Source organism: Lotus japonicus, chromosome 6 (assembly GCF_012489685.1).
Source record: "Lotus japonicus ecotype B-129 chromosome 6, LjGifu_v1.2".
NCBI lineage: Eukaryota > Viridiplantae > Streptophyta > Magnoliopsida > Fabales > Fabaceae > Lotus > Lotus japonicus.
The window spans coordinates 53,046,928-53,117,984 of NC_080046.1; the positions used below are offsets into that span (position 1 = coordinate 53,046,928).

The 71,057-nt window shown below is 38.0% G+C and overlaps 1 protein-coding gene across 1 annotated transcript; it reads left to right on the forward strand.

Moving 5' to 3' along the window:
* Positions 1 to 34,835: 34,835 nt before the first annotated feature.
* Positions 34,836 to 50,115, forward strand: LOC130725551 (uncharacterized). The gene is made up of 2 exons (XM_057576769.1): positions 34,836 to 37,191; positions 49,772 to 50,115. The coding sequence occupies exons 1-2, from the start codon at positions 34,836 to 34,838 to the stop codon at positions 50,113 to 50,115; spliced, it is 2,700 nt and encodes an 899-aa protein (XP_057432752.1).
* Positions 50,116 to 71,057: the final 20,942 nt, after the last annotated feature.

The window sequence follows — 71,057 nt, forward strand, 5'->3', positions numbered from 1 at the left end:
TTTTCACTATTCATCAAAGTTAACTAATTTTGAAATCTGCATCCTCTTAAGAACTTTCAAGAGCAGCACCATTTTAAAATCATCCCACATTCCAATAAATCAATACTTATAAAAATGAATCATGTCAAAGTTGCTGACATTTATTTAAAGGAAGCAATGGTGCATGAAAGCATAAGACAACGATAGGGAGCACCTCAGGTCCTTTGTGGGCAGTACCATTTTGTTTGTCATGGGCATTGCTCAGTGACATTCTTAATGACATCCTCATTTACATAAAAGTTCTGCTTAAATTTCTCTGTAGCACTTATGTCTCATAACCATCCACGAAACTGAGCCTCTTCACTCCAATCCTTTTCTATTCTCCACTCCTTTTAAGCTTTTATAAAGCAACCAAAACAGCCAGCTACTAACCAGGTTGACTCCTTAAACTGGTTAAAGAGAATTCATGCCTAGGATTAAAATTATCAATCAGTAACATAAGTTTTGGTTACACGATTCGAGAGAAAGCATCATAAAACAATTAACAAATCAATTTCCTCTGATTTGGGTACTAACTCAACATGACACATTAGAGTATATTTCAATTGAATCAATTTATAAAAGAGAATGAAGAAAACACCCATAACAAGTGGTGCTTCCTATAAACTTCTGAAAATATACCCTTTTTAATTCACTCCTATGACACTAACGTGCCAATCAGGTAAACAACACACGGTGCATTAAACCACATAAGGGAAATTAATCAGATATAATTCAGATCAAAGGTAAATGTGAGGTTCCCGTATTAATTAAATTGTTGTAGCTGTAAGAACTTGCCATACTCATCACAATGAAAAGATTTAATATCTTTGGCTAACAGCAAGTATGAAGCATAGACAAATATTTGTACCATCTATGTGCCATCTTAATATGAAAAAGAAAAGATGAGTAGGTAAATAAACCAAGTCATAAATTTGAAGAAAGAGATTTAGCAGATTTTGCTGCAGGGTAGGAAAGAGTGCATAAGAGGGTGCTTTTCTTTTAATAACATTTGAAAGAGATAAGAAAAAGACCTCAAGAGTGAACATTAGCTCCAATAAATATGGGAGAGCTAACTTATAGAATTAAAACTTTCACATCATGGACAACATCTACTAATTAACTGCATAATTCATATGATGTGAAGTGTGAAAGAGTTCATGAAACTCTGAATATAAAAAACAAAATCTGAACATAAAGTCATTTTTAAAGTTGATTAATGGAGAAAATGAACTTACCATCACCTTAAAATTGTGTGAGATTTTCAACAATTTAAATGATGCTCAAGTTCAACTAATATGTCAAAAATTATGCATGTTCAGATAAGCATAGTATCAAAGTGTAGCTATGCCTTAAAAAGAACTAAGAATCAAGAAAGTTCCCACATGTTGTCTTATGCATTGCTAGTCAGAACTATAGGCTGTCAACATAAGGCCCAAAATCGAAGACACTTGAATGTCAAATATATCCAGCAACAGACTTTATGTGTGCAAGCATAATAAAGTCAAGGAATAAACCAGAGAAGTCTTAGACTAACCCAGAAACAGATTGGTTCCAAAAACTTATTAGGATAGACCTCATATGCCTTAACTGAAACAGTTTGGTGTTTAATAAGCCTTATATTCCCAAAGAAAAGTAGAAAAATTAAAGATTATAACAGGGGCAGACAAGAATTATCCGGCTTCAACAAAAACAGTTGAGCAAACAACCAATTTTTAAATAGGAAATAAGAACCCAGAACTTGGGGAAGCCAAAATGATTAATCAAGAATCAAAATGATCAGAAAAAAGGATGATACTGCCCTGACTTTTGATCATATAGGTTATCGAACCACATTGTCCAGCCTTCTCCCCTCTTCTCCCCTTCTTTTTCACATTGCATGCACAGGCTAGCTCTGAAATTATGTCCTTCCAATAAGCCAAATCATCCATTTCGTCCTCTTGATCTGTCATGCCCCTCTTTGTCTCACATGGTCACAGTGAAGAGAATGTTTGAAGGTGCGAAAAACACTAGAAAGGGGGGGGGGTTTGAATAGAGTTTTTGTATCTCGGGTAAACTTTTGGCCTTTTTCAAAACTCAAAGATAAAAACTAAGTGCTGAATGATAGGAAGTAAAGCACACAAGTATTTTATCCTGGTTCACTTGAGATAAAAGCTCAAGCTAATCCAGTCCACCTGTGAAGGTGATTTCTTCCTTCTTCTGATGAAGGCAATCCACTAAAATCAATGAGTGTTATAACTGCACTTTGCAACCTGCTAAGTGACTAACAGTACACTGATTTTCTCACTAGTATCCTCTTAAGAAGCTGATCAACCGATCCTCTTAAGACTAGCTAAATACTGAATCAGCGTTGATTCAGTCCTCTCAAGATCCGACCAACCTTGGTCTCTTGATGAACTTTACAATATGATGTAAACGGTTTCGGGTTTACAAAGAGTGCTTCTAACAAGCGAATAGTAAACTCAGAAGTTTAAGAACAGTGAAGAAATAATGCTAAGAGAATGGTTCGTTTGTGTTGAATATTTTCAGCAAAGTTTCTTAACCTCTTTCTTCTTTCTTCAGCCTTTATATACTTCAAGACTTGTGATGTAGCCGTTGCTAGGGTTTTATCCGTTGGAGTGGCAATTCTGTAATATCAGACTGCTAGGCTGTACAAGGTAGGTGGCGGACAGACTGAGACTTGTACGACGTTGTACTGTGATAGCGACTGTCCTTTCACCAGTTGACTTGAGATGAAGAAGCTTCAGATGAACGTTGATGAAGCTTCTGATCATCGTCAGATTGAAGCTTGGATTCTTCTGACCGTACAACTTCTGCTACTGAACGAGTTCCTCAGGACTTCTGAACGTCAGAGCTAGAATAGCTTGGGCCTTCAGAACCAAGTTCTTGTAAGTCTTCAGAACTTGAGTCTTCTGCTTCTGGACCGTTCCACTGGAACATCTGGTCTTCAGAACTTCTGACTTGAATTCTTCATAACTTCTTGAGAGCTTCCATCTTCAGAGCTTCTGAAGTAGTTGCCACTGTTCAGGACGAACATGATAGATTAAATAGCTCTCTTTTTAGTAACCCTTGGTTCTTCTTCTTCTGAACGAATAGACTTGGGTCAGATTCCGAACCTGTTTGTCACAACTTAAAAAGACAAACGTTAGGGTACCACAATTGTTCATCATCACAGACCTTAATTGTAATCATCAAAATATAGAGATGCAACCACTGATCAAACCTTGATCTTACAATCTCCCCCTTTTTGATGATGACAAAACAAGTATTTTGATGAACAATTTTTACACAATAAACTGAATACACAAGAGAGAATGGATCAGAGATTAAACTTATCCTTGTGTAACGGTTTGCAAAGCTCTTTCTGAATCTGGGTTAAAACCTGATTCTGAGCAAGGGTCTCCCCCTGACTCCCCCTGAATCTATGACTTGAAGAATTTGTGAGGAATCTAGATTCGGAGTCTGGTTATGTGATCAGAATTTACGCTTGAAGAGATGTATACTCATCAGAAGTGATGGTTTCAGAACTTAGCGTATCTCACATAATGACATAGAGTCTTGTTCAGATACAATTGGAATAAAGCGTTAGAGGCAAGATTAGTTCAAAATGTATTCCTTATCTGAGACGCTTGACAATATCTATGTGCTATAAGTATTGATACTTGTTCTCCTCTACTGGTTTTATGTAATATAAAAATTTATCAAAAACCAATTTACGTACTCCCCCTTTTTGTCATAATCAAAAAGAGTGAAAAACACAAACAACAATAACAATAACAGAGAAGTGATGCAAATAAGATAGGTTATTATTATTGAATGGAGAAGAAGTACAAAGGATCGAGAGGAAAGAAGAAGACTAAGCCTAGACAAACAGGAAAGCTCGAGAATTCTTCATAGAGAGAAGTTGAAGGTGGAGAGGACGAATGTCCTTATCAATTGAGGCTAACTGAGTAGCCAAATCCTCCTTGAAGTCAACATTCTCCTGGACAGCCTCTGGATCCGCTTCATGATGATCTTCCTCATATTCCAGAAGCATGCAAATGCCCTGGAGCTGAGCTTCGATGTCCTCCTGGCGATTGGTCAGACGGAGGAGATCATTCAGAACATCTTGAAGGTTCTGAAGACAGTGAGTATGATGAGAAGTGAGCCAACAGGTCAGAAGATGCTCAATCTTCTCAAGAGCTTGAGAGATCTGAGAGGAAGAGAGATTAACACTCCATGGAAAGACTTGGTCAAATACCAAAGTCTTGAGTTCAGAAATTAAGTCGACAGAAGTCATTCTTGGACAAGGAGAATGGAACAGAATGAAGGGAAGGTGAATTGCGTTGTGATGGAGAAGAAGGATTGCGTTGTGATGGAGAAGAAGGATTGCGGAGATTATAAGGAGAAAAGGTAACAGAAAATCATGCATGAAACTTATCAAATCATAAAGGCATGTGAGTTACTAAACGGACGGTGCATTGAATCAGATAAGAGTAATTAAACAAAGTCAGCATAAAGTAAATGCAGTCATAACAATTAAATGTATGCATGATAGAGATGAGGAATTCAAGGCTTGGAAGAGGAGGGAAGGTTGGCCATTAGGTACTGCATGATTGCTTCCATTTTGCCTGAGGACTCTTGAATTTGCTTGCTTTGCTCATTCTGAATACGTCCTTGTTCCTCAACCATCTGAAATAACCTCTGCTGATCATTCTAAATTCTGCCAATGCGGGCAGCAAGAACTTTGACTTCTGGAGCTGGATCAGATGTAGGAACTTCTGGAGCTTGAACATGAGGAGCAACTTCAGCCTCTGATGACATTGCAATGTCAACTTGAATTGGCCCTTGCTGCTGAACTTCATCAGCACCTGCATCTTCCAGAATGACTATACCATTAGTGCTTTCTTCTTCTTCCTCTGCTGAGAGCATCACAGCATCTTCTGAGGTACATTCGGAGACAACACATGGTCTTTCAGCCATTGCTTTTCTCAAAGATTCACAAACCTTGTGTAGCACTCTCTGCCTCTGCTCATAAGCCCTTTCGGATGCATCATGAACTCTTAGTCTTTTCTCCATGCTAAGTTGCTTCTGAAGTTCATGACCTTTGCCTTCTGACCATTTCTCAAATGCAGACCATAGACTATCAACAAGAGAAGCATCAAACTGATCATCAGTTAACTGATACAGCCAGTTCACCCTTCTGATTCCTTCTGCAGAAAACTCCTGAATGAGTTGAGGAAGACTCTGAGGGAGGAAGGAGGTGGCCAGGGTCAGAATAGGCTGAGGAGTTCTGGCAGCATTGGAGCTCGAAGCATTTGATTCTTCCATGTGTTCAGAAGGAATGGAATCAATCTCATGATCCTTCTCGACGCCTGAGTGATCTGATTCATCCATATGCTCAGCTTCAGAGATGGTATCTGGCCTTTGCCTTGAGGTGACAGTCTTCTCAGGTGAAGTGAAACTCAGATCCTGTGAGTTGACTGCTGAGTAATTGGACAAGGATACATAGGAGGTCTCAGCAGCGTCTGGAATCCGATCTTCAAAATTGGAAGCAATTTGTTGAAGGGGCTTCACATTGAAAGGCGGCTCAAGGATTTGGACATCATCATCTTCCTTCTCTTTCTCAGCAGGGATCTCACCAGTTTGTGTTATGAGAAAGGTGTGTGGAGTGGATGCAGGCTTGGGAGAGAATTGCTGAACTAAGGTTTTTAGAGTTGCCTCACTTTGACTAATGCCTTGAATGAAGGAATTGAAGGGAGGTATTGGTTCAGTTGAAATGGATGTGGTTGAAGTGTATATTGGAGTGGAAGGGATGGCTGTGGTAGCTGTTTGGATGGATGAAGTAGGAGCTTGAGGTGCAGCTTGTGTTTGAGGTTGTGTTTCAGGTTGAGTGGGTACTGTTTGGGTTAAGGTAGGCATGGAAGTAGATATAGGCAGGGGTTGTTCAGGTATAACTACTAAAGCAGAATTGGAATTAGTGCTTTCAGTAATTACCTTACTGGGGCTTCTGATGGGTGAGGTTCTGGTGAGACTAGCAGCCCTTGCTGGATCAGAAGTGCGTTTAGATCTTCTTTCTCTCTGTACTTCTGAAGTTGGTTCAGATGCTTGTTCTGCAACTGTCTCTTTCTGCTGAAGGGGACCTTTCAGAGGCAGCTTTCTTCTTCTTACCAAGTGTACCTCATCAGAATCTGTGGATTCTTCAGCCTCTGAGGAGTCTCTTATACCCTGAATTACATTCTGGATGAACTCATGGTCATCCTGCTCATCTTCCTCTTCCTCAAGAATGATTTTGCGTCTCTTAGCCAGAGGCCTGTCTTCATCTTCAGTCTCCTCACTTAAGGAATCTTCCCATGTGTCTTCTGAGCTTTCAGAATCAGACATTTGTTGTTGTTGAGTTGAGGTTCTCTTTAGAGACCTTTCAGAAGATGGTTCCTTGATGATCACAGTCTTGGAAGCAGCCTTCTTCTTTGCATGTTCCTCTATCAGAATCCCTTTGCCCTTAGGATCTGAGGGCTTGCTGCTTGTTGCTCTCCTGGATTTCCTGGTAGCCAGATTAGGAGGACTTTCAGGAAGAGTGTTAACAAATTCTGTAAGGGTGATAGGATCTCCTTGTCTTCTGAGCATCCTTACATATTCCAGAATGCATGCTGGATTGTCCTTCTTGGACCAAATGGGAAAGTCATCAATGGGGTAATTCCTCCGACGAACTTCATCATAAGTGTCTTCTTTGGGAGCTACTTTGATCTTCTCAATGATCTGCATTTTCTTCTACTTTGTGCCATTGAGGGTATCACCAACTATCGTGGCCAGATCTTCGTGAAGTTCAAGATCTGATAGAGTCTTAACAAGCTTGTTTTGGACGAAGATGTCTGACAGTAGCCTTCCATACGGAATGTAGGAGATGAATCTCTTGTTCTCAGAACCAGTTGTGGTCCTTGATTTTTCCACACACTCCTTCAGATAATTGAAAAGTAGGAATGGCAGACATATAAGCTCACCAGTTGAAATGTAGTACATGATTACCTTCTGAGTTGCATTCAGGTAATCAGTTCCTCCAGTTCTAGGGTGAATGCAGTGCATGAAGATCTTTTGCCAAATCTTCATCTCAGACTTCAAGTCCTTAAAGCTGTACTTGGTTTTCTCGTAAGACCAGTTATCATAGAGCGCCTTGTTGACAACGGTCCTCATTCCAGCAACATTTGCTTCAACATTCTTGATCCTTTTTCCCTCCTGGAACTTCATACCCAGCAGCTTTGCAATAGATTCTTCAGAGATCACAATTTTCTTGCCCAGTACATGGGAGACGACGTAGTAGTCATTGCACACTGCATTTTTCCAGAACTCGACAACCAATTTGTGATAGATTGGACCAACGAGCCTGTTGAAGTACCCAGACCATCCTTGCAACTCGACTTGGTTCCTGATATCAAACCCATGTTGAGCAAGATTATCAAAATCAACTCTTGCTTCGCAGCACACATTCAGTTCTTCCACTTTCTTTGCACAGGTGACTACATTTGGTGCATTCAGAATCTTCTGAGCTTCCTCGAATCTTTGCTTCTCCTGATCTTTGGCAGTTTGTGTGGTAGCAGCAGAAACATTCGCCTTAGGTTTTCTTGATTTGCCCATGATTCTTAGAGGATGAGGTTTTAGGGTTCAGAGAGAAAGGGGAAATGTTGGAGGGAGAAGTATGAATGAATGCAATGCACACGGGTAGTTTCAAAACCGTAAGTGTAAGTGAGTGGGAGATCGTGTGTGATAGTGCATATAGTGGGTTTAATGGTAACCGTTGACAATTTTTCTAAGAAATTAAAGGCAAAATCAACGGTTATATAGTATATAGTCTGAAAATAGCATAGTAGAGGAGAGTAGACATCATCATTATAGCAGATATACCACGCGACTCAAGGAACTATGTCACAAATGAAGTGACACGTGTATTGTTGTCTACCACAGAAGTTTAACCAGTGGGTTAAGTGCTTCTGATCGAGTAACTTATGAAAGAGGTAACATCTGATGACTTCAGAGGTACCATGGTCAGAAGTTCTGAAGAAAACCTTACTCTGGACAAAAATCCATGTTCAGGTTTTCAAGAATAAATAAAAACCTATCTTCTGCTAAGGGCTTAGTGAAAATATCTGCCCACTGATGGTCAGTATCAACATACTCTAGTGATAGAGTGCCCTTCTGAACATGATCACGAATATAATGATATTTTACCTCTATATGCTTTGCTCTTGAGTGTAGAATGGGGTTCTTGCTGAGTGAGATAGCAGCTGTGTTGTCACAATAAATAGGAACCTTCTTCAGAGACAACCCATAATCTTCTAGATGATTCTTCATCCATATGGTTTGTGTACAGCATGTGGCAGCTGAGACATATTCTGCTTCAGCAGTTGATAGAGCAATTGTGTTCTGTCTTTTGCTTGACCACGTGACAAGATTAGATCCAAGGAAATGGCAGCTTCAAGAAGTGCTTTTCCTTTCCACTCTATCTCCAGCAAAGTCAGCATCACAAAAACCTGAAAGTGTATACTCTGATGTTTTTCTATACATCAAGCCAAGGTTAGTGGTTCCTTTCAGATATTTGAGGATCCTCTTAACAGCAGTTAAGTGAGTCTCTCTAGGATCTGATTGGAATCTAGCACAGAGATGTACACTAAACAATATATCAGGTCTAGATGCAGTTAAGTAAAGAAGAGAGCCTATCATTCCACGATAGAGCTTCTGACAAACCTTAGAGGAAACTTCCTCTTTCTCAAGAATGCATGTTGGATGCATTGGAGTCTTTGAGATGTTGCAGTCACTCATGTTGAACTTCTTCAGAAGTTCCAAGGTGTATTTCTTCTGATGGATATAGGTGACTCCTGGTCTTTGATCTATTTGAATTCCCAGGAAGTATTTAAGTTCTCCCATCATGCTCATTTCAAATTCAGCCTGCATTAACTTAGAAAATTCCTTGCACAAGGAGGGATTAGCAGAACCAAAAATGATATCATCAACATAAATCTGAACTATAAGAATGTCATTCTTATAGGTTCTGCAGAAAAGAGTATTGTCACCTTTACCCCTTACAAACTCATTCTGTAGAAGAAAGGAGCTGAGCCTTTCATACCACGCTCTGGGAGCTTGTTTCAATCCATAGAGTGACTTCTTGAGCTTGTAGACATGCTCTGGATGTTTGTTGTCTTCAAAGCCTGGAGGTTGCTTGACATACACTTCTTCTGAAATGTAGCCATTGAGGAAGGCACTTTTGACATCCATCTGATGGAGAATGATGTTGTGATTTACTGAGAAGGAAATCAGTAGCCTTATAGCTTCAAGCCTTGCTACAGGAGCAAAGGTCTCAGTGTAATCAATTCCCTCTTGTTGACTGTAGCCTTGAGCTACCAGTCTTGCCTTGTTTCTTGTTACTTCTCCTTTTTCATTCAGCTTGTTTCTGAACACCCACTTGGTTCCTATGACATGGAAACCTTTAGGTTTAGGCATTAAGGTCCATACATCATTTTTGGTGAACTGATCTAGCTCTTCTTGCATTGCTTGAATCCAGCCTTTGTCTTCAAGAGCTTCATCAACTGATTTTGGCTCAATGAGAGACACAAATCCCTTCAGACTCAGAAGAGTCTCTTCTGAAGGTTTGAGCATAGACCTGGTTCTGACGGGAGCATCTTTGTTGCCAATGATCAGTTCTTCTGGATGAGAGGCAAGTATTCTTTTCTTCTTCTGAAGTGGATCAGAGGTTGTTGGAACATCTTCAGATGCTTCTGCTTCTGAAGCAACATCCTCTGGGCTTTTCATTGGTTGATTTGCTTCTGAACAATCAATGCTTAAATCTGCAAATCTTTCAAACAGCTTTGACTTTTCTGAGCCAAGCTTATCATCAAATCTAATCTGGATAGATTCCTCAACAGTTTGATGAATAATATTATAAATTCTAAAACCTTTGGATCTTTCAGAATAACCAAGAAAATAACATTTTAAAGCTTTAGAATCGAATTTACCCAATTGCTCCTTAGTGTTGAGCATGAAGCAAGTACTTCCGAATGGATGGAAGTAAGAAATATCAGGTTGCCTTCCTTTGCATAGCTCATAAGGAGTTTTCTCCAGAATTGGTCTAATGGAGATTCTGTTCTGAATGTAGCATGCAGTGTTGATTTCCTCTGCCCAGAAGTGCTTGGCCATACTTGATTCTTGCATCATGGTGCGAGCCATCTCCTGAAGAGTTCTATTCTTTCTTTCAACTACTCCATTTTGTTGAGGAGTGCGAGGACAAGAGAAGTTGTGAGAGATTCCTTGAGAGTTGAATAAATCTTCAAAAGCTTTGTTCTCAAATTCTCCACCATGGTCACTTCTGACAGTAATCACGGAAGATTGAAACTCCTTCTGAACTTGGGTAATGAAGTTGGTAAACACAGTATGTGTTTCATCTTTGTGCCTTAGGAACTTTACCCATGTCCACCTGCTATAATCATCTACAATGACTAACCCATACTTCTTTCCTCCAATGGATTCAGTTTTCACTGGTCCAAAGAGATCAATGTGAAGTAGCTCAAGGGGCCTTGTTGTAGATACTGCATTCTTTGCTTTAAAAGGCTTCTTGGTGAATTTACCCTTCTGACAAGCTTCACATAGAGCCTCTGATGAATACTTCAGATGAGGCAATCCTCTGACGAGATTTAGCTTGCTAAGTTGAGAAATTTTTCTGAGACTTGCATGTCCTAGGCGTCTGTGCCAGATCCATTGCTCATCATTAACTGACATGAGACACTTGACCTTCTGAGATAGCAGTTCAGAGGATCTGATCTTGTAAATATCATTTTTTCTCTTCCCAGAAAATAAAACGGATCCATCTGTTTGACTAACAGCTTTGCATCCAGTTTGATTGAAGATCACATCGTAACCTTTGTCAGCAATTTGGCTTATGGAGAGCAAGTTGTGAAATAATCCTTCCACCAGAAGTACATCATTGATAACTGGAGTTTTTCCATCTCCTATGGAACCTTTTCCAATAATTTTTCCCTTCTGGTTTCCTCCAAAGCCAACGTCTCCTCCTGACTTAAGCGGTGTCAGTTCTTGGAATATAGACCTTGTGCCCGTCATGTGTCGCGAGCATCCACTGTCCAGGTACCATGACAGGTGTCTTAACTGAGCTGCATAAGATGTCTGCAACAGGAATAATTTTTGTTTTAGGTACCCATATCTTGGGTCCTTTCTTGTTAGTTTTCCCAGAAGTTCTTGGAACTTTGGGTGCAACAGGAGGATAATGCATAGGAACCTGAGTATAGTATCTAGACATGTCAAGTTTGAACTTTCCCTTTGGTTTCACCATCTTTGGTTTGACCTTCTCTGGAATGACTGTGCCAGCGGGAACGAAATGCTTATGCAATGGTTCGCGTTTGGGCTCAGATGACTTATCTTCCATGGATTGAAAGTAGCCAAGGCCATTGTTCCCATTTCTGCTCATGCCATAGATCATTGAAGCCATAAGACTTCTGTCTATGCCCTTTGCAAGGAACTTTTGAAACGCTTTCTCATATTTTGTCTCATACTTAACATCAGATGATGCAAGTTGATCTTCTAGCACATCATTTTTGGCACGAAGAACAGCATTGTCATTAACAAGAATATAGTTTTCATCCATGAGTTCAGAGACTGACTTCTCATGAACTTCTATAGAACTAGATTTAGCAGCATATTTCTTTTTGAGTTCTTTATGCTTATTTAGCAGAATATCATGTTTCTTCATTATTTCAGATAAGGCAGTTCTTAGCTCAGATAGAGAAAAGTTAGAGAATACCTCATCATCATCCTCAGAGTCTGAATCATCTTCTGAAGCTCCAGCACCTTTGCTAGTGGTAGCCATTAGAGCCTCCACAGCTTCATCTTCTTCTGACTCAGCTTCATCAGAATCAGTTGCATCAAAGGTTATGAGAGCTTTCTTCTTGAAGACTTTTCTTGGTCTCTTATCCTTCTTAAGCTTGGGACAGTCACTCTTGTAGTGCCCAGATTCCTTGCACTCGAAGCAAGTGACTTCCTTTCCAGATGATTTCTTCTTACCAGATGAAGATTCATATTTTCCTGAGCTTCTCTTTGGTCCTTTTCCCTTGCTATGTCTGTTTTTCCAAAGTTTGCTTAGCCTCTTTGTGAAGAGAGACAGCTCTTCATCATCAGATGCATCTGATATCTCTTCAGATGAGTTCTCTTCTTCTGCCTGATAAGCTTTTGCTTTGTCAAACTTTGACTTAAGAGCAATAGACTTGTCTTTCTTCTGAGGCTTGTCTCCTTTGAGTTCAATCTCATGGCTCCTGAGATGACTCACAAGCTCTTCTAACTTCAAAGAGTTCAGATTTCTGGAGAGTTTCAGGGCAGTGACAAAAGCTCTCCACTCTTTAGGCAAACTTCTGATAATCTTCTTGACATGATCACCAGTAGAGTAGCCCTTGTTTAGCACTCTGATTCCAGCAATCAGAGTTTGAAACCTCGAGTACATCTCCTCAATGGTTTCACCAGATTCCATCTTAAACTGCTCATATTGTTGTATGAGAGCAAGAGCCTTGGTTTCCTTGACCACTTCATTTCCTTCATGCGTCATGACCAAGGAGTCAAAGATGGATTTAGCAGTTTCTTTGTCAGAGATCTTCTCATACTCAATATATGATATTGAGCTGAATAGCATGGACTTCGCCTTGTGATGATCCTTGAAACGCTTCTTCTGAGCGTCAGTCATTTCAGAACGAGGGATCTTCACTCCTGAAGCATCTACTGGATCAGTATAGCCTTCAATGACCATATCCCAGAGATCTGGGTCAGTGCCAAGGAAATAACATTCTATTCTATCTTTCCAGTACTCAAACTTTTCACCATCAAAGATTGGTGCTCTGAGTTGATTGTTGTTGTTATTGTTGTCAGCGGAAGTATTGGCTTGGGCCATTGCTTGTTTTTCACACAAGGTTCTGGATCACTGAACAATGTTAGGTGTTAAAATCAGAACCGGAGCTCTGATGCCAATTGAAGGTGCGAAAAACACTAGAAAGGGGGGGTTTGAATAGAGTTTTTGTATCTCGGGTAAACTTTTGGCCTTTTTCAAAACTCAAAGATAATAACTAAGTGCTGAATGATAGGAAGTAAAGCACACAAGTATTTTATCCTGGTTCACTTGAGATAAAAGCTCAAGCTAATCCAGTCCACCTGTGAAGGTGATTTCTTCCTTCTTCTGATGAAGGCAATCCACTAAAATCAATGAGTGTTACAACTGCACTTTGCAACCTGCTAAGTGACTAACAGTACACTGATTTTCTCACTAGTATCCTCTTAAGAAGCTGATCAACCGATCCTCTTAAGACTAGCTAAATACTGAATCAGCCTTGATTCAGTCCTCTCAAGATCCGACCAACCTTGGTCTCTTGATGAACTTTACAATATGATGTAAACGGTTTCGGGTTTACAAAGAGTGCTTCTAACAAGCGAATAGTAAACTCAGAAGTTTAAGAACAGTGAAGAAATAATGCTAAGAGAATGGTTCGTTTGTGTTGAATATTTTCAGCAAAGTTTCTTAACCTCTTTCTTCTTTCTTCAGCCTTTATATACTTCAAGACTTGTGATGTAGCCGTTGCTAGGGTTTTATTTGTTGGAGTGGCAATTCTGTAATATCAGACTGCTAGGCTGTACAAGGTAGGTGGCGGACAGACTGAGACTTGTACGACGTTTACTGTGATAGCGACCTGTCCTTTCACCAGTTGACTTGAGATGAAGAAGCTTCAGATGAACGTTGATGAAGCTTCTGATCATCGTCAGATTGAAGCTTGGATTCTTCTGACCGTACAACTTCTGCTACTGAACGAGTTCCTCAGGACTTCTGAACGTCAGAGCTAGAATAGCTTGGGCCTTCAGAACCAAGTTCTTGTAAGTCTTCAGAACTTGAGTCTTCTGCTTCTGGACCGTTCCACTGGAACATCTGGTCTTCAGAACTTCTGACTTGAATTCTTCAGAACTTCTTGAGAGCTTCCATCTTCAGAGCTTCTGAAGTAGTTGCCACTGTTCAGGACGAACATGATAGATTAAATAGCTCTCTTTTTAGTAACCCTTGGTTCTTCTTCTTCTGAACGAATAGACTTGGGTCAGATTCCGAACCTGTTTGTCACAACTTAAAAAGACAAACGTTAGGGTACCACAATTGTTCATCATCACAGACCTTAATTGTAATCATCAAAATATAGAGATGCAACTGTAAGATCAAGGTTTGATCAGTGGTTGCATCTCTATATTTTGATGATTACAATTAAGGTTTGTGATGATGAACAATTGTGGTACCCTAACGTTTGTCTTTTTAAGTTGTGACAAACAGGTTCTGAATCTGACCCAAGCCTATTCGTTCAGAAGAACAAGAACCAAGGGTTACTAAAAAGAGAGCTCTTCATCCTACCATGTTCGTTCTGAACAGTGGCAAACGCTTCAGAAGCTCTGAAGATGGAAGCTCTCAAGAAGATCTGAAGAACTCAAGTCAGAAGTTCTGAAGGCCAGATGTTCCAGTGGAACGGTCCAGATGCAGAAGACTCAAGTTCTGAAGACTTACAAGAAGTTGGTTCTGAAGACCCCAGCTATTCTAGCTCTGACGATCAGAAGTTCTGAGGAACTTGTTCAGAAGCAGAAGTTGCACGGTCAGAGGAATCCAAGCTCCAATCTGACGATGATCAGAAGCTTCATCAATGTTCATCTGAAGCTCCTTCATCTCAAGTCAACTGGTGAAAAGACAGGTCACTATCACAGTACAACGTCGTACAAATCTCAGTCTGTCCGCCACCTACCTTGTACAACCTAGCAGTCTGATATTACAGAATTGCCACTCCAACGGATAAAACCCTAGCAACGGCTACATCACAAGTCTTGGAGTATATAAAGGCTGAAGAAAGAAGAAAGAGGCCAAGAAACTTTGCTGAAAATATTCAACATATACGAACCATTCTCTTAGCATTATTTCTTCACTGTTCTTAAACTTCTGAGTTTACTATTCGCTTGTTAGAAGCACTCTTTGTAAACCCGAAACCTTTTACATCATATTGTAAAGTTCATCAAGAGACCAAGGTTGGTCGGATCTTGAGAGGACTGAATCAAGGCTGATTCAGTATTTAGCTAGTCTTAAGAGGATCGATAGATCAGCTTCTTAAGAGGATACTAGTGAGAAAATCAGTGTATTGTTAGTCACTTAGCAGGTTGCAAAGTGCAGTTGTAACACTCATTGATTTTAGTGGATTGCCTTCATCAGAAGAAGGAAGAAATCACCTTCACAGGTGGACTGGATTAGCATGAGCTTTTATCTCAAGTGAACCAGGATAAAATACTCGTGTGCTTTACTTCCTATCATTCAACACTTAGTTTTTATCTTTGAGTTTTGAAAAAGCAGAAAAAGTATATCCAAGATTCAAAAACTCTATTCAAACCCCCCCTTTCTAGTGTTTTTCGCACCTTCAATTGGCATCAGAGCTCCGGTTCTGATTTTAACACCTAACAGTGTTCAGTGATCCAGAACCTTGTGTGAAAAACAAGCAATGGCCCAAGCCAATACTTCCGCTGACAACAATCAACTCAGAGCACCAATCTTTGATGGTGAAAAGTTTGAGTACTGGAAAGATAGAATAGAATGTTATTTCCTTGGCACTGACCCAGATCTCTGGGATATGGTCATTGAAGGCTATACTGATCCAGTAGATGCTTCAGGAGTGAAGATCCCTCGTTCTGAAATGACTGACGCTCAGAAGAAGCGTTTCAATGATCATCACAAGGCGAAGTCCATGCTATTCAGCTCAATATCATATATTGAGTATGAGAAGATCTCTGACAAAGAAACTGCTAAATCCATCTTTGACTCCTTGGTCATGACGCATGAAGGAAATGAAGAGGTCAAGGAAACCAAGGCTCTTGCTCTCATACAACAATATGAGCAGTTTAAGATGGAATCTGGTGAAACCATTGAGGAGATGTACTCGAGGTTTCAAACTCTGATTGCTGGAATCAGAGTGCTAAACAAGGGCTACTCTACTGGTGATCATGTCAAGAAGATTATCAGAAGTTTGCCTAAAGAGTGGAGAGCTTTTGTCACTGCCCTGAAACTCTCCAGAAATCTGAACTCTTTGAAGTTAGAAGAGCTTGTGAGTCATCTCAGGAGCCATGAGATTGAACTCAAAGGAGACAAGCCTCAGAAGAAAGACAAGTCTATTGCTCTTAAGTCAAAGTCTGACAAAGCAAAAGCTTATCAGGCAGAAGAAGAGAACTCATCTGAAGAGATATCAGATGCATCTGATGATGAAGAGCTGTCTCTCTTCACAAAGAGGCTAAGCAAACTTTGGAAGAACAGACATAGCAAGGGAAAAGGACCAAAGAGAAGCTCAGGAAAATATGAATCTTCATCTGGTAAGAAGAAATCATCTGGAAAGGAAGTCACTTGCTTCGAGTGCAAGGAATCTGGGCACTACAAGAGTGATTGTCCCAAGCTTAAGAAGGACAAGAGACCTAGAAAAGTCTTCAAGAAGAAAGCCCTCATAACCTTTGATGCAACTGATTCTGAAGAAGCTGAGTCAGAAGAAGATGAAGCTGTGGAGGCTCTAATGGCTACCACTAGCAGAGGTGCTGAAGCTTCAGAAGATGATTCAGACTCTGAAAATGATGATGAGGTATTCTCTAACTTTTCTCTATCTGAGCTAAGAACTCCTTTATCTGAAATAATGAAGAAACATGATATTTTGCTAAATAAGCATAAAGATCTTAAGAAGAAATATGCTGCTAAAACCAGTTCTTCAGAAGTTCATGAGAAGTCAGTCTCTGAACTCATGGATGAAAACTATATTCTTATTAATGACAATGCTGTTCTTCGTGCTAAAAATGATGTGCTAGAAGATCAACTTGCATCATCTGATGTTAAGTATGAAACAAAATATGAGAAAACGTTTCAAAAGTTCCTTGCAAAGGGCATAGACAGAAGTCTTATGGCTTCAATGATCTATGGCATGAGCAGAAATGGGAACAGTGGTCTTGGCTACTTTCAATCCATGAAAGATGAGTCAACTGAGTCCAAACGCGAACCCTTGCGTAAACATTTCGTTCCCGCTGGCACTGTCATTCCAGAAAAGGCTACACCAAAGATGGTGAAATCAAAAGGGAAATTTAAACTTGATATGTCTAAATATTATACTCAAGTTCCTCTGCATTATCCTCCTGTTGCACCCAAAGTTCCAAGAACTTCTGGGAAAACTAACAAGAAAGGACCCAAGATGTGGGTACCTAAAGCAAAAATTATTCCTGTTGCAGACATCTTATGCAGCTCAGTTAAGACACCTGTCATGGTACATGGACAGTGGATGCTCGCGACACATGACGGGCACAAGGTCTATATTCCAAAAACTGACACCGCTTAAGTCAGGAGGAGACGTTGGCTTTGGAGGAAACCAGAAGGGAAAAATTATTGGAAAAGGTTCCATAGGAGATGGAGAAACTCCAGTTATCAATGATGTACTTCTGGTGGAAGGATTATTTCACAACTTGCTCTCCATAAGCCAAATTGCTGACAAAGGTTACGATGTGATCTTCAATCAAACTGGATGCAAAGCTGTTAGTCAAACAGATGGATCCGTTTTATTTTTCTGGGAAGAGAAAAAATGATATTTACAAGATCAGATCCTCTGAACTGCTATCTCAGAAGGTCAAGTGTCTCATGTCAGTTAATGATGAGCAATGGATCTGGCACAGACGCCTAGGACATGCAAGTCTCAGAAAAATTTCTCAACTTAGCAAGCTAAATCTCGTCAGAGGATTGCCTCATCTGAAGTATTCATCAGAGGCTCTATGTGAAGCTTGTCAGAAGGGTAAATTCACCAAGAAGCCTTTTAAAGCAAAGAATGTAGTATCTACAACAAGGCCCCTTGAGCTACTTCACATTGATCTCTTTGGACCAGTGAAAACTGAATCCATTGGAGGAAAGAAGTATGGGTTAGTCATTGTAGATGATTATAGCAGGTGGACATGGGTAAAGTTCCTAAGGCACAAAGATGAAACACATACTATGTTTACCAACTTCATTACCCAAGTTCAGAAGGAGTTTCAATCTTCCGTGATTACTGTCAGAAGTGACCATGGTGGAGAATTTGAGAACAAAGCTTTTGAAGATTTATTCAACTCTCAAGGAATCTCTCACAACTTCTCTTGTCCTCGCACTCCTCAACAAAATAGAGTAGTTGAAAGAAAGAATAGAACTCTTCAGGAGATGGCACGCACCATGATGCAAGAATCAAGTATGGCCAAACACTTCTGGGCAGAAGCAATCAACACAGCTTGCTACATCTAGAACAGAATCTCCATTAGACCAATTCTGGAGAAAACTCCTTATGAGCTATGCAAAGGAAGACAACCTGACATCTCTTACTTCCATCCATTCGGAAGTACTTGCTTCATGCTCAACACTAAGGAGCAATTGGGTAAATTCGATTCTAAAGCTTTAAAATGTTATTTTCTTGGTTATTCTGAAAGATCCAAAGGTTTTAGAATTTATAATATTATTCATCAAACTGTTGAGGAATCCATCCAGATTAGATTTGATGATAAGCTTGGCTCAGAAAAGTCAAAGCTGTTTGAAAGATTTGCAGATTTAAGCATTGACTGTTCAGAAGCAAATCAACCAATAAAAAGCCCAGAGGATGTTGCTCCAGAGGCTGAAGCATCTGAAGATTTTCCAACAACTTCTGATCCTCTTCAGAAGAAGAAAAGAATAGTTGCTTCTCATCCAGAAGAACTGATCATTGGCAACAAAGATGCTCCCGTCAGAACCAGGTCTATGCTCAAACCTTCAGAAGAGACTCTTCTGAGTCTGAAGGGATTTGTGTCTCTCATTGAGCCAAATTCAGTTGATGAAGCTCTTGAAGACAAAGGCTGGATTCAAGCAATGCAAGAAGAGCTAGATCAGTTCACCAAGAATGATGTATGGACCTTAATGCCTAAACCTAAAGGGTTCCATGTCATAGGAACCAAGTGGGTGTTCAGAAACAAGCTGAATGAAAAAGGAGAAGTAACAAGAAACAAGGCAAGACTGGTAGCTCAAGGCTACAGTCAACAAGAGGGAATTGATTACACTGAGACCTTTGCTCCTGTAGCAAGGCTTGAAGCTATAAGGCTACTGATTTCCTTCTCAGTAAATCACAACATCATTCTTCACCAGATGGACGTCAAAAGTGCCTTCCTCAATGGCTACATTTCAGAAGAAGTGTATGTCAAGCAACCTCCTGGCTTTGAAGATGACAAACACCCAGAGCATGTCTACAAGCTCAAGAAGTCACTCTATGGATTGAAGCAAGCTCCCAGAGCGTGGTATGAAAGGCTCAGTTCCTTTCTTCTACAAAATGAGTTTGTAAGGGGTAAAGGTGACAATACTCTCTTCTACAGATTCTATAAGAATGACATTCTTATAGTTCAGATTTATGTTGATGATATCATTTTTGGTTATGCTAATCCCTCCTTGTGCAAGGAATTTGCTAAGTTAATGCAGGCTGAATTTGAAATGAGCATGATGGGAGAACTTAAATACTTCCTGGGAATTCAAATAGATCAACGACCAGGAGTCACCTATATCCATCAAAAGAAGTACACCCTGGAACTTCTGAAGAAGTTCAACATGAGTGACTGCAACATCTCAAAGACTCCAATGCATCCAACATGCATTCTTGAGAAAGAGGAAGTTTCCTCTAAGATTTGTCAGAAGCTCTATCGTGGAATGATAGGCTCTCTTCTTTACTTAACTGCATCTAGACCTGATATATTGTTTAGTGTGCATCTCTGTGCTAGATTCCAATCAGATCCTAGAGAGACTCACTTAACTGCTGTTAAGAGGATCCTCAAATATCTGAAAGGAACCACTAACCTTGGCTTGATGTATAGAAAAACATCAGAGTATACACTTTCAGGTTTTTGTGATGCTGACTTTGCTGGAGATAGAGTGGAAAGAAAAAGCACTTCTGGAAGCTGCCATTTCCTTGGATCAAATCTTGTCATGTGGTCAAGCAAAAGACAGAACACAATTGCTCTATCAACTGCTGAAGCAGAATATGTCTCAGCTGCCACATGCTGTACACAAACCATATGGATGAAGAATCATCTAGAAGATTATGGGTTGTCTCTGAAGAAGGTTCCTATTTATTGTGACAACACAGCTGCTATCTCACTCAGCAAGAACCCCATTCTACACTCAAGAGCAAAGCATATAGAGGTAAAATATCATTATATTCGTGATCATGTTCAGAAGGGCACTCTATCACTAGAGTATGTTGATACTGACCATCAGTGGGCAGATATTTTCACTAAGCCCTTAGCAGAAGATAGGTTTTTATTTATTCTTGAAAACCTGAACCTGGATTTTTGTCCAGAGTAAGGTTCTCTTCAGAACTTCTGACCATGGTACCTCTGAAGTCATCAGATGTTACCTCTTTCAGAAGTTACTCGATCAGAAGCACTTAACCCACTGGTTAAACTTCTGTGGTAGACAACAATACACGTGTCACTTCATTTGTGACATAGTTCCTTGAGTCGCGTGGTATATCTGCTATAATGATGATGTCTACTCTCCTCTACTATGCTATTTTCAGACTATATACTTTATAACCGTTGATTTTGCCTTTAATTTCTTAGAAAAACTGTCAACGATTACCATTAAACCCACAATATGCACTATCACACACGATCTCCCACTCACTTACACTTACGGTTTTGAAACTCCCGTGTGCATTGCATTCATTCATACTTCTCCCTCCAACATTTCCCCTTTCTCTCTGAACCCTAAAACCTCATCCTCTAAGAATCATGGGTAAATCAAGGAAACCTAAGGCGAATGTTTCTGCTGCTACCACACAAACTGCCAAAGATCAGGAGAAGCAAAGATTCGAGGAAGCTCAGAAGATTCTGAATGCACCAAATGTAGTCACCTGTGCAAAGAAAGTGGAAGAACTGAATGTGTGCTGCGAAGCAAGAGTTGATTTTGATAATCTTGCTCAACAAGGGTTTGATATCAGGAACCAAGTCGAGTTGCAAGGATGGTCTGGGTACTTCAACAGGCTCGTTGGTCCAATCTATCACAAATTGGTTGTCGAGTTCTGGAAAAATGCAGTGTGCAATGACTACTACGTCGTCTCCCATGTACTGGGCAAGAAAATTGTGATCTCTGAAGAATCTATTGCAAAGCTGCTGGGTATGAAGTTCCAGGAGGGAAAAAGGATCAAGAATGTTGAAGCAAATGTTGCTGGAATGAGGACCGTTGTCAACAAGGCGCTCTATGATAACTGGTCTTACGAGAAAACCAAGTACAGCTTTAAGGACTTGAAGTCTGAGATGAAGATTTGGCAAAAGATCTTCATGCACTGCATTCACCCTAGAACTGGAGGAACTGATTACCTAAATGCAACTCAGAAGGTAATCATGTACTACATTTCAACTGGTGAGCTTATATGTCTGTCATTCCTTCTTTTCAATTATCTGAAGGAGTGTGTGGAAAAATCAAGGACCACAACTGGTTCTGAGAACAAGAGATTCATCTCCTACATTCCGTATGGAAGGCTACTGTCAGATATCTTCGTACAAAACAAGCTTGTTAAGAGTCTATCAGATCTTGAACTTCACGAAGATCAAAGTAGCTCCCAAAGAAGACACTTCTGATGAAGTTCGTCAGAGGAATTACCCCATTGATGACTTTCCTATTTGGTCCAAGAAGGACAATCCAGCATGCATTCTGGAATATGTAAGGATGCTCAGAAGACAAGGAGATCATATCACCCTTACAGAATTCGTTAACACCCTTCCTGAAAGTCCTCCTAAGCTGACTACCAGGAAATCCAGAAGAGCAACAAGCAGCAAGCCCTCAGATCCTAAGGGCAAAGGGATTCTGATAGAGGAACCTGCAAAGAAGAAGGCTGCTTCCAAGACCGTGATCATCAGGGAAGCATCTTCTGAAAGGTCACTGAAGAGAACCTCAACTCAACAACAACAAATGTCTGATTCTGAAAGCTCAGAAGACACATGGGAAGACTTCTCAAGTGAGGAAACTGAAGATGAAGACAGGCATCTGGCTAAGAGACGCAAAATCATTCTTGAGGAAGAGGAAGATGAGCAGGATGACCATGAGATCATCCAGAATGTAATTCAGGGTATAAGAGACTCCTCAGAGGCTGAAGAATCCACAGATTCTGATGAGGTACACTTGGTAAGAAGAAGAAAGCTGCCTCTGAAAGGTCCCCTTCAGCAGAAAGAGACAGTTGCAGAACAAGCTTCTGAATCTGCTTCAGAAGTACAACGTGAAAGAAGATCTAAAAGAACTTCTGATCCAACAAGGGCTGTCCAACTCACCAGAACCTCACCTATCAGAAGCCATGCTAAGGTAATTACTGAAAGCATTAATTCTGATTCTGCTTTAGTAGTTGTACCTGAACAACCCCTGCCTATATCTACTTCCATGCCCACCTTAACCCAAACAGCACCCACTCAACCTGAAACACAAACTCACACACAAGCTGAACCTCAAGCTCCTATTTCAACCATCCAAACAGCTACCACAGACATTCCTTCCATTCCAATTTACACCTCTTCCACATCCATCCCAACTGAACCAGTACCTCCCTTAAATTCCTTCATTCAAGGCATTATTCAAAGTGAGGCAACTCTAAAGACCTTAGTTCAGCAATTCACTTCCAAGCCAGCATCTACTCCATACACCTTTCTCATAACCCAGACTGGTGAGATCCCTGCTGAGAAAGAGAAGGAAGATGATGATGTCCAAATCCTTGAGCCGCCTTTCAATGTGAAGCCTCTTCAACAAATTGCTTCCAATTTTGAAGATCGGATTCCAGACGCTGCTGAGACCTCCTATGTATCCTTGTCCAATTACTCAGCAGTCAACTCATAGGATCTGAGTTTCACTTCACCTGAGAAGACTGTCACCTCAAGGCAAAGGCCATATACTATCTCTGAAGCTGAGCATATGGATGAATCAGATCACTCAGGCGTCGAGAAGGATCATGAGATTGATTCCATTCCTACTGAACACATGGAAGAATCAAATGCTTCGAGCTCCAATGCTGCCAGAACTCCTCAGCCTGTTCTGACCCTGGCCACCTCTTTCCTCCCTCAGAGTCTTCCTCAACTCATTCAGGAGTTTTCTGCAGAAGCAATCAGAAGGGTGAACTGGCTGTATCAGGTAACTGATAATCAGTTTGATGCTTTTCTTGTTGATAGTCTATGGTCTGCATTTGAGAGTTGGTCAGAAGGCAAAGGTTATGAACTTCAGAAGCAGCTTAGCAGGGAGAAAAGACTCAGAGTTCATGATGCATCTGAGAGGGCCTATGAGCAGAGGCAGAGAGTGTTGCACAAGGTAAGTGAGCCTCTGAGACGAGCTATGGCTGAAAGATCATGTGTTGTCTCTGAATGTACCTCAGAGGATGTTGAGATGGTTTCAGCAGAGGAAGAAGAAGAAAGCACAGATGGTATAGTTATTCTGGAAGATGCAGATGCTGATGAGGTTCAGAAACAAGGGCCGATTCACGTTGATACTGTTATGACTTCAGAAGCTGAAACTGCCACTCATCCACAAGCATCAGAAGTTCCTCCCTCTGCTCCAGCTCCAGAAGTTGCCGTTTTAGCTGCCCGGATCGACAGGATTCAAGATGATCAGCAGCGATTGTTTCAGATGGTTGAGCAACAAGGACAAGTTCAGACTGAGCAAAGCAAGCAGATTGCAGAATCATCAAGCAAAATGGAGGCCATCATGAAGTATCTAATGGAAAACCTTCCCTCCTCTTCCAAGCCATGATTCCTCATCTCTATCATGCATACATTTAATTGTTATGACCGCATTTATTTTATGCTGACTATGTTTAATTATTTCTTATCTGATTCAATGCACCGTCCATTTAGTAACTTACATGCCTTTATGATTTGATAAGTTTTCTGCATGTTTTTCTGTTACCTTTTCTCCTTATAATCTTCGCCATCCTTCTTCTTCATCACAAAGCAATTCACTCCCTCATCATTCTGTTTCATTACTCCTTATTCAAGAATGACTTCTGTCGATTTGATTTCTGAACTCAAGACTTTGGTATTTGACCAAGTCTTTCCATGGAGTGTTAATCTTTCCTCTTCTGAGATCTCTCAAGCTATTGAGAAGATTGAGCATCTTCTGACCTGTTGGCTCACCTCTCATCAGACTCTCTGTCTTCAGAACCTTCAAGAAGTTCTGACTGACCTCCTCCGTCTGACCAATCATCGGAAGGACGTTGAAGATCAATTCCAGGGCATTTGCATGCTTCTGGAATATGAAGCAGATAACGATGTAGCGGATCCAGAGGCGGTCCAGGAGAATGTGGCGTTGAAGGAGGAGCTAGCTACTCAGTTAGCCTCAATTGATCAGGACATTCGTCCCCTCCACCTTCACCTTCTCTCCATGAAGAATTCTCGAGCGTTCCTATTTATCTAGGATTAGTCTTCTTCATTCCTCTCTCTCCCTTGTACTTCTTCTCCGTTCAGTAATAATAACATATTTAGTTGCATCATTTCCTGTTATTGTTATTGTTGTTTGTGTTTTTCACTCTTTTTTATTATGACAAAAAGGGGGAGTACATAAATTGGTTTTGATAAATTTTTATAAAACCAGTAGAGGAGAACAAGTATCAATACTTATAGCACATAGATATTGTCAAGCGTCTCAGATAAGGAATACATTTTGAACTAATCTTGCTTCTAACGCTTTATTCCAATTATATCTGAACAAGACTCTATGTCATTATGTGAGATACGCTAAGTTCTGAAACCATCACTTCTGATGAGTATACATCTCTTCAAGCGTAAATTCTGATCACATAACCAGACTCCGAATCTAGTTTCTTCACAAATTCATCAAGTCATAGATTCAGGGGGAGTCAGGGGGAGACCCTTGCTCAGAATCAGGTTTTAACCCAGATTCAGAAAGAGCATTGCAAACTGTTACACAAGGATAAGTTTAATCTCTGATCCTTTCTCTCTTGTGTATTCAGTTTACTGTGTAAAAATTGTTCATCAAAATACTTGTTTTGTCATCATCAAAAAGGGGGAGATTGTAAGATCAAGGTTTGATCAGTGGTTGCATCTCTATATTTTGATGATTACAATTAAGGTTTGTGATGATGAACAATTGTGGTAACCTAACGTTTGTCTTTTTAAGTTGTGACAAACAGGTTCTGAATCTGACCCAAGCCTATTCGTTCAGAAGAAGAAGAACCAAGGGTTACTAAAAAGAGAGCTCTTCATCCTACCATGTTCGTTCTGAACAGTGGCAAACGCTTCAGAAGCTCTGAAGATGGAAGCTCTCAAGAAGATCTGAAGAACTCAAGTCAGAAGTTTTGAAGGCCAGATGTTCCAGTGGAACGGTCCAGATGCAGAAGACTCAAGTTCTAAAGACTTACAAGAAGTTGGTTCTGAAGACCCCAGCTATTCTAGCTCTGACGATCAGAAGTTCTGAGGAACTTGTTCAGAAGCAGAAGTTGCACGGTCAGAGGAATCCAAGCTCCAATCTGACGATGATCAGAAGCTTCATCAACGTTCATCTGAAGCTCCTTCATCTCAAGTCAACTGGTGAAAAGACAGGTCACTATCACAGTACAACGTCGTACAAATCTCAGTCTGTCCGCCACCTACCTTGTACAGCCTAGCAGTCTGATATTACAGAATTGCCACTCCAACGGATAAAACCCTAGCAACGGCTACATCACAAGTCTTGGAGTATATAAAGGCTGAAGAAAGAAGAAAGAGGCCAAGAAACTTTGCTGAAAATATTCAACATATACGAACCATTCTCTTAGCATTATTTCTTCACTGTTCTTAAACTTCTGAGTTTACTATTCGCTTGTTAGAAGCACTCTTTGTAAACCCGAAACCTTTTACATCATATTGTAAAGTTCATCAAGAGACCAAGGTTGGTCGGATCTTGAGAGGACTGAATCAAGGCTGATTCAGTATTTAGCTAGTCTTAAGAGGATCGATAGATCAGCTTCTTAAGAGGATACTAGTGAGAAAATCAGTGTATTGTTAGTCACTTAGCAGGTTGCAAAGTGCAGTTGTAACACTCATTGATTTTAGTGGATTGCCTTCATCAGAAGAAGGAAGAAATCACCTTCACAGGTGGACTGGATTAGCTTGAGCTTTTATCTCAAGTGAACCAGGATAAAATACTCGTGTGCTTTACTTCCTATCATTCAGCACTTAGTTTTTATCTTTGAGTTTTGAAAAAGCAGAAAAAGTATATCCAAGATTCAAAAACTCTATTCAAACCCCCCCCCCCCTTTCTAGTGTTTTTCGCACCTTCAGCAACCACTGATCAAACCTTGATCTTACAATGTTAACATTAGTTTCAGAATAATGGGAATTAAGAACACAATCAAGCATGGGGCGGACAAAACTGGTTGTAGGCACAGTTTTAGAGAACATGAGTAATCTATATAATCCAATATCCAATATAAAACTATAAATAAATCAATATAAGCTCATGGAAGCAAAATTACATATAAATCAACATAACTTATACTCATAGTCATCCGTCATCCATAACAAAGAAGAAGAAAACGAATTGATTTTATTCAAGAAAATGAACACAAGTTACACAACTACTGATACTTTTGAGAGACTTAGCTTCTCTCCCTAGAACTCCCCAATCTTACAATCCGAATAACCCCCATTATCACTACTATCCCCTACTTATATTACTATGCCTAACTATCCTTTCTTGTAACTACTAAAAAACTAACTCTATGTTGGTTACCAAGTTAGTGGTACAATGAAAATGAATCCTATAGGTTAGGGTTCCCTAAAGCTCCTTTACATATCCTTTCATAGAAATTAATTGGGATTTAGTCCAGCCATACGTGGACTGATAAGATATGCATAAACTAATCCAATCAACTAACTTAAATGTGTTTTCTTCTAAGTAAACAATACATTTCAGCCAATACACTGAAAAACAAAAGTTAACAAAAATAAAGGTCAGTACTGCAATACAATGAATATAGGAAACTAACCAATGAGAAAATCAGATTCCCCCATTGTTGCAACAATGTAAGTAGAGTTCTTGAGTGATAAACAAATAGTTGGAATAACATCAGAATGCTCCTGCACTACTTTTGTTCTATGATTGAAGAATATCTTGAACTCATGTTCAGAGGCACGAAATGCGCCATAGTTTCCAGAAACACCAAAATAAGTTATCTTGTATACATTACCCTCTGAAAATTCACCCCTAAACTTGCTAAGATAGTTCTTCTTAATGTAAGCCTCAATTTTTACACCCTATACAACAAAATAAAATGATCAATGACGAATTACAAACTTGCTACAGCTAAACATAAATTATTATCAGAAAAAGGATTTACCCAAGTAAAAAATAAAAGAACAAACCTCTAAAGCAATCAAGACAAGATTAAGCGCATATGGTTTGGAAGGCGTGCAACAGGAAACATCTCCCACTGATGAAGAACATGAACCTTAACTTTCCATGTATCTTTGTCGGTACTTAAAATTCGAAGGGGATGGAAAGGACATGCAGTAAACGCCATGAGTAACTAAAATTACCAGCAATATAGAGAATAGAGAAATAGAGACAACAGAGAAAGAAAATAGGTTAGACTAAGAACACCAGGAATAACACACAATAGAGGTATTTATAGACAACTACAAATGAGAAAAGAGTACAACTACATTGAAATAAATATTCAAATGCTTGCCAACAACAAAATAGCTGGAACACTGAGCATATATACCAAACCTCTGGAAATAAACAGACATACCAACAATCAGCTGACGAAGCACACAACATCTATGGCTTCTGATACACCTCTTATACTGACGACGAACAGTGCACAAATGAACCATTTTCTTCAAAAATCTATTATCCTCCCTCTGATTTCCACCTAACAGAAGAAGTCTTCAAGAAACATATGTCACAATGACGAAATTTCCGAACAACCCATATCAATACAGCTGTCAAACCTTCCTCCTTCCTCCAAATTTCCAAATCTCCTCTCTTCTCAAATCTCAAATCTCAAACTACACTTAAACCTAACTTCTGCTACACTGACGGGGACTGCAACAATGCAGATCAATCGCAGACAACAACCAAGGAAACACTCTTCTCCTTCATCCCATACTTCTTCAACGCAAACCGTGATGTCATGTACAGAACGAAACTTCCAGACGAAAAGTGGAAAACAAACGCTCAGATACAAATGGCCAGGATTAAATATCAGAAATTGAGCAGACTTGAGATGGATGGCCCAGATTCAAAGTTCTCTTATGAATAGTGATTTCTTGTCTCTCTTTTAAGGTGTAGTAGATTAAGTATTAGCTGCCATAACTTTTCCTTGTTGTGACTGAAATGAAATCAATTCAATTTTTTCTATTGTGTTCTGAGAGAGTAGTTACGTTGAATTTCAAGCATGTAATTAAAATGGATCAATTAATTAAGTGTCTAACAAGAGGTACCAACGGTTTCTAAGTACACTGCTCACCACCAAGTGCTATAAGATGCCCCGTTTGGAAGAGCTTATTTGAACTTATCTGGTAACATAAGCTCTTATGTCAGTGTTTTGGAGAGTTTATGCAAACAGCTTATGACCTACCATAAGTTGTTTTGAACTTATTTTCATAAGCTACTCAGGATAGCTTATGAAAAAGAGCTTATACTTTTATATATATATATATATATATATCTTATTTTCAATTTATTTCAATAAAAAAATTAAAACATCTTATGAAGAAGCGCTTATGATCATAAGCGCTTAATTAAGCTGTGTTTCCAAACGGGGTATATTAAGTTGTAAAATGAATCGACTTCATCTCAATCCATTAGAAAAAATTTGTCAACTATTTGTCTTGAGATGAAGACTAAACTAATGTTCATTTATGATGCCGAATATTCAAACATTGCTTAAACTTTTTTTTTTTGAGCTTAGAGTAATTTATCCCTGACAATAGCAGTGATTAATCTTTTTGTCACGGATGCTTCCATTATGCGATTAGCGGTTGACCACGAAATACACGGAAAGTCAACCAAGGAGAATATGCAAAGACAGCAAGGAAAAACACTGGCCATAGGAGGGTAATTGTTTTCCTAGTAGTTCAAATTCAAGGAACTACAAAAAAATTTATTTTGAGAATTTTCCTCTCCGGATTTGGAGATGGTACCAAAATGGTTTTCTTTCCCCTAAAGAAACAATATGTAAAGCAATAAGCAATCCCATAATTGCATTGTGGGCTTAGCACAATCCCATGAGCGAAAAAATCAGGCCTTTCAATGATGCAAGCTCACCGTAATTTTGCATCCCTCAAATGTCAAATCCACTTGGACTATTACATGTACAAGGAATTCTATTTATTATTTATACCAAAAAACCCAAGTTGCACAAATCAATAACACATGCAAGCAAAGCCCAATTCAGGTTACTTTGAGCCGACAAAACCCTATCTTTTATCAGGTACTTTCACATTCACAACAACAACAAAAACCTTAATTTTGTGAAGGAGTTTATATTAATGATAGATAGTACATATTGACCACAAACATCAAATTAAAGCCACTTATATATGTTGTCTTTAATTAACTTATTTTTAATCAACGTGAGACTTATTACTTGAATTTACAACATTCTCGCATCAAATGTAAGTTTATAGTGAGTCTCAATATCATACTCCATCTCAAAGGGAGGTCTTCCGAGCAGTGTTGAGTTAATCATCAACCTAAATATTTGAACTGACCCAATACAACAATCAACTCTGATACTACTATTATAGTGTGATGGGTAGATAAATTAATAAGAGGGAAAACTCTATTAATTTTATAAGCTCAAGGGAAAAGATCAAGTAGAATGATATGATACCCCATTTTTGCCGGAAAAAAAAATTAAGACCATGAAAGCATATTGTCTTTAATTAGTTTATTCTTAAATGAAAACATATCATATCCTGCTCTGGTCAGCTGAGCTATTATTACAATTCAGATTATGTTTATCCCTACTCCTAAAACTAACCATAAGATAAGAATTGTTCTACGTACTACGTATAAACTTTATTTTAGTTAACTTTTTAGTCAATGTGGACGTTAGCAACTATTCATATTAGGGTAATTTTGTGAATTTAATCCGTGTTTTGAAAACTTAAAGAAATGACAATTTTAATTTCTAGTGGCAAAAAAGTTTTGCTTCAAGAGGCAAATTGATCTAACCTGGTATATGTTAAAGAATCACAGAATATTCTAATTACTCCATAGTTGAAATTTCTAAAGCATATATAACTAATAAAGTTATTTTTTTTTTTGAAAGATAATTTGTTGTTAGATATATCTGTTGCATATATATGGTTGTTTAATTTCAACGACTAGTGGGTGCGGTCCTCTTGAGTTTGATACTGATGGAAGCAACCAGTAATAAAGTTCCATCATTGATTCAGTGTCTATAGCACTAAGATGCATCATTATAGGTTAAGGAATCTAACTTTTGCCCATATATATATGTGGACCACAAATCCAAGTCCACACGTACATGACCAAAACGGACGCATGGTAGTGACGGCACTATATATGAATATGATCATAGTGGCAAACTAAAAACTTAATTAATTTTTATTTTTTATCAATTATGTTTGTATTATGGAGCCCTTAAAAAGGAAAAAAAAACATTAATAATTAGTCAATGGACCGCATGTCGATGATCGCTAGAAAGAAAGAAGTAGTTATAGTTTCATGCCATTTTTTTCAACGCATTGTGCCTAACCTAACACAATATGCTCTTGATAAAGAAAAAATAACATTAAACGGCAGCATATATATGTCATGTGATTGTCACCAAACACCAACGCCTCTTTATTTTACTTTGTTCGGAATCTCACTAGGAAATTAAACAAATTCTTAAGATTATTAAGGCATGCAAGCTGCTCTAATATAATCACAAAATGGGAAAAAATGAATAAACGAATAATGGTGTGTCTGTGCTATTCCTCCCTCCCACCATGGGACGCATCATTTGACCTAATTGGAACAGACTTAGCAGGTTTTGAAGAAGGCATTGGAAAATGGAATAGGACTCAATCGTCAAACTTAGTTTATATATAAGCAGTCAATAACGTGATCAGGGATAAAGTGCGCTTCTCGGAACTTTATTTTCATTTTTTATTGTGATTACTATGGATATAATAAAACAAAACAATGAATTGTTCTATGGTTGTTTTATTTTTGTAATAAATATTGCTATTGCTATAACTTTTTTCATTTTACGTATTCTACAAAGGAAACATGTTACATCATAACTTTGAATTGACAATTCCTTAATTTTATTACCAATGTGAATAATTTGATTTCCTCAAAAGTCAATGCTTTTTCTTGGATGTTAGTTTAATTTTGAATAGAATTCCATCTCAGGCTAATTGGAAGAGGAGGAAGGAAGTTTGAGTAAGAGGTTCTATAAACGTTTATTTATATGTTGTTAGCGGTTTTAATCACCATTACTGAATTTTATTCAAGATATTTATAATTTACTGTGTCGTTGATAACTGTTGGTGGCTATGATAAAATCAGGTTGGCTTTGGTTTCATCGCTCGTGAGTACTGTTGATTTGGTTTTAGCGGCGGTAACTTCTCCGGTTGAGGCCTTATCTCATGTCTTGGTTGAGGCCCTTGACTTTTGTTGGGTGTTATATATGGCTCATGAACTCTATTTTCGTCATGTTTATTTGGAGAATAATTGCCTTCAGTAGTTTGAGCCTTTGAGGCTCTTCTTATATCTGACATTTGTGGATTGAGATCGATTGTCGTGGCTCAGCTGCTAGGTTTGATTTCTTTTGTTGATCCTACTAATAATTCACTCTCTCATGTACTAACTTTTTTTTTGAACGAATGTACTAACTTCTATGCCTGTTTTTTTTTTTTTTTTTTAATGATTGCATTTAGTTTTTTTAAAGAAAGACAAAGAGAAGTTGATTTTACGGTCTTAAAGGTAATTTAAGAAGTATTTACTATATAGGTCTTTTTTTCTACATCGGAAGATTATTTACTATATAGATCCTTAAATGTTGTAACAAAAGAAATCCTTAAACTAAATGAAAAACAAAAACACTTGACGTGCCTATGTAACTTCTCGTTATATATATATATATATATATATATATATATATATTTTGATAGGCTCTCGTTTCTATATATGATCACGTTTAGTTAAATTGATGTTTTTCCCCGTATAGAATAGATGCTCTTATTTCAATCCAAATGCAGAGACGTAAACAAAATGTTTACGATACTTCTTTATACACTTAAAGGGGCAATATGCCTCATCTCTCAAGTAAGCATAGATCAAACCACAAGCTAATTTTTTATTGCTTCATAAAATCGGGACACATAATATCTTAGAGAAAAAGATAAATTGAAATGAAGGAAAATTCACATAAAAAGGAGAGTGTATAATGTCAAATGCACTTTTCGGTGTCACGACCGGGATCTTTCTTAGAATCAATCAAGGAAATAAAAGATCGTAAATCTTAGGATTGAGATCAGATTGAAGATCCTTTAAGATCCTAATAAAATGTAAATAAGAAAAATAGCTCATGATTCACATCTAAATTCTCACACAATGACATAAATTCATAACACAAGAATCATAATCCAAACATATTCACTGTATTGGTTCAATGGTTCGAGACTTAGAAAAAATTAGGGGTTGTCGTTTAGAGATTGTCATTTTTTTTTACTAAAAAACCTTTACCACTTTATGAGTTTTGACTGAAATTGGACTTTTTTTTTGAAATTTTGGAATATAACGTTGAAATGGGCCAAAAATAGAAAATCCCATGTGTGAAACTCCCTCTCTCACTACTAGAAAAAAGACTTTTCACATCAGGGTTTTCACATCGGTTAATCAATTACCTGATGTAAAAGATGACGCGGTGGCAATATTGAAATTATAGTGAACTTTTATGATAGTTTTCACATCGGTTGGGAATATGTCTGATGTGAAAAGTAGTTAGGAAATACTTTTTACAACGGTTTTTATAATAAGCGATGTGAAAGCTAAATGCGGTGACATTTTTGAAATTTTAATGAAGTACATTTCACATCGGTTAGATTATAGCCGTTGTGAAAAGTGCATCTTTTCTTCTTTTTTCACATCGGTTCGTATATAACCGTTGGGAATACGTACTCTTTTCTACATTTCACATCGGTTTTGATAAAACCGTTGGGAAAAGGGTCTCATTTCTCTGTTTTTGACATCGGTGTTAATTGAACCGTTGGGAAATGCCCCTCCATTCTTTAACATTTCCACAAACCCTGGCCTGAACCCAAACGCACACAAACTCACTATCAGCTCTCTCCATCGCCTCTCGACGCCGCCATCAACTCTCGCTCTGGTGCGTTCGCCAGCACGTCTCGACGCAGCCATCACCTCTCGCCATCAGCGCTGGTGCGTTCGCCATCAGCTCTGGTCCGTTCGCCACCACCTCTCGACGCTCGCTGGTGTTTATGGAAGCTGTTGACGCCGCTCCTGCTCTGTGACTCACCGCCGCTCCTGCTTCGACACTATCAAGGTCTGTGACTCACCGCCGCAACTTGGAAGAACAAACACACAGGCTTCGCTTCCGCCGCTGCCACCACCGTGTACGATCGACAAACCTCTCCTCCTTCATTCTCCTCCGGTCAGTTTCCTTCTTCTCTGGTTCTCTCAATCAATTTCTTCCACAAAACAATTCTTCCACACTTGTCGCTTTCACCCACTATCCCCAATTGACCTCAATAATCAAAATCTCTGGCTTGATTCCACCCTCCCTGAGCCAATTGAATAGTCTTCAGTACCTGTGAGTAGTTACTGTATTTTATTGTCTCTTTGAATCCCGTTGATAAGAAAGTGGTGGAAATTATTTAGGGCCACAGTTAAGCCACTATATGTTGTTTATGGGTTTGTTGACTTAGTTTGCTAAGGCGTAAATTTTATTTTATATTTTGAGATGGTGCTACTTCTTTTTTGCTTCAATTGTTGTTGTGTTAAATATGTAATGGAATGCACTGTTTTCTTTGCACACATTGAGTGCAGGAGGCTCAATAACAATAGCTTGTCTGGACCATTTCCTGTCTCACTGGCCAAAATACCACAGCTTGCTTTCTTGTGAGTATGGTTATATCAGTTTCCCTTTTCACACGTTTCATGAGTCTTGAAAATGGCAACAACCTGCCACTTGTTGATTTCTTACGTTTGTCAACATTTTAGCCCAAATTCTGATATGTTGAGTCTATGCATTCAGGGACTTGTCTTTTAACAATCTCGGGCCCAAGTTTCCAGCCAGGTCATTCAAGTATGCTGGCTCTTTTCAACTCTCTCTATCTCTCTATATGTGTGTGGACATGAAAGTGTTCTGCTCTTTTGAAGTATACTGTAAGTTTTAACTGTGCCTTTGTTTACTGTTAATCATGTAGTATTGTGGGGAATCCATTAGTTTGTAAAAGCAGTTCTACTGAAGGTTGCTCTGGATCAGCAACCCAACTTGAAAACAGATCTTCACCCACTATCTGCAAATTTCGGCGAACTCTTGCAGCCACTCTAGCTCCGGCAAACTCTTCCAGCCATTGCAAAACTCTTCCATCTTGCTGTAAGTTTTTTTTTACTTTAAAACTATTTTCTTCAATTAATTTTTAGGTTGTCTTTAGCTTATCATTTGAAAAATGTTGAGTAGTTTAGTTCTAGGGTCAATAATGTTAAGTTTGGATCTTGCTTTTCACAATTCTTTAATTTAGTATGTGTTAATTTTCAGAACCTAGTTATGGATCGTAGTTGGATGAGAGCTAATCGATTAAGTGATGAGTTTGACAATGGAGTGGTTGAATTTCTAGAATTTGCTGAAAAGAATCTTCCGAACAATAATGAACTTTTTCCATGTCCTTGTGTTTCTTGTGGGAACCGGGACCCAAAACTTACTAAGGATGAAATAAGGGACCATCTAGCTTGGAAAGGGATTTGTCAAAATTATACACAATGGATATGGCATGGTGAAGTAGTAACGCCTAGTGTATCACAAAGAGAGAAAGTATGTGTAGATATGGATGATTGGTTGGAAGACATGATACATGATATTGGAGAAGAATCCTTCAAGAGAGCACATGTGTATGATACTTTATGTAAAGACAAGGAAGAACCTTTGTACCCGGGATGCACAAACTTTACACGGTTGTCAGCTGTGTTAAGATTGTTTAATTTGAAGGCGAAAAATGGATGGAGTGATAAAAGTTTAACTGATTTGCTTGGATTGTTGAAAGAAATGCTTCCAGAAGGTAACACAATGCCGAATCGTCATTATGAAGCCAAGAAAGTATTGTGTCCGATGGGCATGGAGTATGAAAAAATACATGCATGCCCTAATGATTGCATCTTATACAGGAAAGAGTTTGAAACCTATGATCATTGTCCTAAGTGCAAGGCGTCGCGCTACAAAAAGAAAGATGGTGATTCCAGTGATGATGTGAGCACAAAGGGTCCTCCTGCAAAAGTGTTATGGTACCTACCAATAATTTCAAGGTTCAAGAGATTGTTCTCTAATGCAAATGACGCAAAGAACCTTAGATGGCATGCCGAAGAGAGAAATCATGATGGACAAATTCGCCATGTAGCTGATTCTTTGCAATGGAAGAAATTTGATTTGAAGTTTCAAAATTTTGGCGAAGAGTCAAGAAACCTTAGACTTGGACTTGCTACCGATGGAATGAATCCGTATGGTAGTCTAAGTTGTAACCATAGTTCATGGCTTGTTCTCTTGATAATTTACAACCTATCTCCTTTGTTGTGCATGAAGCGTAAATATATGATGTTATCTATGATGATTCCGGGCCCAAAACAACCAGGAAACGACATTGATGTTTATCTAAGTCCGTTGATTGATGATTTAAGATTGTTGTGGGAGCAAGGAGTTGATGTTCTTGATGCGTATTCTGGTGAACATTTCAATATGCGTGCCATGTTGTTTTGCACCATCAACGACTTTCCGGCATACGGTAATTTGTCTGGTTACAGTGTTAAAGGGCATAAAGCGTGTCCTATATGTGAGAAAGATACAAGTTACCATCAGCTTAATCATGGAAGGAAGACTGTTTATCTTGGGCATCGGAAATTTTTAGATCGTCATCATCCATATCGTAAAAAGAAGAAAGCTTTCAATGGAAAATCAGAACATGGTGTTGCTCCAAAACCCTTGACTGGAGAGGAAGTTTATCAACGACAACAACATGTGAAGGTTATCTTTGGAAAGAAACAAAAGAAGCCTGCTGAAAAAAATATATGGAAAAAGAGGTCGGTGTTCTTTGATCTTCCATATTGGTCAAGTCTTGATATAAGACATTGCATTGATTTGATGCATGTAGAGAAAAATGTTTGCGAAAGTCTAATTGGAACACTTCTTCACATTAAAGGCAAGACAAAAGATGGGTTAAGTGCTCGTTTAGATTTGGCTGATATGGGTATACGACAACAGTTAACTCCACAACAGATAGGTGACAAGACATATTTGCCTCCAGCATGTCACACTTTATCTAAAAAAGAGAAAATAAGTTTTTGTGAGTGTTTACAAGGTATCAAAGTACCGCAAGGTTACTCATCAAATATCAAGAGACTTGTATCAATGAAAGATCTCAAGTTATTTGGCTTAAAATCTCATGACTTTCATGTTTTGATGCAACAACTACTACCAGTGGCTATTCGTGGAATATTGCCTACTAAAGTTAGGAAAACTATAACTAGGCTGTGCTTATTCTTCAATGCAATATGTAGTAAAGTCATTAATCCATTGAAGTTAGACGAGTTGGAAAATGAGGCTGCAGTCATCTTGTGTCAATTGGAGATGCATTTTCCTCCTTCATTTTTTGACATTATGGAACACTTGATTGTTCATTTGGTAAGGGATATTAGATTGTGTGGTCCAGTTTGTTTAAGGTGGATGTATCCAGTAGAGCGGTACATGAAGATCCTAAAAGGGTATACTATGAATCCACACCGTCCGGAAGCCTCGATTGTAGAAAGGTACATTGCAGAAGAAGCTATTGAGTTTTGTTCGAACTATTTGTCAGAAGCAGATGCTATTGGGGTTCCAAAGTCTCGTCATGACGGAAGATGTGAAGGTATGGGTGAAGGTATGAAAAACGGTAGAAAGGGGGGGGGTTTGAATAACGTTTTCAGTATAAAGCTTCCACCTTAAGGATTTTGACAAATCTTTCGAGAACTTAAGTGCTAAAGATAAGAGATAGAAAAGCACACAAGGATTTTATCCTGGTTCACTTGATAAATCACTCAAGCTACTCCAGTCCACCCGTTAAGGTGATTTCTTCCTTCTTAGAATGAAGGCAATCCACTAATCAGGTAAGAGTTACAACTGCACTTGAAACCTACAAGTGACTAACAATTACACTGACTTAGCTCACACTAAGATTCACTCTCTTAGTCTTCTCTAGGATCCGATCAACCTTGATCTCCTAAAGGAACTAAACAAACTGTTTATCAAAGAATTGTTTACAAGAGATTTGCTTCTAAAAAGCTAATAGTAAACTCAATGAATTTCAGATGAAAGAAAGCTTAGAAGAATTTGAATTTGTCTTGCGCGTATGTGAATGCTTCTTGCCGCTTCTTTCAGTCTTCAGCCTCTTTATATACTCCAAGGATTAGGGTTGAGCGTTGCATGGAAAATGCTACCGTTGGAGGGCAGTTCTGGAAAATCCAGCTTCTGCTATGTCTGAGACTGTTAGGTAGGTCTTCAGGAAGGTACAGTTGCTTTTGTACTTGGATAGCGACTTGACCTTTAAACCTAGGAGACTTCTGATCAGGGGAATGCTTCATATTGGAACTTGTGAAGCCGGTTGATCAGAGTCAGAGGGAAAGCCCAGATCCTCTGACCATTGTTTCTTCTGATTCTGAACTCAGAGGGAAGTACATGGTCTTCAAAGTATCTTGCTTCTGGACATCAGAATTTCACTAATCAGCTTCTGGATCTTCAGAGTCTTCTACACCATCAGAATATCTGAGCCTTCAGTGTTTCTTGGTTATCAGACTTTCTGGATCTTCAGAACTTCTAGTGACTGAGTCCACATCAGAGTTTGTATAACTTCAGAACTTCTGAAGCTTTTCCACTGTTCATACTGAACATGGTGAATGCGAAAGCGTTGCTTGGGTCGCTCTTTATACACAGTGTTTCTGATTTGTGTGAGATTGAGTTGAGGTCAGAGCCTGTAAATAGCACACTCAGAAAAACACGTTAGAGTACCACAATTGTTCATATCAAAAGGTTAACTTGTAATCATCAAAACATAGAGTTGTACTACTAGATCAAAACTTGATCTTACAATCTCCCCCTTTTTGATGATGACAAAACTAAGATTTTTGATGAACAATTCTTAAACATTAAACTAAATTCACTCAGAGTTTAGAGATATAGAATAAGACTTATCCTGATGTGAATAGTTTATCTTGCTCATTCTGAATTCAAGTCACTGCTTGATTCTGAGCTTAGCTCCCCCTGAATCTAATACTTGATGAAAACATTAGTAAAGTCTAGATTCTGAGCTGAATGATATAAGAGTTCAGAGTGAAAAAAAAAACTTATGACATAGATGAAAATAGAGTAATCATAGCGCATAAGTAATCAGAGTCACGGACAAGGTATCAGAGTCTTGGGTATCAGAGTCAAATTAGAATCACTTCAGAAGAAGTGAAATGTATTCCTTGTATTTGCCCAGTGACACATCTATGGTCATAAAGGTGGAACTCTTAAGTTCTCCAAAAGAAAAATAAATCACACTAACACATCTTACACATCAAAAACTGGGTTTACTCCCCCTTTTTGTCATAAGCAAAAAGCTTGGGGTGTGAAAAACTTAGCTTGAAGTACAAGGTACTCCCCCTTAGAGAAGGTCTAAGTTTAAAGAAAATGAAAACGATGCAAGAATCAGAGTTAGGCGAAATAAATAGAAGAGTTAATGCAAGATAAGAACGTTTACCACCGGCCAAGGGAGTAAAGAGGAGGGTCAGTTACCAAGAACTTAACCTCGAGAAACTGTAGGAGCATTAACTTTCAGAGAGAGAGTGAAGCCTATATAAAGCGTTGGAGAGAGAGGTAAGCTTCACAACTCGAGCAATTTTCAGAGAAAAAAAAATGGCATCATACATCGTAGCACTAGAAGAGCTGAGAAAGAAGGCCTTTGAGGAGGACTTGTTCCTGAACATCAGGCATCTAGAGGGTACAAAGACCATCTCGGAGCTAACACGGACACTGCTGAAGGAGGACCTACGTCCAGAGTTGAAGAGAGACCTGAGGGAATTTCTTGCCTTCGTGGAGGAGGTGCAAGAACTCAGCCAGCTTGAACTCAAGCTGCTGGAAGAAAAAGAGATTTTTGAAGAGAAGCTCAAAACTGCAGAAGAGATTCTGGAGAGGGATGAGCTAAAAGACAGGCTCAACAACATCCAGTATGCACTGGAGCGTCTGGAGAAGGATAGGTCAGAGCAGCGCCAGGAGTGCAGAAGAATGAGGAAGGATCCTCCATTCTAGACTTTAGGAAAAGAATGTATGATGTAAACATAAAGAGATTATGAATAAAAAGATTTTTGCAAGCATATGTGACAAAAATATATATAGATATGCATAGATAATCACAAACGAACAAAGTAGAATAAATAAAGAAAAAGAAACAGAAGTTAACAAAATAAAACAAAGTTAAAGAAAAAGAAAAGCGAAGAGATCCTAAAACTAGGGTTTATCAGATCGACGCAGAAGTTCCATCATCATGTGCTTCATTTCAAGTAGCATGGATTCATGAGTGTCAAGACGTTGTTCCATGATGTCGAGTCTGGACGAGCTTGACTGAGTAGAACTGGAAGGAACATTCTGAGCAGCTTGAGGAGCTGGAATGGAAGCAGAAGCAGCAGGAGTAAACACTACTGGTGCAAGTGCTTGGCATCTAAGGGCTTCAGCCTCAGCTTCAAGTCGTTTTGCCTCTAATCTGGCTTGTTCAGCTTGAGCTGCTGCTTGACGTGCAGCTTCTTCTGCTTGTTCTTTCTTTCGTTTGGCTTCGTCAATAGCTTCAAGTAGCTTATGTCTCTGTTCTTGTTCATGAAGAGCCACCCTTCTAGCAAACCTTTGCTTTGCAGCCTCGATCCTCTGACTTCCCTCTGCATGCAGGAGCTGCATCATAACTGGAACTTGAGCCACTAGCCAAGTGCCCAGATTGTTCCACTCTTCAGCCACATGTTCAGCATTCTCGCTTAGGTCAGTCTGACCTTGCACATTGCGTAGCATCAAAGAGGCTTCATGATAGAAAATATTGATGCACTCAGAGAGAGATGTGGGTCGGAGGTGAGTGTAAGGAATTATAGAGAGGCTGGGTGATTGCTGCTGTGAGCTTCAGAGGCACCTTGTGGAGAGCCAATGTTAAACATTTGAGCATTTGGTTCAGAGGTTCCAAGGTGAGGTTCTGAAGTTTCAACCAGAGGATGGGGTGATCTAACTGAGGATTGGTTAGACACAGATTGTTCTGGTTCAGGTTCTGGTTGAATAGGCTCTTGTTGGTCAGGGGCAGGGTGAGCTTGTTGAGCCAAAGGGTCTGCCTCATGTAAAGGATTGGCCAAGATAGGTTCATCTGGGTCAACTAGACGTTCAGGTCTAGGGCCAGGATATCTCCTAGGGCTTGGACAAGTGAGATAATATTCTTCTAAGGTAGACACCTTTTCTTTTCTAACTTCCATGAATTTTCGAAGGGATTCAGAGTTATTGGAAGGAGAAGAATCAGCAACATTTGTTGGGAAGGATACGGGTGTAAGGGCTGTGGAAGAGTCTGTATCCGTGGTTCTAAGAGCCAGACGTTCTGATGCTCTTGGGACAGAGTGATCAGAGGTTCTGGGTCCAGGTTCTGTTTGGGTAGGCTCTGGTTGCTCATGAATGATGGGTTCAGAAGTTAATGGGTTGTACGGGATGGTAATGGGAGAGGTTGGTTCATCTGGCCTAGAGGGTTGGTTCTGGAGCAAATTCCAGAGAGGTACTTCAGTAGGAGAAGGTTGAAAAAATGAAGACCTTGGGGAATGTGGTGGAGAGGTGGTTTGTGCAGCTGGTTGGGACTCAGGAATAGGAGTGAGGGGATTTGAAGAGTGTTTGAGCATGGCTGATATGATGAGTGCATCAAATAAATTCAAATCATCATCAGAAGCAACTGCAGACTTACTTGAATGTGCTGATGATCTTGTCACTCTGGCAGGAGTTTCAATCCTTCTGATCACTTCAGCAGCAGGTTCCACCCGAGTAGGCTTCACCACGATTCTGACCTGCTTCTTCTTCTTCTTAGGAGAAGGAGGACCATCCTCATTATCACCATCATCGGGCTTGCTGGTTTCATCATGCTTTCTCTTGGATTGACCAGTCTTCTTCTTTCTGATCAGAGGGACATCTGATTCCTCAGAAGATTCTTCTAGGATCATCTTCCTCTGAGCTTTCTTCTTGATAGGAGAAGGAAACTCTGGAGCTGGCGGCAGTCTGCTGAAGAATTCATCGAGATCAATTTCAAAGCCTTGAGCCCTTAGGTCTTCAACATAGCACCTAATGGCTTCATGATTGTCTGCCTGTGTCCACAGAGGGTAGTCATTCAGAGGCACCCTTCTACTTCTGATCTCAGAAGATGTGTCTTCATGGGCAGGAGCAATCTTCTTCTTGACTAGGCCCATTTTCTTTAGAGAATTTGCAGTGAAGACATCACTGACAATGGTGGTCAGATCCTCTGTGCATCCAGCATTTACCAGATCTTGAATGAGGCCACTTTCAATGAAGAGATCAGACAACAGTCTCCCAAAGGGAATATACTTGATTGCTGACTTGATGGAGGCAGTGGTACGAGACTTCCGGATACACTCCTTCAAGTAGGAGAATAGGAAGTAGGGAAGGCAGATCTTCTTCTTGTCTTGGATGAAGAACAACATCGCCTTCTGGTTGAAGTTGATGTAGTCTGGGGAACTGCCCTTTGGTCTCTGATTTATGCAGTGGAGCAAAATCTTGTGCCAGATCCTGAGCTTGGGATGAAGGTCCATCACTTTGTAATTCGTCTTGCCCGGTTTGTAATTGGTGTACAGGGCCTTGTTTGGTCTCATCCTTCGTCTTGGGTTTCAGCTTCGATTCAGTGAATTGGAAACGATACCCAAAAGCAGTTTCTGCACCCAGCAGGTTCACGAAAGACTTCTCTATGATGATGATCTTTCTTCCAAGAATGTGAGATACCACCTGAGTATCATCGCAGTCGGCGTGCTTCCAGAATTCCTTGATCAGTTTATCATACACCGGTCCTCGAAGCCTGTTGAAGTAATTTCCCCAACCTTGAACTTGGACTTCAGGACGAAGATCATACCCATTTGTAGCAAGGTTGTCGAGGTCGAATCTCCATTTTGCCAGTACTTGAAGTTCCTCAGGAGCATATACGCAATGAACGGCACAGCCCCGTTCTGCAATCGGAATAATCTGCTCTTGAGCTTGACCTTGATCTTGAGTCGGATTCTCTGTACCCCTTTGACCTGTTGCTAGACCAACTACCATATGAGGGAACTGGGTTGCATCTGCAGTAGCTCTTCTGGTTTGACTCACCATTTTTGGAGCGGTTGAAGGTTTGGGTAGAAGATGAAGGTTGAAAGATGAAGAGAGATCGAGAGAGAAATCGAGGATAAGCGGTTTTGAAATAGCAAGAGAGAGAGAGTAAAAACCGAAAGTGAAGGAGATCGTGTGTGTATAGTGGGTTTTGACAAATAACCGTTGTTGATTCAAAAAGCAATTTAAAGTCAACGGTTGAAAATTAAGGATAGATAGTAACAGTAAATACACATATCACACACAGGAGAGAAGCACATCTACACGCAATCATGACAGACTGTCACACGGGCACAAGGAACTATGCATCAGAAATACTGACACACGTGTTGCTGTCTCAGCTTCAGAGTCAGTACCAATGGGTACACACACTCTTATTGAGTTACCTTCTGGACTAGACATCTTCTGATCAAGAAGTATCATAGTCAGAGGTTCTGATCCATCTTCACTCTGGACAAAAGTCCATGTTCAGATTTTTCAGAATAAAATTAAATATATCCTCTGCTAAGGGCTTTGTAAAGATATCTGCCCATTGATGGTCAGTATCAACAAACTTCAGAAGAAGTACGCCCTTCTGTACATAATCTCTAATAAAGTGATACTTTACCTCAATGTGCTTTGCCCTTGAATGCTAGATAGGATTCTTACTCAATGAGATTGCAGCAGTGTTATCACAATAGATTGGGATATTGCTCTCAAGGATCTGATAATCCTCCAGCTGATGTTTCATCCAGAGCATCTGAGTGCTGCATATTGCTGCTGAGATATATTCTGCCTCTGCAGTTGATAGTGCAATGGTTGATTGCCTCTTGCTTGCCCATGAGACTAGATTGCTTCCCAGAAATTGACAATTTCCAGAAGTACTTTTTCTCTCTGTTCTATCTCCAGCATAATCAGCATCACAATAACCTGAAAGCTTATACTCTGATGTTTTCTTATACATCAAGCCAAGGTTAGTGGTGCCTTTCAGATACCTTAGGATCCTCTTAACAGCAGTTAAGTGGGTTTCCCTTGGATCTGATTGGAAACGAGCACATAAATGAACACTAAATAGTATGTCTGGCCTAGATGCAGTTAAGTATAGAAGTGAACCTATCATGCCACGATAGAGCTTCTGACATACTTTACCACTTTTATCTTCTTTCTCCAGAATGCATGTAGGATGCATTGGAGTCTTGGCCACTGTAGATTCCAGCATATTGAACTTCTTCAGAAGTTCTTTAGTGTACTTGCTCTGATGGATATATGTTCCTTCTGGAGTTTGATCAACTTGTATTCCCAGAAAGTACTTTAATTCTCCCATCATACTCATCTCAAATTCAGCCTGCATCATCTCAGAAAATTCTTTGCATAGAGATTGATTAGCAGAACCAAATATAATATCATCAACATAAATTTGCACAATTAAGATATCATCTTTATAAGTCTTGCAAAAAAGAGTTGTATCTACTTTACCCCTTACAAACTCATTCTCCAGAATGAATGAGCTGAGTCTCTCATACCATGCTCTGGGAGCTTGCTTCAGACCATAGAGTGACTTCTTCAATTTGAACACATGGTCTGGCTTCTTCTCATCTTCAAAACCTGGGGGTTGATGAACATAGACTTCCTCTGAAATGTAACCATTTAGGAAGGCACTCTTCACGTCCATCTGATGTAAAACTATGTTGTGATTCACTGAGAAAGAGATCAACAGTCTGATTGCCTCCAGTCTTGCTACTGGAGCAAATGTTTCAGTGTAGTCTATTCCTTCCTGCTGGCTGTAGCCTTGAGCAACTAGCCTTGCCTTGTTTCTGACTACATCTCCTTTCTCATTCAGCTTGTTTCTGAATACCCATTTTGTTCCAATTACATGGACACTGTCAGGCTTCTTCACTAAGCTCCAAACATCGTTCTTGGAGAATTGATTCAATTCTTCTTCCATAGCCAGAATCCAATCCTTGTCCTGAAGAGCTTCATCTATGGACTTGGGTTCAATTAAGGACACCAATCCTTTCAGACTGAGCAAGGTCTCTTCAGAGGGTCTGAAGGCTGATCTGGTTCTGACTGGTTCGTCTTTGTTGCCCAGAATCAATTCCTTAGGGTGAGCTGCAGTGATTCTGCTCTTCTTCAGAGTTTGTGAGTTAGAGGGACCAGCTTCTTCCTCTGGTTCATCTTCCTCTGGCTCAGCTTCCTCTGGAGCTTTGCCTTTGTCAGAAACATTAATGCTTAAATCTGCAAACTTCTCAACTAGCTTTGACTGGTCAGAGTCAAGCTTATCGTCAAATCTAACATGAATAGATTCTTCAATAGTCTTAGCATCAGTGTTATAAAATCTAAAACCTTTAGATCTCTCAGAATAACCAAGTAATAGACACTTAGAAGACTTAGCATCAAATTTATGCAATTTATCCTTAGTATTGAGAACATAACAAACACAGCCAAAAGGATGAAAATAAGAAATGTTGGGTTTTATGTTCTTCCACAATTCATAAGGAGTCTTATTCAGAATTGGTCTCACAGAGATTCTGTTCTGAATGTAACATGCTGTATTTACTGCCTCTGCCCAAAAGTGCTTAGCCATGCCAGTTTCTTGGAGCATGGTTCTAGCCATCTCCTGAAGAGTTCTGTTCTTCCTCTCAACAACACCATTTTGTTGAGGAGTTCTGGGACAAGAGAAATCATGTGCAATTCCATAGGAATCAAACAGACTCTCAAACTTGTCATTCTCAAACTCTCCACCATGGTCACTTCTGACACGCACAATCCTACAAGCCTTCTCGTTTTGCACTTGAGCAATGAAGGTAGAGAACACAGCATGAGACTCATCCTTGCGGGTTAGAAACTTTACCCATGTCCAGCGGCTATAGTCATCAACGATAACCATCCCATATCTCTTGCCACCTATAGACTCAGTTTTCACTGGTCCAAAAAGGTCGATATGCAGAAGTTCCAACGGCCTTGAGGTTGAGACAACATTCTTTGCCTTGAAAGGGACTTTTGTGAATTTGCCTTTCTGACATGCTTCACAGAGAGCGTCTGAAGCGAACTTCAGATTGGGTAAGCCCCTGACAAGGTTTAGCTTGCTCAGCTGAGAAATATTTCTCATACTGGCATGCCCTAACCGTCTATGCCATACCCACTGCTCTTCATTAACAGACAGAAGGCACTTCACATTCTGAGCCTCCAACTCAGATAATCTGATCTTATAAATGTTGTTCTTCCTCTTGCTGTTAAACAGAACAGAGCCATCGATTTGACTTACAGCCCGGCAGGACTTTTGATTGAATATAACATCATAACCCTTGTCAGCTAATTGACTTATAGACAATAAGTTATGTGTTAAGCCGTCTACCAATAACACATTATCAATGCATGGACTACTATCTACACAAATAGTACCAGTACCAACAATTTTACCCTTTTCATTTCCTCCAAAGCCAACTTCGCCTCCAGGCTTAAGTTTCAGCTCTCGGAACATACGCCTTTCTCCCGTCATGTGACGCGAGCATCCACTGTCCAGATACCATGATTGGTGTTTCAGTGGAGCTATCAAGGATATCTGCAACATAGATAATCTTGTCCTTAGGTACCCACTTTCTGGGTCCTCTCTTGTTAGTTACCCCAGAGGTTCTGATCACCTTGGGTGTCTCAACATGATATTTTAAAGGAATATTTGCATGATATTTAGTCATAGAGAAGGATCCCTTTTTAAGAGGGTTTTTAGCAACTTTAGCAGGTAAAGGATCAGGCAATATGGTACCAGAGGGAACAAAGCATTCATACAAGGATTTAGCTTTAGACACAGAGGGCTCATTTCTAATTGGTTTAGAATAGCCAATGTCATGCATTCCATTTCTGCTTACGCCATAGATCATTGAAGCCATTAAGCTTCTATCCACGCTTTTAGCTAGGAATCTTTGAAAAGACTTTTCATACTTAGACTCATTTCTACAATCAGAGGCATCACAGGCAACAATTTCTTCTAACTTAGCAATCTGGTTCTTAAGCACAGAGTTAGAATTGATCAAAGCATGATTATCATTTTTCAAATCAGAAATAATTTTCTCATGTTCAGAAGGAGTCTTGGAAACAGCAGATAAGTCCTTTTTCAGCTTCTTATGCTTAGACAATAAGGAGTTATATTTATCCATGATATCAGACAATGCATGTTTCAGTTCAGAGGTAGAGAAAGAAGCGAATACCTCATTTTCATCGTCTGAGTTAGGATCTCCTTCTGATTCTGAGTCAGAGTCAACAGCTCCCTTTGACTCTGCTTCCTTGTCTTTGACAATAGCCATGAGTCCTTGGACTTCACCATCAGAGTCAACATCCTCTGACTCTGATTCATCAAATGTCACCATCAGACTCTTCTTTGTCTTGAAGTGCTTCTTTGGCTTCTTGTCCTTCTTCAACTTTGGACAGTCACTTTTGTAGTGCCCTGATTCTTTGCACTCAAAGCATGTGACTTCCTTAAGTGAGGACTTCTTCTGACCTGAGGATTCAGACTTTCCTTTTGCCTTTCCAGAGCCTTTGTATTTGCTCTGCCTGTGCTTCCAGATGCGATTGAGTCTCTTGGAGATCAGAGTCAGCTCATCTTCATCAGAATCTTCTGATGTTTCTTCAGATTCCTCTTCTTCAGCTTGAAGAGCTTTTGACTTCTCAGCCTTAGCCTTTTCAGATTTAGATTTCAAGGCTATGGACTTTTTCCTCAGATCTTGCATCTCTGAGCGCTTCAGCTCTTGGCATTTCAAAATGCTGATGAGTTCTTCTAAACTCATATTCTCAACATCTCTCGTGAGCTCTATTGAAGTCACTAAAGGCATCTAACTTTCAGGAAGACACCTGATGACCCTTATGACATGATCTTTTGTTGTGTAGCTCTTGTTGAGAGGTCGTATGCCAGCTACAAGGAACTGAAATCTGGAGAACATTTCTTCAATGGACTCATTTGGCTCCATGATGAAGGATTCATACTTTTGGATCAAAGACAATGCCTTTGATTCTTTGACTTTCTTGTTTCCTTCATGAGACATCTTCAGAGATTCGAAAATGCCTTTCGCAAACTCACGATCTGTAATCTTCTGGTACTCTTCATAGGAAATAGCACTTAGAAGAATTGCTCTTGCTTTGTGATGTTGTGAGTACAGCTTCTTTTGATCTGCAGTCATCTCTGACCTTGGGATCTTCTTGCCATCTGCATCAACTGGACGCTCGTAGCCATCCACAATAATATCCCAGAGATCTGCATCGAAACCCAGAAAGAAACTTTCCAGTCTATCTTTCCAGTTTTCGAACCTTTGACCGTCGAACATAGGAGGCTTTGCATTGTAACCATCTCTTTGAGTTTCACTGGTGGTGGCAGCCATTGTTTTTCACACCGGCCCGGATCACTGAACACTGTTAGGTGTGGTAATCAGAACTTGCGCTCTGATACCAATTGAAGGTATGAAAAACGGTAGAAAGGGGGGGGTTTGAATAACGTTTTCAGTATAAAGCTTCCACCTTAAGGATTTTGACAAATCTTTCGAGAACTTAAGTGCTAAAGATAAGAGATAGAAAAGCACACAAGGATTTTATCCTGGTTCACTTGATAAATCACCCAAGCTACTCCAGTCCACCCGTTAAGGTGATTTCTTCCTTCTTAGAATGAAGGCAATCCACTAATCAGGTAAGAGTTACAACTGCACTTGAAACCTACAAGTGACTAACAATTACACTGACTTAGCTCACACTAAGATTCACTCTCTTAGTCTTCTCTAGGATCCGATCAACCTTGATCTCCTAAAGGAACTAAACAAACTGTTTATCAAAGAATTGTTTACAAGAGATTTGCTTCTAAAAAGCTAATAGTAAACTCAATGAATTTCAGATGAAAGAAAGCTTAGAAGAATTTGAATTTGTCTTGCGCGTATGTGAATGCTTCTTGCCGCTTCTTTTAGTCTTCAGCCTCTTTATATACTCCAAGGATTAGGGTTGAGCGTTGCATGGAAAATGCTACCGTTGGAGGGCAGTTCTGGAAAATCCAGCTTCTGCTATGTCTGAGACTGTTAGGTTGGTCGTCAGGAAGGTACAGTTGCTTTTGTACTTGGATAGCGACTTGACCTTTAAACCTAGGAGACTTCTGATCAGGGGAATGCTTCATATTGGAACTTGTGAAGCCGGTTGATCAGAGTCAGAGGGAAAGCCCAGATCCTCTGACCATTGTTTCTTCTGATTCTGAACTCAGAGGGAAGTACATGGTCTTCAGAGTATCTTGCTTCTGGACATCAGAATTTCACTAATCAGCTTCTGGATCTTCAGAGTCTTCTACACCATCAGAATATCTGAGCCTTCAGTGTTTCTTGGTTATCAGACTTTCTGGATCTTCAGAACTTCTAGTGACTGAGTCCACATCAGAGTTTGTATAACTTCAAAACTTCTGAAGCTTTTCCACTGTTCATACTGAACATGGTGAATGCGAAAGCGTTGCTTGGGTCGCTCTTTATACACAGTGCTTCTGATTTGTGTGAGATTGAGTTGAGGTCAGAGCCTGTAAATAGCACACTCAGAAAAACACGTTAGAGTACCACAATTGTTCATATCAAAAGGTTAACTTGTAATCATCAAAACATAGAGTTGTACTACTAGATCAAAACTTGATCTTACAATGGGTACACAGGGTTTAAATGTCAAGTGCATGACTTGGAAGGTACTTCATCCAGCGCATTTGTATATATTGAATAACATTGATGAAGTTCAACCTTACTTATCTGCCCACAAAAGCTTTATAAAGGAAAAGTACCCCAAGATGAATGAAAAATGGTTGTTAAAAGAGCACAATAAGAGTTTCTCTGAATGGTTTAAAGAAAAAATTGCTAATGATGGAAGTGCTTCCGATACAATAAAACGACTCTCATTTGAGCCTATATGTAACGTTATGACTTGGAGTGCATATGATATTAATAAAACTACCTTTTATACAAAATCAAAGGATGATAGAAGTACTATGCAAAATAGTGGGGTTATGGTTGTGGCTGAGTCCATGCACTTCTGTAGTTCAAAAGATAAAAGACCTATAATGGCATCTACACCGTACTTTGGGGTGATTGAAGAGATTTAGGAGGTTGATTATGTTACATTTACAGTGCCTGTATTTAAATGCAAGTGGGTTGATATTTCCAGCAGTGTAAGAATTGATGAATTTGGATACACACTGGTTGATCTTTCCAAGGTAGCTTATAGGGATGAACCTTTCATTATGGCATCCCAAGCAAAACAAGTGTTTTATGTCACAGATCCTTCTAACAAAAGGTGGTCGGTGGCTCTACAACCAAAAGCCACACATGGTAGTGATGAAACCCTTCACATTTCTGAGATTCCTTCTTTTGCAACAAATGTGCTTACCTCCAATGAAGAAAATGATGAAAATGAAGTAGATGATGTGCAAGTTACTCGTTTGGATCATGAAGAAGGGATATGGGAGAGCTAGTAAGTTTTCATTTTTTGTTGAAATAAGTTAGTAAATTCAGTACCCATGTCTTTGAAGCGTTATATGTACTTGATTAATTAGTTTATATGTGCTTTGATTTGTGCTTTGATTCTGAAATGTTTTTATGTTGCTTAAACAGATACATGGCTGATTCAACCAACATCTCTCATTTGTCTAGTGAACCCAGTCATTCGTCTAGTGAACCTAAAAAGAGAATGGTTAGAGGTTGCACTAAGATGATGAAAATTGCCAAAGTTCGGAAAACAGGTGTGAAATTGAAGATTGAGTTTGATCCACAAACTGGGAATTGCTATGGTGAAAATTATGCAGTGTTTAAGAGTTATGCATCATTCCTTGCTCGAAGTTCTTGTAGTATTTTAATAGATGAGTGGCGGTTGGTCCCTGATGACATAAAAAATTCAATGTGGGATGATCTCAAGGTATTATTGTTGTATTTTTAATTCACTATTTACCCATTCATTTTGTATCAATTGATTTTAGGTACTAACACCAACTTTTTTTAATGTATATAGCTTCATTTTGATATTAGAGAAAGTGATGATCCAAACAAGTGTGATTTGAAGAAAAAATGGCTAACGTTGATGGGGGAACGATGGAGAGGTTTTAAGGCACAACTCACATCCGACTATATCAATAACCCTAACCCCGATCGCCTTCCTCCGTATGAAATGTACCCTTTTATTAAAGAAGATGTATGGGTGAAGTTTTGTGAGTCTCGAAATACCTCTGCATTTAAGGTTAGTAGTAATAATATTTTTTTTCCTAGTAAGAGCTACCAAGTTAATTTTGTTTTCTGTAGTTTTAATTATCAAATGTTTCCACTTGTTGAGTTGTTTGTGACATATGTTTCCACTTGTTTCCAATTTTGTGAGGCACCAATTTTCTGAAACTGCTGTGATTTTTCAGTAACCTTACTTATGTGTTGGCTTTCTATTGTTAACAAACAAATTTAGGAAAAAAGTCAAAAGGGTAGGACTAATGTGGCTAAGAATCTTCACCCACATACATTATCTCGTGGAGGATATGATTTGCTTGAGCGGAAAATGATTAAAGAAAAGAGTCAAGAACTAGACGCATTAGGAGAACTAGATTGTATTCCATCTCCACCGTCACGTCATGACAAATGGAAGAGAGCATGACAAAAGCGAGGGGGAGAATACATATCAGAGGCTACACGACTTGTTGCTGAGAAAATTGTAAGTAAAATACTTTTCCCATGATTACTTTCTAATTATGGTTGTATGTGTTCCTTGTATGCGGCATCCTTTTTTTCCACTAATGAAATATTAAATTTATGTGTTCTGACAATCTATGTTTTGCAAATGTAGGACTCACTGGTTGAAGAGAATGAAAAAGGAATGCAATTTTTTCAAGGACGTGATGATATCTTGACAAAGGCAATTGGAACATCCGAGCATGGTGGTCGTGTTCGTGGTGTTGGACGATTTGCTAATCTAACCAATTACTTCGGAAGGTCTTCACGTCGAACACAATCCATAGATGTTAAGGAGATGGAAGCACAACTTGAGGCTAAACTTGAAGAAAGACTTACAGCAAAAATTAAAGCAGAATGTAAAGAAGAGTTTGAGCAACAATTGTCCCAAGCGCAAGAGAAGATGCAACAATCATTTATGGAGACTCTTAAGACTATGGGTTTATCTGAAATCTCCCCAACAGACAAACAAGTAGATCAAAATGTTTTTGGTCATGTAAGCACAAAAGGTTCTTGTTCCGCCGCACAAGAAAATTGCAAGGAGGACTTGACCACTGACAATGTTCAGAGAGTGTTATTCATGTTTTTGAAAGAGCAAAGTCATGTATGTTTACCATTACAACATGAATCTGCTGTAAAAAACTTTTGGATTTCACCAAAGTGCATTAAAGAGTTGTTGGTGGGTACGGCTTGGCTTGACTGTTCTATTCTACAAGTTTGGTGCACGTAAGTACACTATCATTTTATCTATTATCTTTCATAACTGCAATATTCAATACTAATTTCAAATTTATTCAGGTACATCCATCGGCTATGTATCGAAAGATCCAAATTAGATGTGTTTGGAATCTTGGACCCAGTAATCTTGAGTTTAGGTACAAATGTCTCAAAGTCTAAAAAGAAAGTTCAAACACACTTACTATCTAAGTTACGTGATTTCAACAAAGTGTGTTACTTAGCACCATATCTTGCTGAGTAAGTATATGTAAATTTGTGTCTTCTTTTATTTATTTTTAATCCAAATATATCTTACTTAACACACTTATTGTTCTTCCATACTTATAGAGGGCATTGGCAATTAATAATCATTTGTCCTAAAGACAATACTCTAGTACTCCTTTGTTCATTACACAATGATCTTCATTCACCAATGAAGGATATTGTTACAAAGTAAGTGTATATTTTATGTCGCTTTTGTTATATATTATTATGTCCTATTACACTGAAATGTTTAATTTTCTTTGATGATTGTTTTCAATTTTTTTGATATAGAGCTATGGAGGTTTATCAAATGGCCCAGGGTAAAAGAATAAAGCCTCAATGGCTTCATCCCAAAGTAAGTGTTGTTGTTGTTTATGCGTCTTTAATATGTAATGTCACGATATATATTCAGTGTATAAAAATTGAATTCATTTGTAGGCAAGGTTGCAGCCTAATGGGAATGATTGTGGATATTATGTGATGAAGAATATGCTTGACATTGTATCTGCTAATATTACTAAGTCTTGGATTGAGGTATTCTAATTTTATGAGAAGTTAAATGTTTGTCTCCTGTTGAGTTCTTCATCAAAATGTTACAAAACATGTATTTTAACCCATTGTACAAATTGCAGGTATTCAATGATCCAACAGAATTAACAAAACAAGAGTTATATGATTTGCGAAACAGTTGGGCAACTTGTTTTCTTGACTTGCTTAAACCTTAGAATTTATCAGGTATGTATTTAAAGTTTGTGCCTAAACTGTCTGAATTCCCTTTATTGGCTCATGCTTTATCCCTTGTAGAGTGGTTAAAGTTCTAAATTCTGAGATCAATAGATTTGGGATTGTGGTATTTATTTTGTCATATATGTATTCATAAGTACCCTCTAATTTTACCTCACACTACTACTAGTTCCTGTTTATGCACTTTTCTGTGACTTTGTTTACCAAGGGTTTATCACTGATGTGCTGCTTAGTTGATTAAAGTTAGAATCTGTGAATCATGTAACATTTTTAACAATTTATTGTTGATATATGCTAATGTGCTGCGTTAGTTGATTAAAGCTTTTCCACTGTTTTGCAAGTGAAATATTCCAGATTGATGCTGCTAATGCTTGTTTCTGCGCTTGGACATCCTATGATTGGTGCTGCTAATGTGAAATTTGGTTTCTGCTATACCACTGCCATATCACCACTAGTTTTCAAGCTGAAGGGAATTTCAATTCTTCTTGTGGGTAGCTTGTTATAGTCAATGGGATACTCATGTCTTTAATTTGCTGCACTTGTTACTGATGTAGATGTTTTCACATCTTTTTATTTCTTGTGCTTTTGTGCATTTGTCTCTGCACCTTTTTAGTCTAGTTTTTGATTCACTTAGTCTTTGTTTTGGCTATGCTACTCGTTGTTTAGCTGAAATACTAATTAAACCTTTAGTGATACCAAACTCTAATATTAGTTTGCTACCCTTCACTTCATTTCTTCATCATTTTTTTAGCACTTTGTTGATCTATTTATATTTGGTCATTTCTTTAGCACTTTGCTGATCTATTTATATTTGGCAATGTTGTTGATATTCAGCTAAAATTTCTGTAAAAAAACCGCAAAAAAATAGAAAAAAAAGATCTCACAACGGTTAGAAAGCAGATGTAAATATGAAAAAAAAATGAGACTTTTCACATCGGATATTTTTTCTAAACCGTTGTGAAAACAATACTTTTCACATCGGTTATTTGGTTTTAACCGTTGTGAAAACAGGACTTTTAACATCGGTTATATGTCGCGACTGATGTGAAATCTATACATTTCACAACGGTTATTTACTCCCAAGCGTTGTGAAAACATGACTTTTCACATCGGTTATGTGTCGTGACCGATGTGAAAAATTACTTTTCACATCGGTTCTATACCCGATGTGAAAAGGTGGGGACATACCACATCACCTTTACCCACATCGGTTTTCCAACCGATGTGAAAAGTCCTTTTTGTAGTAGTGTCTTCGTGATCGCAAGATCGGGAACCCGATGAGATCCAATTTATTCTCCGATCTTGCAATAGATTCAAATCGTTGGGGCTTTCTCAAATCGTAAAATCTTGGAATTCAAATTGGGATATTAACAACACCGTTTCCAGCCTCATTTTAATTAATGCTACATCACAATTTTAATTACTTTGACCTTTCATCTTACGAAAATGAATAAAGAATATCATATAGAATTTTTTTTTGAAAATGATATATATATTTATATATATATATATATATAATATAATATAATATAAGGATAGAGTTAAGAAATGTCCTCTCTCAACATAAATACAGTAATTACGTCAACAAAAGCTGACTACAAACTTAGCTACTATGGCAAAAAAACCTCCCAAAAAACTAAAACCCATAAGTATAAGTACCAAAACTCCACCAATAACCTCAAAACATCTCAAACATAACCAACGAACACCACAGAGCTAGAGCTAGAGCTAGTGCATACAGTAAAAAGCACAAAGAAAGCAGAAACAAACACAACTTGGGTGGAAACCAACATTAGCATTGCCTCCCAACCACACCCAGACCCAACATCCTTAAAAAAGAAACCCATCAACACCAGCAGGAAATAAACTGAAATAATAGTTGTTCATCTCGTCATTTAATTACAAAGTTTAATGTTCGATCTTCACTAATGAGAATGAAGCACATAAAAAAAGTCACAAATTTCGTCATTAATTTACAAATTGACAATTCCATCGTAAAAATGTTAATTTTAGCAACAAATTTTATTTTTATCTCTAAAACCTGTCACTAATTTTAAAATATTTATTAAAAATTACATGTATTGGGACAAATTTTAAAGATGAAAAAAATGTCACTAAATTAGATAAATTTAAATTAGTGACGATATTTGTGACAAAATTCACCCCCTATAAAAATTGTCCGTAAATTCATCTTTATCATTCGTTGACTGGAGATTTTGTGACATACTCTAATATTCTATAGCAAAAGTTTTTTTTTTTGGATAAGCGTTGTCGCAAAAGTTGTTTGGTGAAGGGTAAGTTTTAGAGGAGAATGAAATTTAATATCATATGATTAAAGTTGAAAGTATAATTTACTCTTAACACTAGGTCTTATACCCGTGCGTTGCACGGGTTTATTTACAATATCTTTTAACACTAAATAAAAATTATTTGTGTTAAGACATTTCAATAAATATTATTATAGTTCTTTTTAAATTAATAATTAATATTACTCAAATTTAATTATGCTAAATTTAATTATTAGCATAGAAATAATTTTAACAATACAAAATTTTATTTATTTAATTATATAAAAAATTATTAAGTTAATTTGAAATATTTAAATTACGTAAAAAATGTTAAGTACAAAATGTTTAATGTCATGAAATGAGTTTTAATAACATTTTTTTTTTACGTTTTACCTAGACAGTAATTTGCTGTGACATGTCAAGATTAAGAAGAATAAATTAATTTTAAAATTTTGAATAATAATAAGTGATAACTAAAATGACATTTGGACAAACAAATAACCTAAAATATTATCTTGTGAATTTAATTTTTTTCAACTTATTTGGGTTGCGAATGTTTTCTCACAGCTGATAGCTATGAGACTAATCCCTTGAGGCTCTACGATCAGGTTAAGTGGATAAGTCATACCTCTCACAACAAACATTTATTCAACTTTGGCCATTATTATTTTTCTCCATTAAGCTTCCTCGAGTAATTTTTACTAATATATCATAGATAAAAAATATATTTAAATATTTATTTTCAATAATGCACATATATATTATAGTTAATACCTTTGTACCTTTATGACTAATATATTTTTAATTTTTTTAAAGTAAACAAATATTTTTAAATCATTATATTAACTCATATTAAACTTCTTACCACAAACAAATAATTTTAACTCTTTTTTTTGCGCTTACATATATCCTCCTCCAGAGGAATCCTTCTTTATATGCAATCTTGCTCGAGCCCATAATTTTCACAATATCGTGGAGTTAACTCTTTCAGCGAAGTTTTTTCATTCACAAAACTCGAACCTGAGACACTGCTTAAGGGAAATCAAGCATCAACTTTTAAATCAATTGAAGTTTTATATATTAAGGTATTTATTTATATAAATTATTTTTTATTAACTAATTAAAATTGTTCACATGTAAATTATGAGTACTTTTATCAATGTACTTTTTTGGTCCATAAACATTAGTGTGATTTTTTTAATTAGTTTCTGTTTCACACTTTTTTAAAGAACTAAAGTGTTATGTCATGTTCCACCTATACAACAAACACGAAAAATTAGTTGGTAGTTGATTAACTTATTGCGTTGTAAATTTTGTTGATATGTTTTTATTTTAATGTATATAATACAAAATTATTTTTTTTATTTCTTGATGTATTTGTAACAAACTTTCAAGTGAGTTTTACATTTAGTAGGTAGTTGAATAACTAATGACTTAAACAATTTTATTCATTTTTAATATTTTAATTTAATGTATTTCATACAAAGGTTCAAAGTGACTTTTACAATTTAGTATGTAGTTGAATAGATTATGACTTAAGAATTTTATTTAATTTTTTATTTTATTATTAAAGATATTAATATAAAAGAAATGTTTTACTATTTAATACATTTAATGTAAATGAGTGCAACAAAAAGTCTCCTTTACATATATACTAGATATTATACCCGTGCGTTGCACGGAATTCTTTACAAAAATTTTAACATTAAATAACAATGATTATAGTTTAAATTCTTACATAAATATTAAAATATTTTTCATTTAAAAATAAATAATAATTTTCTATGTAAATAAATTAATTTTACTCAAATTTAATAATTAATATTAAATAATCAGCATTGGATCATTTTAAAAAAATATTATTTATTTATTTAATAATGTGAAAAATAATACAGTTCATTTGAAAAAAAAAAATTAAGCGATAAGTATTTAATGCCATAAAAAAAGTTGTTTACCATTTTTTTTACTTTTTACCGAGAAAGTCATTTTTTGGGACACAATTTCCCAAACATGTTTACACATGTTAAAATTGAGAAAAATAGAGTAATATCATCTTTTTCAACTATAATAAGATATAAATTAAATAGATTAATTATTATATATTAAATTTATATTTATTCAACTTTGGTCATAACTTATCTATTAACCTTGCTCAAAATCATTTTTCCTAATTCATAATAAGATCATAAAATTATATTGAAATTTTTTCGTCAAATAAAACACACATACATTATAGTTAATAGTAAATACCTTATAGTTTCATTTTTAAATTTAAATATTTGTTATCTAAATTATTTATTTCTAACGTTATTTAATTTTGTCATTAATCAGCTTTAATTTTAGTTATTTTTTCTTAATGCAAAATTCAAGTCAATTTTTATGTTTATGAATATTATTATTCAATTCAGGTAGTTGAATTACTTTTGACAATACAATTTCTTTCATTTTTTTATTTTTTTATTTAATATATTAATTACAAATAAATTATCTATATATTGCTTCCTTTATTTTAATGCAAAGGTAGGGAGATTTTACTGCTTAATATATTTAATGAAATTTTTTATGATAGTTCAATTAAAAAATAAATGACTGGCATTTATATATTTTTAAAATATTTTTGTATCTAATTAAATATTTTATTAAATCATTATATTAACGCGTATTAACCTTCCTACCTCAAATAAAAGTGTAGTGTTTGTTTATTTGAGTTTTTGTTTCATTTTTTTCGCTCTTTTATAGAGAACTAAAGTGTTATGTTTCAAGGGTCTTTTGTTATGTATTGTTCAACCTTATAAAACAAACATGAAAATTAGTTGGTAGTTGAATAACTAATTGATCTAAAAAAATTATTGATCAGTTTTTAGTTTAGTTTAATGTATATAATACAAATAATTTTTTGTTTTTGTTTTGTGGTCTATTTATAACAAAATTTCAATTGAGTTATACATTTTAGTAAGTAGTTCAATAGCTAATAACTTACACAAATTTATTTATTTTTAATATTTTAATTTAATTTATTTAATACAAAGGAAAATGTTAATACAAAGGTTCAAAGTAACCTTTACATTTTAGTAGGTAGCATAAAAATAGTAATAAGTTTTATTTGTTATTTTTTAAAATTTCCTCAACTTATGATGAATAATTATTATAAAATTAATTTTAATTTTAATATATAACAAATTAGAAAGTTTTACAATTAAAAAAAGTATAAAAAATTACTATTAACTATCTAATATTGTTTTTTAGGAAGCAGAAATAAACAAATTTAGGAAGTAGAAATGAATCTAATATTTTTATTAATGTAAAGTTAGTCAATTTCATTTATTATTATTACTTAAAATTTCCCTCATGTAGTAATTAATAATTATAATTTAAATAATATTAATATTTAATCTAAAATATGAGAAATTGAAAAGTTTAACAATCACTAATTAATAATTAATAATAAGTTGATGTATATTGAAAGTTGAATAGAAATTTGTTTAACTTTCATTCTTTAATGCATTTAATACTTATAGCTAAAGTGAGCTTTACATATATTTATATATATATATATATATATATATATATATACCTATCCTTCTCTTGCAATTGGATTTGCCATCAGAACTTATATCTAACATATTTAGCATGTTATTTCTGGTTGTTTTTGGACAGTGGGTCCAGATTGATGGGCAGTGGGCCCAGATAAGATTAAAGAGTCAGAGATTATAATACCTTTGCTCTTTTCTTTGTTTCTTCCTCTTCCTCGGGAGGAGGAGGATCCTCCTCTGGAGGACATCTTATGATCTTCCCTGCAAATATTCACGAGTGAGGAAATCAGGGAGAGAATTGTTAGATCCTTTTATATATTCAATATCGAAGTCAAAAGAAGATCAGGAGCAGTAGCTCTAGGATAGTAGAGCTTGGTTTCTTTTCTCCACTGATTCTTAGAATTGTGAATGACAGTATTGACCGGAATACTCTTGATAGATTGAACGTCAGACTTCATAGATTGAATATCAGAATCAGACTCAACCTTACCATCTTCAATATTATTTAAAGAAGTAGAGGTATTACGAGTAGAAGTACGAGTTTTTGGAGGAGGAGGAGCAGTAATAGTGGGATTAGAAACTGCTTCCGGAGTAGGTTCCGGAGTCTCAGGAGGTTCCGGAGTCTCAGGAATAACTTGTTTGAGAAGCTGAAGTTGCTCTACCACCTTTTGGAGGAGCTCATTGTCAGATTCCTTTTTTGCTCGAAGAGTTTGAGCCGAGTGTCTGGAACGGCTACTGATTTGAAAAGGTTTGAAAAGAGGTTTTTCAAGTTGACATCCTTTAGGGATATCAAGATTAGAAGAGGAAGGTTCAATCTTGACCTTTTCTTTTCCTTTCCTGGAAGAGGAATCCTGCACTTGGGATTCTCCAAGAATTTGAAGATACTTATTGGTATAATTGGATTGTTCCATGAGGTCTTTGATGTCTTTACCAGTGACATCACCTTCTTCTTTCCTAGTCTTGAAGGGAGAAGCTAGGACAGGTGTAGATTGAGCTCCTTTAAGAAGGAAAGGAGTTTTAGGTGGCAGGTTAGAAAGGGTTTCTTTTCCATCCTTATGCTGCCATTTAACCATGTCAATTTGGAAGGGGTAAGATTTCCAATTCTTGTTGGCATAATCTTGAAACCATTCAAAAAAGAAGATGTTTTGCTGGGTTTTCTCAAGGAACCCATAGAATTTTTCTTGGATCTTCTTTCTCTTTTCACCCTGATACTTTGCAAAGAACCATTTTCTTTGCTGAGTCCATCGGTCAGAGTAGAAATCTGCCTTGATACTTCCTTTGTCGATGACGAATTCAGTAGTGATTGCTCCAATGAAATCAGAAGTTTCTCCAGGGGTTTCTAGAGAAGAATACGTTGGAGATAAGGTGGATTGATGATCTTCATCACCCTTGTCATAGGTAGTCTTGACAGGAGTGGTATTGACATATCCAGCTAAATGGATAGTAGATCCGTCATGAGAGAGGGAAGGTCGAGCATTAGACTCAGGCTGGTTCCTTCTAGTCATAGAAAAAGATCTTCTAGACATGGCGGATTGGAAATCATTTGAGGACGTCCTAATAGATCTAGGGATAGAGAAGGAATTTCTCCTATCAAAGATGAGATCTACTTGGCCAGATTGGTGTTGGATGATTTCACGAAACTCAGGAGTTTCAGCAGGTTGGGCTGGAGTAGCCTTTTCCAAAGACCATTTTTCTGGAAGGGTGATATCACTCCATTGGATGGTTTTGGGCACAATAACATTGGCCTTATCATAATCTGTGAGGAAGAGGGTAGTTTCTCCAGATTTCTCACAATTGGTTCGCAAGAAATAAGATTTGATAGAGTTCATTACCTTGTATTGAACCCTGTAGATCAAAGAGATTGGAATGGAATCTTCTTTCATATCAAGGCCGTGAAGCTTGATATTTAGGAAGAGGACATCAAGGATGTTTTTATCTTTCAGACTAACAGTTAGATCTGGGAAGCAATTGAAAAAGATTGGTCCATTACTCAGGCTGGTTTCAACCGTTCCTAAGAGGGAGTCATGGAATTGATTATGTCTAACATCCCTAAGACAAAGGAGTACAGCGATGTCAAGAGATTTCCTGGTTAGGGGTTTAAGACCAACTTGAACACTACCTATATGAAGATAGTTGAAGTTCTTGCTGATATGTTCTTTGATGCTTTTCTCGGAAAGCAGATGGATTTCTTCATCATCAGATCTGAGCTTGTAGGTTTGCTCAACGGTTTTGATAATGAAATCTGATCGTTTGAAAAAGGATCCGTTTGGTTTGTAGATCTCAGCATGAGAAATTTTTGGAATTTCCCAGTTGTCAAGATCTTGATTGATATCTTCAAAATGAATTTCTTCTTTGAAGACAGATTTGGATAATTGATTGGATTGATGAGGATGATCGATAGAAGAAGAAGAGGGTTGGGAAGATCTGAAAGAAAGCTTAGAAGAGAAAGAGCGAAGCATCATGAAAGATAGATCTTCCTTGCCCGTAAGTATCATCACCATCACCTGGTTCTATAGAAACAGATAAATAAATTAGAAATATAAGTTAGGTTCTGCGTTGTTCTTAATAGTTGAGCAGTATAGATCTGGATCATACTTAAGCCACCACAAAAAGAAACTAAACAAGGACATTAAAAATATTCAGAACTTAATAACATGTCTGTAGTATGGCCAATATAGACTTACTGCCACACAGGGACTTACTGCCTTCAACGCCTCCGCTGCAGAGATGATCATAAGTCTGAATAGTAATAATCCTAGAAGGTTTTCAAAAGAGCTTTCATTTTAGTTTAGTTCAAAGTGTACTACCAGTCCAGATCCCGACCATAGTGCTTAATTATATAAGAACAGAACAGAGAAATAACTTATATCTAACATATTTAGCATGTTCCTACTTCCCCATCAGGCTCTGATACCAAGAGGGGGTCGGAAGCAGAAGGAGGGGGATGAGAAGAGGATTAAGAGAAGTAGGACGCCACCACGGAGGGGCTTTTTGCAGAAAATTAAATACAGGAATTAAAGCAGGAGGCTCAGCCTTCCATAAACAGAAAAATAAAACTTGCAGAAATTAAAAACAGGAATTAAAACAGGAGGCTCAGCCTTCCATAAACAGGAAAATAAAACTTGAACAAGATATATATTACATAAACATAGATTACAAAACTGAAACTTAAAAACAGAAAAGATTGAAAGAAAGGAAAACTGAAGGAGAACTTACAGAAGGAATTCTCTCAGTGTTTCTCTCTCTAAACTCTCTATCTAAGCTCTATCCAAAACTCTCCTTAACAAGGTTCAGAATGAGCCTATTTAAAGAAAAGATTGGGCACTGTTTGAATAGTTCCGGTTGAATAGTTCCGGTAGACAGTACTATTTGACTGGCACTATTTGCTACAGTAAAAAGTCAATTTTACTATTTGCTACAGTACAAAAATTGAATTATTACAGAATAAAAATGATTACAAGACGACAAACTTAGCAGAAGTCATCATCATCTGATTCTGTGGTTTGGACAAAATCTGACGACCCAAGAGAGGATGGCTCGGAGACTTTGTGTTGAGGGGCCTTTGAAGATGAGGCTTGCTTAATTGGTTCCTTCAATAATTGAAGAGCAGATTGAAGATTTCTTAGCAAGTCTTCTTCTGTTGAAGCTCCTGCAAGGGCCGCTGTGATGTGGGCCTTTTGATTTAGCAAGAGGCTGGTTTGCGGACTTGCATGCTTGAGATATTTCTGGTTGTTTTTGAACCATTGAATTACTTTATCCTTGTGAGCTTTGGAAGCATCAAAAGCCTTCCACCACTTGATAAGGGCATGTTTGTTGAGAATTGGTTGGGGTTTGGCTTTAAGACCGTACCTCCAAGAGAATACCCAAGAAAGGGAAAAGATTGTATAAAAGTTTAAACAATCAGGATAATTGTTAAACTCTTTGTCCCAATGTTTCAGGAAAAGATTGTATCCCTCCAGAACTTCAGGGGGAAAGATTTCAGTAGTTGGACCAAAGAAGCTCCACCAAGAATGGAACCAAATTGGAAAGGAATATTTGTTTGTCCATTTGAAGTAAATGAGCCAAGAATGCTTGAAATTTTGGTTTTGCAGGCCAAGGATTGTAAATTCCCAAGCTTTGATGTAATCCCAATAATTAAAACCTATAGGGTCAAAATTCTGGGAAAATTTTCTGTAGGTGTTTGGATTGGGTCCAAAGTCAGTGGGACGAAGGACACGGAGAATTTGGAGTGTGGAGTGGGTAATTAGGGAGTTGTCATTTTTATCCCTAAAATGCTTAATATCCACACTGTTTGTATCAACCAAGATAAACTCATAGAATCTCTGGGTTTTGTTTGGGTGGATTGGATCAAGATAACCAGGGAAAAGTTTAGTACCAATTTTATTGGCGAGGTTCCCTCCTGAATGGTCCCACCATTCTGGTTCAATCAAGGTTTGGAATTTGGAGATAGTTTTGGTCAAATATTCCGATTTTGGGTTAGATTGGGTAACTGGGCTAGATTGGGCAACAACAACTGGTTTCTTTCCATCATGAGTTGCTAAGCTTTTTGTTCTTTCAATAAAAGATTGGAGGGATTGGAGATCTAGGTCATCATCTTTATCAGCGATGCTGGCCCAAGATTTATTTGGTAAATTGATGAGTCCCTGAGGAACATTATCCAGGCCTGCTTGTTTGAAGGCAAGGAGAGTTGGAATTGATAAAGCATAATCAGCTTTGGTTTGTTTTGGTTGTGAAGATTGGTTTTGAGCAGTGGGCTCAGATTTTTGGACAGTGGGTCCAGATTGATGGGCAGTGGGCCCAGATAAGATTAAAGAGTCAGAGATTATAATACCTTTGCTCTTTTCTTTGTTTCTTCCTCTTCCTCGGGAGGAGGAGGATCCTCCTCTGGAGGACATCTTATGATCTTCCCTGCAAATATTCACGAGTGAGGAAATCAGGGAGAGAATTGTTAGATCCTTTTATATATTCAATATCGAAGTCAAAAACGCTTAAAATAGCTTGCCATCTGGCAAAGATATGTTTTGAAGCTAAGTTTTTGACATCTTTTTGTAAGATTTCTTTCGCAGATTTGCAGTCTACACGGACTAAGAATTTTTGATTAATCAAATCAGATTGAAATTTTGAAATAGATAAAACGATTGCTAAAACTTCTTTTTTGACAGTAGAATAATTCTGTTGAGCAGGATTCCAATGTTTTGAAGTAAAAGCAATAATTTGTTCCTTGTCAAAAACCTTTTGTTTCAAAATACCACCAAAGCCAATATCAGAGGCATCAGTTTCAATAATTTTGAAAGCTTGAGGATTAGGGAGATAAAGACAAGGGAGATTCTTGACACGAAGTTTGATTTGTTTGACCACATTGGTATGAATATCGGACCAAGGTGGAGGATCCTTCTTGAGTCTATCATGAAGGGGTTTGATTATGGTACTGAGTTGAGGACAGAAGTCCGCAACATAATTGAGACAACCCAGGAATCTTTGTAGTTGGGTTTTGTCAATGATTTGATCAGGGAATTTATCCGTGAACTCGATGGCTCTATTGATAGGAATGATGGTTCCTTGGTGGATGTTGTGACCAAGAAATCTGATTTTGGTTTGGAACAAACTGACCTTTGTCTTGGATACAGCCAAGCCATTCCTTTTGATTACAGAGATGAACGTATTGAGATGTTTGAAATGTTGATCTAAAGTTTGGGAAAAGATTAGAACATCGTCAATGTAGACAATAGTGAATTTGGAATAAGGATTGAAGATTTCGTTCATAATCCTTTGGAATTCAGATGGGGCGTTCTTTAGCCCAAAAGGCATAACGTTCCACTCATACTGCCCAAAAGGAACAGTAAAAGCAGTTTTATACCTATCCTTCTCTTGCAATTGGATTTGCCAGAATCCAGATTTCATGTCGAATTTTGAAAAGACCTTAGCATCATGCAGTCTGGCTAAGAGATCTTTCTTGTTGGGGATAGGATATCTAATCCAACAAAAGGCTTGATTGAGAGGTTTGTAGTTAATAACCAGCCTAGGGGTTCCCCGTTCTATCTCAGCTTGTTTGTTGACATAGAAGGCTGCACAGGACCAAGGGCTCTTACTCCTGCGAATAAGTTTCTTTTCAAGGAGATCATTGATTTCCTTTTGGCAGAAATGAAGAAGTTCTTCATTCATTTGAATAGGCCTAGCCTTGGTTGGAATCTGTTTGTCTGAAAAATCTTTTTCATAAGGAAGTTCCACCATATGGCTCCTTCTTTCCCAAAAAGCGTTGGGTAGATCAGAACAGATGCTGGATTGAATATTTTCCAAAATATTCTCAATCCTTGATTTAACAGAAGGTTGTTGCAATTGATCCTCAATGGTTCTGTAAGAGATTTCTTCCCTGAGGAAGTTGATCTGCTTCTCCTTGTAGGATATGACGTTCAAAGTCTTATCTATGGGAGGTTCAGAGAATTTGAACAAGATAGGCTGTCCAAGATGCTGAACAGTGATGCCGTTTTCGTCAGTATTATAGGGGAAGAGCTTCTTAATGAAAGGGGTCCCTATAATGATTTTTTGACTCAAATTTCTGACTAACAGAAATGGAGTTTCGATTTCAAGACTACCATTTTTTATGATAGCTGAGGGGATTTTATACTTGATCTTTAGTCTAGATCCTTCAGCAGCGCTGAGCTTCTCAGTGGTTTTCTCAAAATATCTGGTGGGAATGAGTCCCTCCGAGATACAACTGGAATCTGCCCCTGTGTCAAAGAGGGCAGGGATTTCGAGAATAAAATCTCCTATGAGGATTTTGACATGGATGAAGAATTTCTGAATGGTGACCTGGTTAATATTCTCCAGAAAGTCTTCGCAATTGTTGTTAGGAGCAGGATTGGAATCAGGTACAGAAGAATCATCTTCCTCATAATTTCTAGTCAGTTTTTCTAAGATAAGCTGCTGACTATTTTGGATTTGTTTGAGACTTTTAACCTCAGTCTTGAGGGAATTGACTTCAGATTGAAGGTCTTGAATAGTGACGGGTTTGACCGTAGATTTCTCAAGACGCTTGAAAGTATCTCTAAGATTGAATTTATTGGTGGTTATAGGACTTTTGGGAGGCCTATCTTCAAGAGTAGACCTGAGGCGTTCCAAATAGATTTTCTTTTCCTCAGGATCAGGGATAGAATTAATGGCCCTGAAGAGAAGGTCTTGTTCATTGGTCAAAGTGTTGATGGACAAGGTATTGACGGAAGATGATGATTGAGAATCATCATTCTGAATTTGATTTAGGTCTTCAGAGACCTCAGAATCCGAAGGATTAGATTCTTCTTCATCAGAAGTTTGAATGAGGAGATTGTTGATCTTGTCCTCGATCTCAGGTTCAAGATGAAGCTCAGAGATTCTCCTTTTGAGTCTGCAATACCTGCTAATATGGCCCGGCTTGCCGCAGTTGTAGCAGGTAACATCTTTTCCTTGAGAGGGTCTAGTCTCAGGAGGGTTCTTTGGAATTTGCGAAGATTGGGGTTTTGATCTAGGCTTGGGTTTCCTATGATCATTCCTGCTAGATCTCTTTCTCCATTGTTGTTTGGGAGGAGGATCTTGCTTTCTGGGTTTAGGTTTCTTGGGACAACCTTGAATTCCGAATTGTTCGCAAAAAGTACCCAAATCCCTGCGATTCTGAGACTTCTCCTTAGTGAGTTGCTGTTGGATTTTGTCATCCTGACAGATTTTGAGAGCAACTCTTTGAATGATAGCTATGAGCTGTCCATAACTAAGGGTGTGATATGGGATTTCTCCCCCCGGATTTTGGCTTCTAAGTTTCTCACGAACTTTGTCGCCAAAAGATTTAGGAAGACCGGCCAGGAATTTCTCTTTCCAGAAGGCTTGTTGGCTGTCTTCACGGGTGTAAACCCTGGTCAGGAAGGTATCCTTATACCATCTGAAATCACCCAAAGATTTGCACTTCAGATTGGACAAAAGATCACCAGATCTGTCCTTGATGAGGGAAGGATCTCCAACAAAATGTTGGGCTATGGTAAAGATTAAGGAGTTGACAGCATCAGAGATGAATTTGCCATCTTCCATGATAGGATTACCTTCTTCATCAGTCTTGACAGCGGTCAAGATCTGATCCTTCTCGTCTTGAGTGAGATAATTATCCCACCAACCTTTGAGCTGGCCACAGAAACCAGCAACCAAGACTTCAACGATAAGAGATTCAGGACAATTGTTGGCGGTAACATAGGCAGTGGCTACCATAGTCATATTTTGGAGGATTTTGGTGATGCCATACTCGTTTTCACCATCAATATTCCATTCATAGACATTGTTGGCACTGAAGCTTTTGAAGTTTGAAGATTCTTCTAAAAGAAGATCAGGAGCATTAGCTCTAGGATAGTAGAGCTTGGTTTCTTTTCTCCACTGATTCTTAGAATTGTGAATGACAGTATTGACCGGAATACTCTTGATAGATTGAACGTCAGACTTCATAGATTGAATATCAGAATCAGACTCAACCTTACCATCTTCAATATTATTTAAAGAAGTAGAGGTATTACGAGTAGAAGTACGAGTTTTTGGAGGAGGAGGAGCAGTAATAGTGGGATTAGAAACTGCTTCCGGAGTAGGTTCCGGAGTCTCAGGAGGTTCCGGAGTCTCAGGAATAACTTGTTTGAGAAGCTGAAGTTGCTCTACCACCTTTTGGAGGAGCTCATTGTCAGATTCCTTTTTTGCTCGAAGAGTTTGAGCCGAGTGTCTGGAACGGCTACTGATTTGAAAAGGTTTGAAAAGAGGTTTTTCAAGTTGACATCCTTTAGGGATATCAAGATTAGAAGAGGAAGGTTCAATCTTGACCTTTTCTTTTCCTTTCCTGGAAGAGGAATCCTGCACTTGGGATTCTCCAAGAATTTGAAGATACTTATTGGTATAATTGGATTGTTCCATGAGGTCTTTGATGTCTTTACCAGTGACATCACCTTCTTCTTTCCTAGTCTTGAAGGGAGAAGCTAGGACAGGTGTAGATTGAGCTCCTTTAAGAAGGAAAGGAGTTTTAGGTGGCAGGTTAGAAAGGGTTTCTTTTCCATCCTTATGCTGCCATTTAACCATGTCAATTTGGAAGGGGTAAGATTTCCAATTCTTGTTGGCATAATCTTGAAACCATTCAAAAAAGAAGATGTTTTGCTGGGTTTTCTCAAGGAACCCATAGAATTTTCTTGGATCTTCTTTCTCTTTTCACCCTGATACTTTGCAAAGAACCATTTTCTTTGCTGAGTCCATCGGTCAGAGTAGAAATCTGCCTTGATACTTCCTTTGTCGATGACGAATTCAGTAGTGATTGCTCCAATGAAATCAGAAGTTTCTCCAGGGGTTTCTAGAGAAGAATACGTTGGAGATAAGGTGGATTGATGATCTTCATCACCCTTGTCATAGGTAGTCTTGACAGGAGTGGTATTGACATATCCAGCTAAATGGATAGTAGATCCGTCATGAGAGAGGGAAGGTCGAGCATTAGACTCAGGCTGGTTCCTTCTAGTCATAGAAAAAGATCTTCTAGACATGGCGGATTGGAAATCATTTGAGGACGTCCTAATAGATCTAGGGATAGAGAAGGAATTTCTCCTATCAAAGATGAGATCTACTTGGCCAGATTGGTGTTGGATGATTTCACGAAACTCAGGAGTTTCAGCAGGTTGGGCTGGAGTAGCCTTTTCCAAAGACCATTTTTCTGGAAGGGTGATATCACTCCATTGGATGGTTTTGGGCACAATAACATTGGCCTTATCATAATCTGTGAGGAAGAGGGTAGTTTCTCCAGATTTCTCACAATTGGTTCGCAAGAAATAAGATTTGATAGAGTTCATTACCTTGTATTGAACCCTGTAGATCAAAGAGATTGGAATGGAATCTTCTTTCATATCAAGGCCGTGAAGCTTGATATTTAGGAAGAGGACATCAAGGATGTTTTTATCTTCCAGACTAACAGTTAGATCTGGGAAGCAATTGAAAAAGATTGGTCCATTACTCAGGCTGGTTTCAACCGTTCCTAAGAGGGAGTCATGGAATTGATTATGTCTAACATCCCTAAGACAAAGGAGTACAGCGATGTCAAGAGATTTCCTGGTTAGGGGTTTAAGACCAACTTGAACACTACCTATATGAAGATAGTTGAAGTTCTTGCTGATATGTTCTTTGATGCTTTTCTCGGAAAGCAGATGGATTTCTTCATCATCAGATCTGAGCTTGTAGGTTTGCTCAACGGTTTTGATAATGAAATCTGATCGTTTGAAAAAGGATCCGTTTGGTTTGTAGATCTCAGCATGAGAAATTTTTGGAATTTCCCAGTTGTCAAGATCTTGATTGATATCTTCAAAATGAATTTCTTCTTTGAAGACAGATTTGGATAATTGATTGGATTGATGAGGATGATCGATAGAAGAAGAAGAGGGTTGGGAAGATCTGAAAGAAAGCTTAGAAGAGAAAGAGCGAAGCATCATGAAAGATAGATCTTCCTTGCCCGTAAGTATCATCACCATCACCTGGTTCTATAGAAACAGATAAATAAATTAGAAATATAAGTTAGGTTCTGCGTTGTTCTTAATAGTTGAGCAGTATAGATCTGGATCAGACTTAAGCCACCACAAAAAGAAACTAAACAAGGACATTAAAAATATTCAGAACTTAATAACATGTCTGTAGTATGGCCAATATAGACTTACTGCCACACAGGGACTTACTGCCTTCAACGCCTCCGCTGCAGAGATGATCATAAGTCTGAATAGTAATAATCCTAGAAGGTTTTCAAAAGAGCTTTCATTTTAGTTTAGTTCAAAGTGTACTACCAGTCCAGATCCCGACCATAGTGCTTAATTATATAAGAACAGAACAGAGAAATAACTTATATCTAACATATTTAGCATGTTCCTACTTCCCCATCAGGCTCTGATACCAAGAGGGGGTCGGAAGCAGAAGGAGGGGAATGGGCCCAGATAAGATTAACATGCTAAATATGTTAGATATAAGATTTCTTAGCAAGTCTTCTTCTGTTGAAGCTCCTGCAAGGGCCGCTGTGATGTGGGCCTTTTGATTTAGCAAGAGGCTGGTTTGCGGACTTGCATGCTTGAGATATTTCTGGTTGTTTTTGAACCATTGAATTACTTTATCCTTGTGAGCTTTGGAAGCATCAAAAGCCTTCCACCACTTGATAAGGGCATGTTTGTTGAGAATTGGTTGGGGTTTGGCTTTAAGACCGTACCTCCAAGAGAATACCCAAGAAGGGAAAAGATTGTATAAAAGTTTAAACAATCAGGATAATTGTTAAACTCTTTGTCCAATGTTTCAGGAAAAGATTGTATCCCTCCAGAACTTCAGGGGGAAAGATTTCAGTAGTTGGACCAAAGAAGCTCCACCAAGAATGGAACCAAATTGGAAAGGAATATTTGTTGGTCCATTTGAAGTAAATGAGCCAAGAATGCTTGAAATTTTGGTTTTGCAGGCCAAGGATTGTAAATTCCCAAGCTTTGATGTAATCCCAATAATTAAAACCTATAGGGTCAAAATTCTGGGAAAATTTTCTGTAGGTGTTTGGATTGGGTCCAAAGTCAGTGGGACGAAGGACACGGAGAATTTGGAGTGTGGAGTGGGTAATTAGGGAGTTGTCATTTTTATCCCTAAAATGCTTAATATCCACACTGTTTGTATCAACCAAGATAAACTCATAGAATCTCTGGGTTTTGTTTGGGTGGATTGGTTCAAGATAACCAGGGAAAGTTTAGTACCAATTTTATTGGCGAGGTTCCCTCCTGAATGGTCCCACCATTCTGGTTCAATCAAGGTTTGGAATTTGGAGATAGTTTTGGTCAAATATTCCGATTTTGGGTTAGATTGGGTAACTGGGCTAGATTGGGCAACAACAACTGGTTTCTTTCCATCATGAGTTTGCTAAGCTTTTTGTTCTTTCAATAAAGATTGGAGGGATTGGAGATCTAGGTCATCATCTTTATCAGCGATGCTGGCCCAAGATTTATTTGGTAAATTGATGAGTCCCTGAGGAACATTATCCAGGCCTGCTTGTTTGAAGGCAAGGAGAGTTGGAATTGATAAAGCATAATCAGCTTTGGTTTGTTTTGGTTGTGAAGATTGGTTTTGAGCAGTGGGCTCAGATTTTTGGACAGTGGGTCCAGATTGATGGGCAGTGGG

What these genes read in the sequence shown, in the direction of transcription:
- LOC130725551 (XM_057576769.1), top strand. Translation starts at nt 34,836, where the DNA reads ATGGATCGTAGTTGGATGAGAGCTAATCGATTAAGTGATGAGTTTGAC. An exon ending in ATGTGAAGGTATGGGTGAAG is followed by an intron (nt 37,192 to 49,771) that starts GTATGAAAAACG and finishes TTACATTTACAG; the next exon opens with TGCCTGTATTTAAATGCAAG.